We start from the raw sequence: 70,039 nt of genomic DNA on the forward strand, positions 1-70,039 counted from the left end.
AAAGCAATACATTTCTGGGCCTCCAGTTAACTACAGAGGATCCTATTGATTGTTGGTGGTGGTGAGGGTTTAATAGTTTTAATTCCTGCTGCTTCTCATTTAGATCTCTTATGACAAATTCTGTAAGAGCCATAGCACAGCTCAGAACATTATATCTGATAAACATTGAGCTTAGGTTCTCCCCTCTCCTGATGCAGCCAACAGTGTTAACCTAATGAAAGCAAAGCTATTTTCTCCAACAGAATCAGGCTAAACTTTTAGGGTCAGGCATTTCCTTTTAATTTTGCATGACGTAGTTATAAAACATTATTTCCACGTGAACACCTTAATGGTCATCTGATCATGTGTTTAAAACAACCCATGCTAGGAGTGCCTGGGTGGCTCAGTTGGCTAGGCAACCGACTTCGGCTCAGGTCATGATCTCAGTTTATGGGTTCGAGCCCCATGTCGGGCTCTGTGCTGACAGCTCAGGGCCTGGAGCCTGCTTCAGATTCTGTGTCTCCCCCTCTCTCGACCCCTCCCCTGCTCATGCTCTGTGTCTCTCTCTCAATAATAAATAAACGTTAAAAAATTTTTTAATAAAAAATAAAACAACCCATGCTAAATTGAAGATGTTCATTAAGACGCACTTGATATTCTGGTGTAGACTTTTATCTATATTTAGGCCTCAGTACTGTTGGCTTATTCCAATTATCAAGTGGGTAGTCTATACCTTCAAAAACCCTTTCAATCTTGAAATCTTTAATTCCAAGTTGAATGTAGCAGAAACAGAAGCATTTACATTTCCATGAAAATATTCCTACTTTCAATAGTGATGGGGATGGTAGCATTTTTAAACTAGCAAGACTATAAGAACCTTCTCTTTTTGTACATATTCAAAAAACCTCCGGGTTTTACATGTATTAGAGTTCTGTTTAGTGTTCCTTTGAATCTCAGATTGGTGTGGTATAATAAAAAATATGTATCCAGTCTTTGGCCCTGGTTCTTGGCACAGAGCTCTTAAAACCCTTGGAATTTCCTGATGTCTTTTATCATAAGCTCCCTTTTGCTCATCCCTGAGTTTATGCTAACGAGGTGATCTTGGCAGTGGTCGCCAGAGGAACTAACCACATGATTAGAGGGCTAGAACTACCAGCCACACCCTAAGATATCCAGGATGGAAGGGCTGGACAGGGACTTCAGTAATCAAGGGCTAATGATTTAATCAATCACATCTAGGTAATGAAACCTTAGTAAAGAAAAAGAAAAAGATTAAGGGGTTACGAGAGCTCCCAGGTTGGTGAACACATCCATGTGCAGGGAGGGTGGAGCACCAGGAGGGCCTGGAAGCTCTACCCACTCCACTCCCCCAACCCCCTTTGCCCTTTGCAACCATTTGGCTGTTCCTGGATTCCCCCCCGCCCTTTTTTCTTTTTTAAGAGATTTTAAGTAATCTCTACACCCAACGTGGGGCTCAAACTTACAACTCAGAGATCAAGAGTCGCACACATACTCTTAATCAGCTGAGCCAGCCAGGAACCCCTGGGTTGTATCCTTTATGATAAAACTATACTCAGAAGTGTGGTGCCTTCCTCAGTACTGAGTTGTTCTAGTGTATTAAATCTGACAAGGGGGCGGGGACCCCTGATTTGTAGTCGGCAGGGCAGAAGTGCAGGTATCCTTGGTACCCCATTTTTGGCTACCGTCTGAAGCAAGGGCAGTCTTGTGCTACTACTACTGATCACTTAACTTGTGGAGTCTACGCTAACTCTGGCTGTTGTCAAAAGTGACTTGTTGGACACCCAGTTGGTGTTAGAGAATCCAAGCACTGCTGTGTGTTAGATCGGTGGAATAGGGGAGACAGAAGAGGCTCTCCTATCTATCATTCTGCCGTGCACGTGGGATTCCTTTGCTGATCAGTGTCTGGCACTCTAAGGACCAGCTGCCACTGTAGACCTAAAAACCCCACTAGGAGTAAAATGAGAGGAACAAAATATTCAGTTCAGTTCTTAAATACACATCATGGGTTTTCATAGTTGTTTTATTATATGTAAAATGCTTTGCAAACTGCAAAGCCTAATCAACATATGGTTTACCACCAGTGGGTAGTTTTCCTCTCCTTCTGCAATCAAATTTACCGGCATTCAGGATACACTGATAAAGCCTATATACCACTTGGGAAAAGTAAAAGGAACTGTATCTGACCCTCAAACCTGTTTTGAAAGGCCTTGCCAAATCTGAACGCTCAAATGTTAAATTTTTAGTATTTTGTTGTGCTTTTCAATACTTTGTTGTGCCTTTGTCCATGATCTCGACGTTGTGGTCAGAGCCTTTTTAAGATTATGTTTAAAAATAAACCTCGCTTCATATCTTGGCTTAAAGGGGACATCATGAGCTATTTTCAGTATTCAAAATTCACTAGATACTAACTAGTAACTTACATACCTGAAACCACTATCTGTCAGGAATTTTTTTTTTTTTTCAAGTTATAACTAACTCAGGAACCTGGATATCTTAAGGCAAACTGAAAATTCCATGTAATATAATTTAATTCTATCATTTTCTGACTTTGAAGAAAGAAAACACCTATGTAAGCTTTGTGTAAGTGTCCAATTGCCAAACAGAACAGACTTGGAAATATTCATATACTTTTTTAACCTTAAAATAAAAACTCAATCTCCTCTTCTTGTATTCTCTAAATCTGTGACCTCTCCACTTGTGGGAAGCCATTCCCTTTGAGACAGGTCATAAATGTGATACCACTGAACCACTAGGATTACCAAAGGAGAAGCCGAACTGATCTTTTAAACTAAACACACTAGGTAAGAGGAGAAAGTGTATTAAAAATAGGCTCTTCCTAAAAAATTCCATTGGCTGTTGTGCCCCACCGTGGAAGAACCACAAATGCCAACCTCTTCCTCCTCCCGTTCTTCTGAACTGATTTTTGGGGATTAGAGGTGCATACTGAGAACGGCATATCTTAATTCACGTATCAGTCATATTAATACAAATGAGTGAAGATCTTGGACCACGAAACCACTTCTATACTAGTAAAGAGAAAAACGAGTCATGAACACATAATTTTAAACTTTACTTTAAAAATGTAAATATCTCCCAATATTTAACAGGTAAAGAAAATAGCATATTGGTTTATTTTATGTGGTTGTTATATTTTATTTTCCAAGTAATACTGATTAAAAATATTTACACACCTACTTTTAAGTCCACAGTTTAGCACTCTTATTTGTATGGCTTTAAAAGTTATAGCACAAGATCTTTACATTAAGGATCGGGGAAAAAGATTCATTCAAAACAAAGCCTGATATATTATATACATGTTTTTCTCTGTACTTTACTTTAAATACATTAATTTTTAAATGATGCTCCTTTTTTTCATCTGGTGGTAAAATATTAGTGCAACTTTTCATTAAAAAAAAAAAAAAGTTTACCACAGATATAAATGAATTTTCCCAATCGGAAATGGCCCTTCAGTTGCCATTAAATGCTATTTCTCACCCTACCTTAAGTTACCAAGAAAAAGAATTGCTAGTTGCCATTATAAGCAAAAACAAAGTACTACAGCATCACCTACATCGCTCCTTACAACACAAACTTTGAAAGAACCAGAGATGTTTTATAGAAGTTTAGTTGGCTTTGAAAAGGCACATGGGTGTGTGTGGGTTTTTTTGTTTTTTGTTTTTTGTTTTACATTCTACAAATTTTGCCACCACCACTGTTTCCGTTGCAGAGATGACATTTGTGACTATCAGTATAGACAAGAAGTTTGTTCAAACTAAAGAAAGCCAGAAGCCAAAATTTAACTGCACAGTAACAATGTACTTTTCTTCATGCAGCCTTGTGTTTCCTATATATTCAATTTTCTAACATGCATTAGAATACACGAATTTGTATTCTAATGATTTTACTTTTGATTTTACAACATGGAAAAAAATCTGAGAAAGGACGTGACCTGGGAAAGAGAGAAGGGAGAACCCTTATCACAATGAAAATAGATACATTCGTACCCAACTATATAATAAGAATATAATCCATTTAAGTTTCCAGAAATAATACTTCTCAAAGCTTCCCATTACTTATGGGAAAGATCCCTCCTGTGTGGCATTAAGGGGGGGGGGGGGGCATTGGAATCAGTTTGTTTCAATAGAAACAGTTCACAACAGGAAAGACTTTAACTTTGGTCCACTTGTCTGTTAGCTTAAGGACAGTCACACTGCCCATGATCAGTTCAAAAACCCAACACATTAATTTAAAAATATATTCATTTGTTATTTCACTCTAAAACAGGCATAGGTGTTCTGTTTTCACTCCCTGCCCTTTCAGCTTGGGAATCCACTGTTGTTTTGGTCTCTAAACCCTCAGCATCTTCATGATCTTCTCTGGCAGCTTCAGCAGCATCTGCTTGGGTGGTCTCGCTCTCCTCCTGGTTCATGATTTCAGGGGTCACTTGTTCCAAGTCAGCTTCCAGAAGTTCAGTTTGTACTTCCACTGGCATCTGATTTACCCGTTCAACGTGCAGCTCCTCCACATGTACTTCAGTACCTTCTTCAGTCTGAATCCGACCCACTTCTAGATAACTCACCTGAACCTGCTCTGGAAGCTCGCTCATATGTGAATCATGCACTTGGCTGTCCTGGAGCAGATCTGGATGGACCTGTTCCACAGTCACTTGTGCTGAATCCACTTGAACCTGAAGCAATGGTAACACATGCACTTTCCCAACTTGTTCTATAATAGTCATTGATGTCACAGGTTCAGTTTGCACACGTGTTTCTACTGAAAGAACTTCTTCGGTTACTAGACGCTCTGAAATATTATGAGTATCACTGAGATGCCTCCTTAATTCATTTCCTTGCATAAACCACAAGTCACATAAAGTACAATGGTTGGGTTTATCACCAGTGTGTATTACCAAATGATCTTTGAACTGGTCCCAGCTGTTAAACACACTGTTACAGACCTGAAATAACCAAACATATGGTTTTAACACTACTAATATTCAAGCCGAAGAAAGCATGAATGCATTTATTCTCTGTTAAGGAAAAATTTGAAGATTTTTCTGAAAAATGTTATGAATATGACATTTAAATGTGATCTAAGAGAGTTCATAATTATGTTGTTTATTTGGTCTTTTAGCTGATGTAGCTAACAGATGCAATGTAGGAAACATAATACTGCCTTCATTGCTTAAATGTCATATAAATTCAAGGGATATAAAGTACCAATATTATAATTTCCTACATAATATCATTAGCATTTAGAACCATTACATTATTTGGGATACATATACACTAATCATGGAAAAAGAGCTGATCACAGCCAGTGAGCCTTCCACTGCTCCACTCCCTAATTCTATTGTTTGCTCAACGGTGAAGAATAGTTTCAGGTTACCTGTTATTTAGGACATAATTTTATTGACATTGATGGAAAAAAAAAAAAGGCAACAACCCAAAAAACCCTATTCTAATCTCCCTTCTAAAATCAAAATGATGAAAAAAATAAATAAAATCAAAACGATGGATGATGTTCTTTACTCGTTCTTTCCAAACTGCCAGCTCTATACTTTTACTCTAGACTCTGCTACCCTTCACTTTTAATGATTTCAAACACCCAACTCCTTTGCTAAGGACAGAATACACCCACACGTACCTGACATTCATAAAGCTTCTTTCTTCCCTTTTTTGCCCCCACTCCAGTTTGGCACGCAGTCAGGTGACATTTGAGGGTGCTATTTCTAGCAAATCTTTCATGACAATTTGGACATTCAAAAGGTTTTTCACCTATTCGAATAGAAAAAAAATTCTATTGGCAAATCAAGAAAAACAGAAAAAGCAAATAAATTTTTTTCTTTTTGGTTAATTCTAATAGCACTTTCTTGAGAGGAAGGTCTGAATTTGTAATTCAGATGTTTTCTATCACATCCAAAAGACTCTCCTAGAGGTGAAAATAATAAGTTTCCAGTGATTATTATAATTGAATCTGTACTCTGAGGAAGAAATAAAAATTGGATCTGAGTTCTATGTTTTAGCATGTCTTAAAAGTGCACCTTTTCCCTTCGGTAAAAATCAAGCTCAGTCTCTATTTTGGGGGAAATGCATCACTATCCATTCCACAAGTATTTTTTGAGCACTTACTATGTGCCAGACCATGTGCTAGGTGATGAAGATAAATTGCCCTTCTTTAAAAACTTCGTATCACAGGCCACAGTATCTTATGAACGTGAAATATATACAAATAAACACCTGCAATGTACTGTAGAAAACCTGTTTCAGAATAAAGGGCAATGGAAAATGTAAGGCAGCAGCACAAAAGGAGAGGGATTAATTCTGCCTGGAATGGAATAAGTGAAGGAAAGAAGGAAATGTATTCTAGGCAGAGACACAGAGGTACAGAACAACATGGGTGAGGAGTAAGAGGGAGAAGGTATCAATAATGATTCTCAGACCTCTAGCTTAGAATGCCAATCAGAATCAAGAACACAGAAATCCAAGTAGGTTTGGAATGCAGTGTATTGAGAAAGATTATAAATTTAGTTTTGTATCTGTTGATTTGAAGGTACTCAAGGTGGAAAAGTCTGGTAAATAGTTGAACAGACTCCTCTGAAGTCAAATAGAGGGTGGACTGATATACAGATCAGGAGTTACTTTAGGTAGTAATAAAAACCTTTGATGTGGTGAAAACTCTAAGTATGTTATGTGATAACAGAATCAAGGACAGAACTCAATGAAACACCAAGTTGAAACACCAGGTAAATGAAGCAGCAAAGAGAACAGAAACAGAACAGCCAGAAGCAGAAGGAAAGAACACTACGGAAATTAAGAAATTTCAGGAAGATGAGGGCAGTAAACAGTGCTAAACTGAACAGAGATGTCAGGTAGAATAACAACAGGGGATTGTACTGACGCTAGTAGGAATAGTGTAAGTAATATGGTGGGGTTAGAAGCCAGACTACAGTGGGATGAGAGGCAAGCCCATGAAAACAGTACAGTAAAGGGGATGGAGGGTTTTGAAAGATGACAGGTTATGTCATCTGCTGGGGTGACGTGTGGGCAGAGTCTTGAGTATCGGACTGAAGGCCCAAAATAGCAATCTGGCAAAGAAAGCTTTAAATCAGACACCAAAAAGGCCTAATTTAAGGTCTGATATGAATTTTTTCCAACAGTGCTCAGCAGGGAGTAGGGGTAATTGCAATAATTCCAGGGTTTTTTAGAGGCCTTTTTAGAGCAAGTGGGTTAAAAGCCAAGGGAATGTGCTTAGAGTACAAGAAAAAGTGATTCAAGTTGTATACAAGGAGGACAAGGTAAGATAGAGAAGTCAGAAATAGGGCAATAAGCTAGATGGAAAGAAATATGAAAGGACTGGCAGGCTAACAGGTAGACTCCAGCAGTCTGGAGTAAGGCAAGAAGAGACAGAATTCAAGGGACAGCATGACGCTTGCAGAGAAACAGGCTCCAGTGATGAGATCCTAGTTGTGACCTTCATACTAGTCAAGTTACTTCGAGCTATAGTTTTTCCCTGACAAAAAAACCCTCTGTTTTTTGTATAATGTTCATGAGATGGGAAAATTAGAAAGACCTAATCACCTAGAATTAGTGCTGGTACAGAAATTCCTTATCATATCCCCCAATGTTGCAAGATACTGCTAAATACAATGGTTACGTTTTGTGGTTTCAATAGTACATAATTTTTCACTATAAATAAAACCTACAAATATAAATTGGTATAGCTCCTTTAAATAGCAATTTCATAACAATGCCAAGATTTAAAATGTACATATTCTTTGACTTGGCAATTCTGCTCTTGAACATGTACACAAAGATATATGCAAAAGTATGCTTACTGAAGCATAGCCTGTAACAGTAAAAGACTAGTAACAACCTAAATGTGTACCAAGTATAAATAAATTATGGTATACCCATACACTGAAACACCATGCAGCCACAGTGGGGAAAAAAAAAAAAAAAAAAGTAGATTCCTGAATTTTCATGTATTAAAAGACTTCAGGGGCACCTGGGTGGTTCAGTTGGTTAGATCAGGTCATAATCTCACGGTTTGTGGGTTCAAGGCCCATGTCAGACTCTGTACTGGGTGTGGAGCCTGTTTGGGATTCTCTCTCCTCTCTCTGCCCCTCTCCCACTCTGTCCCTCTCTCTCTCAAAAATGTTAAAAAAAAAAAAATTTAAATAGTGTAAAATGGCATCACACTGTACTACATGCCTCTATTTTTTTCCCAAAAAAACCTCTGCGTGCATGCCTGTGTATGGTTACTCAAAAACGCAAAGAATAGATATGGAAGGATAAGTAAGAAAATGATGGCAGTAACTGCTTTTGGAGAGATCTACTGAAGTAGAAAAGAGATTCATTTTTCATTGTCATTTCAGCTTTTATGTCATTTGAGCTTTTGCATTTTAAAAACAGTAAGTCCGATGAAGTCTAGAAATAGCAACAGATTAATTATACTTTAGATGTGTGGACAGTAGCCTGCAAAGTGCTTTTCCCTGTAAAGTAAGTTATTGCCCTTATTTACACAAACAAGGAAAGAGGCCCAGAGATAAAGCGACCATTTAAGTTCATCATACTGTCAAATGCTGGAATTGGAGCTGCAATCCAATCTGATTTTCAGACCCACCCAGGGCCCCTGAGTGGCTCAGTCAGTTAAGCATCTGACTTCGGGTCAGGTCAGGATTTCCAGACCCACATTGTTTCTATAATTCCACATTACCTCTCTGGCAAACGAGGTACTATCATTTAAAGACATGATTAAAGGTCACCTTTAGGTTCTCTTTCATATGAGGTGTCCCACTGGTAAATCTGTCAAAAGTTCTGGTATCTCCTCCCACCGCTAAAGTGCTTACCCTTCTATATTTTTCTAAATTAATAATAAACCTCCAACTACGTAGCCACCCAAACCAAAGAGCTAGGATTTACCCCCATATCTCAATGATCACCAAATCCTGTTGACTCTGCCTCCTTAATGTTCTTCACATTTCCAACCCTCTTCCACCATCACTGCCTTTACTCAGCCCCTCCTTCTTGCTTAGATTGCTCCAACAGCTTCTTAATTAGACCTTGTAGGTTTCATCTCGCTCCACTCTATCCTGCCAGTCATCACTCTAAAACAGAAATGTGATCCTGGCTTAAACTTCTTTAAAATGACACAGTTTTCCAAAATAAAATCTGAATTCATTTACAGCACTTATGAAAAATAACTATATGATCTTGGCTTTATCTCCCATCACTTTCTCATCTCTTGCCCTTGAACCACTGGTAGATTGTCCATGATGCCTAAGTGCATGCCATGTGGGCAGCCCTTCCTAACAGCTACACATGCTGGCATTCCTCAACTTGGACCCAATCCCCCAGCCTCAACCTACCAGCAGCATTCCAAACAAGTTGCTTACGCTCTTTCCTCTATGCCTGTGCATGCTTCATTCCTGTGCATGCTTCATTTCTTTTGCCTGGAATGCCCATCTCCTGGCAAACTCCTTTTCCTTTGGGTGTCATTATAGGGTGAATACTCCAGGAAACCATCCTGGTCTCTTCCATCATAAACAAACAGTACAGGCAGGCATTCCCATAAGACTGTGTGCTTACCTCTATTAGCACTTAGCCCGTCACATGTGACTGTGCCTGCTTGTCTCTCCCAACATAACTGTGAGCTCCTTGAAGGCAGAGACTCTAAAAATTCCTTATCTCCACGACCTAGCAGGTTGGCATTACCATTACTATTTTCCAAATGGAAACAAAATAATTCAGAGGACAAGTAACAGCCAAAATTTTGCAATTCAAGTCATAGATTATAGCGCATGCTTTAAGAACACTGAAGAAATCAAATCACTAAACTAATAAAAGTATGCAAAATGTGAAACTGAGGGGGATTTATATATATTTTGAGGGTAGGAAAACAGGAATGGGATTGTTCCTTATCTTTACACTTAGTTTGTTATAAGCAAAAAACGATCCATCCTTCATTAACATAAGCACAATTTAAAGCTGTTTACTTATGCTCCTCTTGAATTCACCAAGTCACTGATCACATCTGCAACTATCTTGTTACTAATTACTAATACAGTTAATTGAGGTTAAATGCCAACAAAAGTTCAGTTTGCTTTATGTGTTAAACTGTTCTTCAAATTGACATCTAGTTCTATAATTTGTAACAACGTAATTATCTCACATAATTTTAAAGATAAAGACATATAATATACTTTAGCTCTATATTCTGTGTTTAATCCAAAATACAACGTATAGGACTTGAAAGGCACATTTTAACTTCCAAAATAGTCTGTGTTGCCTGTTTTCTACAGGCAAGTTATCAGGTTATGTTTTAGGTAAAAGAGACAATTGCTTCTACTTTTACAATGCTAGAAAATAATATGAAAGTGACTGATTATCTGTTGGGACACAGGAAACCCTTATTAAAACACACTAGTTACCAATTAACATTTATTTACTAGTTTAATGGTACAGCGATCGTTTTTGCAAAACTACAATAAAATAGATGAATATTTGTTTTAAGGACTAAAAACTATTACTATAGGCAGTTTCTAAATATACAATATACCTCTATGTTTGAAAATCAGAAAGCATTTTCCCAAAAGGTTTCATAAACACCTATTAGTTACCCAAACCAGTACCCTAAAGCTTTTTACATCTATACTAGATGAAATTAAAGTATGAGATTCTCTTGTTATTCATGTAACCACTAAGTATTGATCCTAGGCATTTATTCAGTCCCCGAGTATGGATACTAAACATTTAAGTGAGGGATGCCACATTTATCTGAATCTATCCGCTTCCTGAATTTCAAGTAGTATACAGCAAGCAACTCAGGACAGCAAGGAAATCTATGAAAAAATTGCTTCAAAATTCTCCAAACTCCAGCAAAGAGAAAGATTTTGAATAGTATGGAACCCCTGTGTTGTCTTCACTGTATTAAACAATCTAGACAGCATTAGCCACCACAGAGAACTTGGGAACACGTGTCCAGAGTCTGACACTTGGCACATCTTATCCATTGCTCTCCCCACACCCGAGATTCAAAGCATTGGCAGAAGCTCCTGTGTGTGGCACAGGAGACTTAGCAAAGAGGCTTGAGAGGCAGAAGGACGGGGTGTCTGACAGGACAAAAACAGGCACAGGAGATGGATGCAGAGCTATAAGGACCAGAGGCCGAGTGGGACACTCCCTGGAATCACTCCTGCATGCCTGAGATGGCTCCCACGAGGAAGGCAAAAAGACTTTACCTTTCTCATCCCCTTTGCTGTCCATCAGTGCCAACACTGTGTGCCCTCGGAGAGGGGTGGGAAGATGAACATATGCTGACTACTTCACCACCAGGTCATAACAGGTGACCAAGTGTACACAAATGGATAAACATGCCAGGGATTTTTGTAAACATATTGATCTATGTAACATATAAATGAGATAGGAAATGTAAAAAAAGGAACAGTGAAGTTTCCCTATAATTAGGATTTCATAATTTATCATCCTTGGTAAGTAATCACAAGCTGTGTTATATGTATTTGTTTTAAAAATATAAAAACTGGTCCTGTAAAACAAATAATCCAGTGAAGAAATGGGCAGAAGACATGAAGAGACACTTTCCAAAGAAGACATCCAGATGGCCAACAGGCACATGAAAAGATGCTCAATGTCACTCCTCATCAGGGAAATACAAATCCAAACCACACTGAGATACCACCTCATGGCGGTTAGAGTGGCTAAAATGAACAAATCAGGAGACTATAGATGCTGGAGAGGATGTGGAGAAATGGGAACCCTCTTGCACTGCTGGTGGGAATGCAAACTGGTGCAGCTGCTCTGGAAAACAGTGTGGAGGTTCCTCAAAAAATTAAAAACAGAACTACCCTATGACCCAGCAATAGCACTGCTAGGAATTTACCCAAGGGATACAGGAGTGCTGAAGCATAGGGGCACCTGTACCCCAGTGTTTATAGCAGCACTTTCAACAATAGCCAAATTATGGAAAGAGCCTAAATGTCCATCAACTGACGAATGGATAAGGAAGATGTGGTTTATATATACAATGGACTACTACTTGGCAGTGCGAAAGAATGAAATCTGGCCATTTGCAGCAACGTGGATGGAACCGGAGGGTATTATGCTAAGTGCAGTCAGTCTGCTGAGTGCAGATATTGTATGTTTTCACTCATATGTGGATCCTGAGAAACTGAACAGAAGACCATGGGGGAAAGGAAGAGGGGAAAAATAGTTACAAACAGAGAGGGAGGGAGGCAAACCATAAGAGACTCTTAAATACAGAGAACAGGGTTGATGGGGGGTGGGGAAGAGGGGAAAGTGGGTGATGGGCATTGAGGTGGGCACCTTTTGGGATGAGCACTGGGTATTGTATGTAAGCCAATTTGACAATAAATTGTATTTAAAAAATAAAAATGGACCAGGAAAAAAAAAAAATATATATATATATATAAAAATTGGCAAGGTGCAAGAGTGACAACTACTTTCAAAGTTGATACTGATTTTGCTTTTAAAGTATCAATATTTCAACAAACTAATACCAAAAGAACAATGTGAACTCAACCTGCATATTAGAAAAAACAGGAGATGGTTTCTGTGGTTAAAAAAAAAAAAAAAAAAGGATTTAGACATTGAGACCTGAAGTGAATGTGGAAAAATATACTTTTAACATAAAGTATTTGCTAATTACCTGTATGTTTTCGAAGATGCTCTTTAAAATGTCCAAAGTGGTCAAACTGTTTTTCACAGTATTGACATATGTGAATTTTTTTCCCAGTTCTTTGCTTCTTACTGACTCCACCTTCTTCGAGGTGGTAACAGTTGAGGTGCTGTTTCCATGCGCTCTCCCGAAGATACCTTTTATTGCATATTTCACACTTGAAACTCTCAGTGGAGTGTGATTTCATGTGTTCCTTAAAATGGTAAAACAATTTAAATGAACGGTTACATTTCTCACAATGGAACAAGTCCTTCACATGTGACAGCTGAAGTTCCACAATTTCAATACCTTCTACCTGTTTGCTTGTGGGGTCAGATGCACAACCATCTTCTTCCTTAATCTGCCCTTTCCTATCACCTTGACGGTACTTGCTGGTAATATCTGCCAACAGTGCCAGGGCGGAATCATCAGAAGAACCTGTGCTCTGAATGTACTTTATGGACTGTTTGGCAGAAGCCACTTCCTCCAACGTTTCGATGCCTTCATCTTCCACTTCGATGGTGCCTTCGGCAATCTCCACCTCAATCTCAACAGGTTCTGACTCTGCAGATGGCAATGACTCAGTGATAACATTTGAAGTTTCTGCAATCTTTCTTTTTTTTGCCTCGCTTTTTCCTGTGGTATTTTCCTCTAGTGGAGCTGAGTTTTCTTTGTTCCTGAAATACATAATGTATGGATTTAAAAATCTGTAAGGTCAATCAAATTCCTAGCAGGCTTTTGGAAAGAACTGGTAAGCTCAAAGTAAAATTTATATGGAAAGGCAAAACACCAGCCTGGACGACTTATATTACCTGATTTCAAGACTTAATGTAGAATGCAGGGAGTTAAGATGCGACACTGGTGAAAGGACAGACAAGGCGTGAAGATTCGTGGGACAGAATGAAGTTCATCAATAGACCCACACTTATTCAGTTAACTGATTTTTGAAAAAAAGGCTCCAAGGTAATTTAATGGAGGAAAGAATGTTTTAACAGTGGTACTGGAACAACTGGTCTTTAAATGGAGAAAATAAATCTCAACCGTCACTTTCAAATCATACCCCCCAAAATTAATTAAAATGGATCACAGACTTTAATGGAAGAACTAAAACAATTAAACTTCTAGAAAAAATAGGAGAAAATCTTTGTAACATTGGGTTACTAAAAGATTTCTTAGAGGCGCCTGGGTGGCTCAGTCGGTTGGGCGTCCGACTTCAGCTCAGGTCATGATCTCGCGGTCCGTGAGTTCGAGCCCCGCATCGGGCTCTGGGCTGACAGCTCAGAGCCTAGAGCCTGGAGCCTGTTTCGGATTCTGTGTCTCCCTCTCTCTCTGACCCTCCCCTGCTCGTGCTCTGTCTCTCTCTGTCTCAAAAATAAATAAATGTTTAAAAAAAAAAATTAAAAAAAAAACATTTCTTAAATAGCACACAAAAACAGAAACCTTAATAGCAAAAATTAACAAAAGAGATTTCATCAAAATTAAAAACTTCTGCCCTTTGAAATAGTTAACAAAAAGGCAAGCCACAAACCAAACAAATGGCAAACCACAGACCAGAACATGGGCACACGTATATCTGCCAAAGGTCTTATATAGACAGTATAAAAAGAACTGCCACAATCCAATAAACACAAAGAAGATAACTATTAGGTGACAATTATCCATGAGTCTCATGTTTCTGCACATCTTCTGAACTGACAGCTTTTGTTCTGGACTCTCTTCAAAGATGTCTGCAGTAGAGCCAGCAATCTGGAAAGACAGAGAGTATGGCTCCCTCTAGAGCAGAGGGCAGCTGTGTTTACTGTCCATATAATAATATCCCCCTTTGGGCAACGTCAGTCAGGTTTGCTTGCAGCCTGTTATCTAAGATTGGGCTTCCTAAGCTGGAGTTTCTTCGGCTGTGATGTAAACCAACCATATGCACAGCTTTCACCTGGGCCACTCTATGTCACCCCTGTGAGGGAGAAGGAAAAACTGGCACAAATACAAAACTCATGCTGCTTGCTGTGCAAAAAAGAAAATCTTTCTAACCTAAAAGTCTCATACCCTCTATCAGTATCTATGAAAACTGTGCAGGATAAACTGTTGGCTTGCAAATAGGGTAACATCTCAGATCTGTCACAGTTCTTGCCAGGTTTTGGCAACAAGGACAAGATGATGAAAAAGAGCAGGTTTACCAGAAGACAAAGAATCAGGCCTCACAGAGCAATTAATGGGATCTGAGGAAGTCCATTGGTGCTGGCAATAAACATGTTGACCAAACTGCACAATCAAGTGGGCAATGCGTCATCTTCCATTTAGTTGCTGACTGCTTTGAGTTAAACTGTGTCCCTCAAAAAGATATACTGAAGTCCTGACCCCTCATACCTGTGAATGTAATCTTATTTGGGAATCAGTCTTTGTAGATGTAATCAAGGATGAGGTCATTAGAGTGGGCCTCCTCTAATACAACTCCGTCCTTGTAAGTAGAGGTTCATTTGGGCACACACACGAGAAAGCCATACAAAGAGACAGAAGACAGCAACGTGAATGAAGATGTGGGCAAAGACTGCAGTCATACTGCCACAAGCCAAGAACACCTGGGGCTCACAGAAGCTAGAACAGGCAAGGAAGGATCTTCCCCTACAGGCTTTTGAAGGAACATGGCCCTTTCAATACCATGGTTTAAAATTTCTAGCCTCCAGAACTGTGAGACAATAAATTTCTGTTATACCCAGTTTGTGGTACTTTGTTAGGGCAGCCTCAGAAAACTAAAACATCTATTAATGAGGAAAAACTAGGAGGGTGGTTGCAGGATGAATACTAGAGAGTAAGTTCAAGGACAGCTGCTAGAATGGTTCCTGGTTGTTGCAAACTCTCCCAGTGTTGGAAGAGGACCTCTCTGCCAACCTAGTGGTCTGTTGTAAGTGCAATCCATCAAAACAACTAAGATCCACAGGTGGGAACAGGGGTGGAGACAGAAGGTTCCACCCCTTTACAGACAAGTTATCTAAACCAAGGGTGACAAGAGGGAAATTTGCAACTGCTACTAACAAAAACAAGTTGAGTCATTAGAACTTTGGCTGGTCCACATGAGAGATGAAGGGCAACACGATGCTTGCCAAGGAAGAATGGCAACACCTGGGCAGGGCTCTCTCTCCTGCAGTGTCACATCTACCTTAGATTCATTTGTTGGAGAGGACAGTAAAAGGTCTCGGGTTTTTTCCTGCAGTGTGTCTTGGCTGCCATAAAGGTGCCATGGTGCTCTTGGGGAGATTTCTCGGAGACAAACTCCCGTGATAAAGCACTGTCTAGTAACTCTTCTTGCCAACTGGATTTTACAATGCTCATGAAGATGAGTCACTGGGGAATAAGAATCCAAAATGATATAAATTCCTGTGGTCAAGCCTCCTGAAAATCCCAACTTTTATGTTAAACCAGGTAAAAACATAAGAGATGATTTATAACAACAGGGCAGCAAATGTCTAGGATTAAGGTATACTTTTTAAGAAACAGAGTGCGAGTTGGGGAGGGAAAGAATCCTAAGCAGGCTCCATGCTCAGCACAGAGCCTGATGTGAGGCTTGGCCCCATGACCTGAGGTAAAATCAAGAGTCCAACACTCAACCGACTGAGCCAGCCAGGCACCCTGAACGTACACACTTTAAAGCTCACTGGCATGGAGTTACTTTCTCCCTCCATATCTCTTTCTCTTCTACCTCCCCTCGCCTGATGCCTTGACTTCACCAGCTTGGAGGAAGATAATGAGGGGTGGAGCCAAGGTCTCCCTGTTTCCAAGGGTATAGTGAAGACCCCCATATACGTATCCAAGTATGCTGAGGGAAACTCAGGAATGGAAGAGACTCAAACTTTAATGGCTCCATTAGATTCAGGTGTCCAACTAACCATCCTATCACAGGGAGAGGAGGCACTTACATTCAAGGTTTAGGGGTTTAGGCAAAGTTCACAGCAGGAAAGGGAGGCTGTCATAACCCTGTGGGTAGAGCCGATTCTACATACTGGTGTTGCCTTGACATCTGAATGTATAGCAGGAATTGGTATGGTATTTACATTGCTCTATTCTGTAAGCACCAGAGATAGACTGTCCCAAACGGAAAATAGCCACAGGTAGAGAGGAGCTATTGGAAGAAACTCCCCTGACAGATGCCACCAACAGCTGGTCAAGGTTTAGCACAAGTGTCTCTATCTTGTGATGCCTAAAGTTTACACTATATGGATGTCCTGTTGACTTATAAGCTATAAGTCTGTCTCAAAGGCCCTGATTTCAGTGTTATCACACCTCCATCAGTAGGTGTTGCTGATAAACCCCCAACAAAATTCAGAGGCCTATTCACCGAGTGACGTTTCTTGGGACTAAGTGAGTAGATTCACAACACCCAATCCCTCCAGCAGTAAAAGAAAAACTGTTCCTTCACCTCCTTCCTCTCCCTACTAAAAATGATGATCAGCATCTTATTGTACTTTCTGGGGATATTGGAGACAGCATGTACCTCACTCGGGCATCCTACTCCTTTGTATCGGCTCATCTGCAAATCAGCATCTTCTAAGTGAGGCTCTAATCAAAAGGCTGCACTGGAAGTTGTCCATCAAGCTGTGGTACATTCTCTACTTCGGAGGTCCTATAACTTTTTTTTTTTAAACGTTTTATTTATTTTTGAGACAGAGAGAGACAGAGCATGAACGGGGAAGGGGCAGAGAGAGAGGGAGACACAGAATCAGAAACAGGCTCCAGGCTCTGAGCCATCAGCCCAGAGCCTGATGCGGGGCTCGAACTCACGGACCGCAAGATCGTGACCTGAGCCGAAGTCGGACGCTTAACCGACTGAGCCACCCAGGCGCCCCGTCCTATAACTCTTAATGACCCCTCTGAACTACAAGTCTGACACTGATGCTTTTGCAGAGTAGAGCTTCTGACCAAGGGAGGCAGGCTCCACCCACAAGGTAGACCTTGTAGTTTTGTACTGGTCAATTCCCTGACACATCTGCACGGCATACTCCCTTTGAAAAGAAAGGATCAGTGTGCTGTTGGGCTCTTGTTGAAACTGATGCCTGATTCAGTGAGGCTTTGAGGCTCTCTAGCCTGATATTGCCATTTGGGAGCACGTCAACTAGGACTTTAACGAATAGCAAGGTAAAACAAGCCCGCTAAGTCTCATTTCTCAAAATAAGGCTCATTTCTCAAAATAAGATACTCAAGAAAGCAATTGACCTCTTGGCTCTACATGGGGGGAGGGGGGGGGAAGGTTGCTCCCTCACTCTGATGCCCAAAGAAAGCCACTAGATCAATGGGGTTTTTGATTCACTAATGGCTTGGCTAAACTCACGACTGATGGTATTCCCTGGGCTGCTGCAAATGCTCAGCTTTAGCACCAACTACACAAAACCAAAAGTGGATGCAGTTGCTGTGCTCAGAAGGCAGAACTCAAAAGCTTTCTTCATAGCTCTAGACAACATTCTCCACAATGAACCATGTTATACTGTATTGACTCCTGGGCTGCTGCCAGTGGCCTAGCTGTTTGGAAGACACAGAAATCTTGGCAGAATAAAGACCTCTATCTTCAGGACCACAACTGTGGAAACAAATAGCAGCTGCTGATCAAAACTATCTGGATCACTGATTCATGCCCATGGTAAGGGCCCATTCTCTACCAACCAGATACCAACCAGAAGGAAGAGGCTGATCAAGGCTGCACTGCCTAGACTTCCATCACGGACTCCTAGGATCCAATATTATTCTGAACATGGTGACATATCCACCATCATAGATTAAGCATAAAGTAGCCTATGTTTCTAATGTGGAAGTTGCCACTGGATGCCAGACTTGTGACACCCACCGAAAGCTGGCCTGTTTGTCTCACCGTGAAGGAGGCCACTGGACCTCTGACCCCACTTTAGAGCCATCAGTACTGCCTCACCAGTGTTGACACTTTTTAAGGTCACAATGCTGCGGTTCCAGACTGATCTGTTGGTTCTGGCCACCCCACTGTGGCCCCTGAGACTAATCTGTGTCTTGTTTAGCTTTCTAGATCATTTGCAGTCTGATAATTTTGTGCCAAAACCTACTCAATAACTGGCTAACAGTCAAGGTATTGAGGAACCCTTTAAGCTCCCCACCATCCACAGACACTTGTAATACAGACAGCATGGCAAAGCCTCCTCAAACACTGACTCAGGAAGATTTCCAACTCTACTTCCCTCCCATCCTTTGTCCAAAAATCTGAGTAAGGCACTTTGTGATGACCAGACTCAGCTGTCCCCAGAAAGGGATTATCTCTTCTCATCTGCTTCCTGGGTAATGATCAAGACAAAAATGGGTGGAAAGTTATAGAAGCCTAATTGGAAATTTGAATTCTGCCCTGACCATTCTTAGACACAATCCTTTTCTTTCCCACCACAATGGCAACCCCGGCACAGCCTGGTTGGTATCTCTTCCCGGTGACAGCCTAGTCAAAAGTGGGCTTAGGAGATTCAAACTTAATTCTAGTTCAGCCATCTGGAGTCTCTTTTTGAACTAACATCATCTTACATCCTAAAATAATGACCACTTGGCTGAATATACTGGTTGCCAAGTACACTTAAGACTGCCCTTGTGGGCGCCTGGGTGGCGCAGTTGGTTAAGCGTCCGACTTCAGCCAGGTCACGATCTCGCGGTCCGTGAGTTCGAGCCCCGCGTCAGGCTCTGGGCTGATGGCTCAGAGCCTGGAGCCTGTTTCAGATTCTGTGTCTCCCTCTCTCTCTGTCCCTCCCCTGTTCATGCTCTGTCTCTCTCTGTCCCAAAAATAAATAAACGTTGAAAAAAAATTTTTTTTTAAAAAAAGACTGCCCTTGTGAGCCAAAGTGGAAGACACAATGGGTCTAGAAGCTTTATGAAAATGCCCTTGTGTCCCTGACCTTTCTGGATGAATGGTCTGGGTAAGAGGAATGGATGACTGGAAAAGAATGAGGTTATAGCTACCAGAATGTAACACAATGATTCTGTGGAGGTGAAGAGAGAGCAACAATCCTGGCACCTGAGGAGACTTGTCCTTCTCTTATCCTTTCAAACTGCCCCCACAGCCTTCCTTGGGTAGGAAAATGCTCTGATGCAGTTCTCTCCATCTGTTGCAAGCCAACGTTTAAACTGACTGCTAGATCTGCCCTCCCCTGCCAGATGACTCGGACCATGATTTGACGATCATCTCCCTTAACTTTACCAAGAAGTCTTCTGCAAACAGCAGGGGATGGGCAAGTTCCTGCATGTTCCATGCAAAAACAAGTATTTGCCCCACTACCATTCCCAAAGCTGAGGCTCAGTTCATGAGATGGATAATTAATTACCACTCAGGTAATTAACTCAGGTGTTGACCACCTTTAGACAATCCCTTCTAAAAACAAGGACCAGATTCAATCACGGAAAGGGGAAAGCCACATTTGAGGCCTGTGTCCCTGACTGATGAAGGTCCTACTGGGCGCAAACAACTGTAAACACCACTTTCTTTCCAACCTATCTATAATCCCTTAGGACCATACTTCTCATGTGCAAGCCAGGTACTAACTTCTTTCCCTCTCTAAAGTATGATGACCTGCACTTCAGGAGTGGGTAGAAGAGACCATCCTGTTTAAACAAAACACCACCAGTAGATCAGTTTAGTTCTCAGATGACTGCAGAGATCTCCCCAAAACGAGGCAACTTTTGGTTATTTGGGGGAGCTTCCTGGAGGAATAACTGACTTGTTATTTATGTGTGCTCCACGCATAGTTTTCTCAACAATGCGAACCATCTAAATAAAAAAGTGGCACAAAATTTGTGCCTGACGTGAGCCTATGTAATCAAGGACACCACTTGGGCCCTGGAAGGCATTCATGTCAGCTTCAAATCACTGGCCAGGGTTATTATGGATAGACTTGCCCTAGACCTCCTCCCTGTGGGCCAATGAGGGACTGTGCAAGTGCTAAAAGATCTTGCTATACTTGGATTAATGCTTAGGGCTAAGTGAAAAAGGTCACTTTTCACTTAGGGCTAAAGAATAAAGCTACCTGGCTTTCTAGGAATTTGTTCAGCTGGCTGAGTCTAGGACCTTAGGAAAATGGGTGGATGGGTAAGCTCAGTGGTGCAGGGTGGCCACATCCTGCTGCTTCAAGTTCTGTTTATAGTTGCCTTCATTAAATCCAGTGTGAAAAAAATTCAATGGATTAGGACCCAGTCCCTATTGGTCAGATTAATCAGAGTGGTCAGAGTAGTGTGCTCATGGAACAATTTACCAGAAGCTAAAATAATATAGAAACAAGGATATTGTTGGAAGATAGTTATGGATCCCTCATGTTTCTGCATGTCTTGTAAACAGACACTGATAGCCTTTTGTTCTGGATCTTTTCAATGCTGCCTGTATAGCAAATAGCCTTAGAAGAGAGAACTGGTCTTCCCCCAAGTGGGGGACAGGTGCATCTATAGCTCATTATAAAAGATTTGGGTTTCCTACAGCTCAGTGTTCCTCAAATGTGATGCAAACCACTGTGAGTACAGCACACACCTAGGCCACCCTGTCACCCCCATGGGACTTGCATGTGGGCTAAGGAGGATAAGAAAAATTGATGTGAACGTGAGAGTTCATGCTGCTCCTTATGCTGTGAGAGAAATGAAGTCCTTTTTTCTCTGACTCAGGAGTCTCCTGTCTTCTGTCAGCATTCAAAAAACAGTGGCAGGACAATTTATTAGTTTGCAAATAGGGTAAAATCCCAGACCCTTCACAGTTCTTGACAATAAACCCAATTTAAAAATGGGCAAAAGATCTGAACAGACACCTTGCCAAAGAAGATAAGCACACGAAGTAACGTTCATCATTAGTTGTAAGGGAAATGCAACTAAAACCACTACACACCTACATCAGCCAGCTAAAATGAAAAGGCCTGATCATGTCAAGTATCAGCAGGGCTGTGGAGCAACAGGAACTCTCATACACTTCAATTTGGAATACAAAATGGCACAACAATTTGGAAAGCAGTTTAGCGGTTTCTTCAAAAAAAATTAAAAACATCTATCATACAACCCAGCTATTCCACTCCTAGGTATTTACTGAGAAATGAAAGCACAGCCACTTTATTTGTAAAAGGTGGAACCCTAAATGTCCACCAACAGGTGGTATAGCCATACAAGGGAACACTACTCAGCAATAAAAGGTAATGAAATAGTAATACCCACGACAACACTGACAAATCTCTAAAACATAATGCTAAGTGAAAAAAGTCAACCAGAAACTACACTGTAGGAATCCATTTATATGACATCCCAGATAAAACTACAGTGATAAAAATCAAAGCAGTGGATAACTGAAGCTGGGGATTAGGGCTGACTAGACAGTCATGAGAAACTCAGAATGATGGAAACGTTCCTATGTCTTGATTATGGTGGTGATTACACCACTGTATACAAACGCCAAAATTCAAACTCTATCCTAACTGGGTGAATTGTTTGACATGTAAATTACACTTCAATAGGCTGGTGAGGAAAAATCTATAAGGCAACTGCTGCTCCCTAACAAGTATCAGGAAGCTTCTCATACACAGCTTTAAATACACAATACAATTCTAGCAAAGCAAAATAAGTCCCTAATATTTTCCTCAGTGTCATTCAAAAAGTTGACACCGTATGCCAAAAATACTTGCATAATGCGAATGTGAGAAGAGCACTTATTTCACCTTCTGTATCCACAAAACAATTATACAATAATCTTCTCAGTATAGAATTGCCTTAACCAGTCAATTTAACCACAACTAAATTAATTTTTATTCCTTAATTGCATTATCGTAACAGCCAACATGTAATGCTGCTTGCTGTCTTCTTGTCTTTAAAGAACTCTTCAGAGGACGCTGCATGCCTAACTGCTTCAAGAAACAATTCAGTATGTTACTGTATTTACATTGAAAAGCATTCACTGATGGTTGTAATTACTTATAAGGATCCCACTCTTATAATAATAAATCTTCCCAAAGTTTCTAAATAGGCCTGGGAAAAGAGCCATGCCCAGTTGTTCTTACCTTCATCTCACAGTGACTATACACAATGAACTCAAGTCCTAACTCTCCCGAATCCAACCTAGGCTGTCAGAATGTGTTCCACTGTTCTGCTGCCAAGGACTTTCCCCACAGCTGGATACTAACTTACTAGTATGAGCAGCAAGGAGAACTACACAGATAGAACACTTTTTCAGTAGATTCTCAGCCAGGATTTAACCACATCTGATGTTGCCCTATCTGTATTATATTCCCTTTCTACTTTCATTCTGAAAAGGTATGACATCAGGTACTATCTTCAACATACCTCTATTTTGCTACCCAGGTCTCAGCTCTCTCTGCAGGAGTGTTGACCTGGTTTTAACTGGTATGCACCCACCCATCCATTCACAAATGTGCACACACATACTATGTGCCAGGCACTAGGCATTAGAGAATACATACATACCAAGCTCGTGGTTTAATCTTGAACTGTCATCAAACTAATTACAAGTTCATTAGGAGAAATGGTACTTATGGATAATTATAATTCAATTTCTTAGAATTATTCTAATTTGCATCTTTTGACTAAACCATACCAATAAGTTGGACTAAATTATTTTGCCCCACATGCAAATGGATTTTACCAAACTGCACTTTAGTGTTACGCCAATGACATCACAAGAAACACAGCCGGGAGCTATTAATAACAATGCCAGTTCACATTCGGAGTACCTTATACCAGACACCATGCTGAGCATTTTACATGCATTAATTCATTTAATGCCCATAAATAATCCTGTGTAGAAAGTACCACTATTACCCCCTTTGACAGATAAGGAAACTGAGGTGCTGACAAGTTGAGTAACTTCATTACGTAGTAGAGAGCTAGGCTATTACCCAGGCAGCCTGACTCCAGAACTCTTGCTCTCAGTCACTGTATTTATTTTTATTTTGTTAACATATGCATTATCTTTATTTTAAAAAGAGACTGTGTGTACACATGTGCATGAGCAGGGGTGGGGCAGAGAACATCCTAAGCAGATTCCACGCTCAGCACGGAGCCCCAAGAGGGGTTTGATCTCACAAATGCGAGATCACAACCTGACCAGTATCAAGAGTCGGATGCATAACCGTCTAAGCCACTCAGGCACCCTGGTCACTGTTATATTGCCACTGTTTGTTATGCAAGATGTTGAGTCTTTGTTATGTCATTTAATGTTTTCTTAATACTTTCTGAGAAATTTTGTGTCTTAATGCCAGGAATGGCTCCAAAGCAACTGATTTGTTCTCATAGCCATGAGTAATGTAACTTAAGGTTTTTCTTTCCTTTTTCTTTCCATTAGGTGCTTCAGAATTCAGAGCTAGATTCAGCCCACCTAGCAAGTATATAGACTTGAATGCCATGCATATTGGCTACTGTATTTCTAACTTCACTGATTATCACCTCATGTGGCCTATTCATCTTCATCCATTTCCTCACTATTTTTAAACAGGACTATGTTAATCTTTGTAAGCCAAATTCTTTTTAGAATAAAGCTTGGTACAATTAACAACTCAAACCCAACAAAACAACTCCTTAAAAAGCTGCCTAGTCTTCCCGATTTTATTAGATACAAAAGATGCCACTTTAATTACCCTTAGCAGTTTTTACAGAAGGACAAGAAATCAAGTGTGAGAGAAAGAGCAATCAGTATCCAGAATTTTATAGATCCTTAAATATTCTTAATTTCAAAATGTCAATCCTTTATGGCATAACACATACAATAAATTCTTGACTAATAGGATGTACATGACTGAACAGAACTATCTGTGCATCACTAAGAAAATAAGTAATTACCTGACTTCAAGGGCTTTGATAGCTTCTAGCATTTGTAGAAACTCTGCTGCTTTCCATACATCATTGGCTTCTTCTTCTCCTTGTATCATTAATTTTGCTGTGTATGTGAATTCAATTAAATGACGGAAGGCCATTTTACTAACACCTGTCAAAAAAAGATGTGCATTAGCACGTTTGCCCATTGATTCAAAACTTCTAACATTTAGTAAAGAAAAAAAAAAAAAAAAGCTCAGTGTTCAAAACCTGATTAGTATCTGAATTTCAGAAAATTATTTCCTGGTGGAATTCTCATTAACAGTGCAGTAATACTATAGCCAAAGTTCCTACCAAACTACTTTAAGATCTTTCCCAAAGGTTTCCTAATACTCTTATGAATAGTAAAATCTATCACTTAAATACATGAATTGGCTAACTATTACATGTCAGACATGCTATGTTTCTTGCCAGGGATCACTACATCAACTCAGCTCCAAATCTTCAAGGGCTTTCCACAGCTCAACAAAAAAGTTCCAAACCAGTCTGCCTTTATTTCAAGGTACTTCACGTTATTTTTCTATTTACCACTATTTTCCCTTCCAAATTTTAAACTGTATCAATCCCATACTATATACTGATCTTTAAACAAACCCTTCACTTCTAAGTTTCCTTGCCTTAACACTCACCTTCCTTAATGAATGCTCAATTTGTATCTGAATAAGTCCTATCACCCTTGAAGGCCCAATTCTAATGCCACACCCTTAATGAAACTTTCTAATACTTCCCCCAGGCTGAACTCTGTACCTGTTCTGGTAATTAAAACCCATGGGCATCTCTGGACTCTAAGTTACACGAGGGAAATGATTTTTGTCTCTGTACACTCACCTCCCAGTATCTAAAACAATGCTCCCTAAAATGCAGACACACAAAGCAGGAGTGAATAAGGGCTAAAGTCACTTCCAAAATTAAATTTCCATGATTCCAACTTTTCTTTACAAGTTTTATGGTTAGATTTTGGCCCAAAAGGATACTCTATTTCTTTGTTCTCTTCAATGCTATATATTATTGTTTCAGTCTGCTAATGCAAGACTACAAAAATCTATTGAAAGAAACAAATAGAAAACCACTTTTATTTAAGGATTTTAAGTAATCTCTACACTCAAAGTGGGGGGTTGAACCTATAACCCCAAGATCAAAAGTCACATGCTCAACCGACTGAGCCAGCCAGGCACTCCAAGAGAAAGCTACTTTCAACACTGAATTTTTACACTAAGAAATGCCCAAGTCTAAACTGCACACAATTTGCATAACTGCAAATACAAAAATACTTTTATTTTCTTCCTATACACTTTATATACCTGAATAAGCAATCTAAAAATGACTGGATTCTTTTCAGGTTGCTTTTATTTGGGTCTCCCCTAAATCTTTGTTTTCCTATTGTCTTTTCACCATGGTATTCATTATTATATGAGAGTAGCCTGAGGTACAGATAACTAAATTTAAGGAGTTTTAATCAAATGTTTAAAAGTATAACAAAACACCTTTGTTGGGGTGCCTGGGTAGCTCAGTCGTTTAAGTGTCTGACTCTTGATCTCAGCTCAGGATATGATCTCACCGTTCATGAGTTTGAGCCTCACGCTGGGCTATGTGCTGACAGGTCAGAGCCTGGAACCTGCTTTGGATTCTGTGTCTCCCTCTCTCTCTGTCCCTCCCCTTCTCAAAAATAAACATTAAAAAAACTTTTTTAAATGTGTATTTTTCTCGAAATGGAATGACACATATAATACTACAAATACCAGGCATGACTCTAAACACGTCACAAGTATTAACTCCATCCTCATATCAGTCCTATGGAGAACTTACTATAATAATCCCCATTTCACAGACAGGAAAACTGAGGCACACAGAAGTTAATAACTGTGACTTTGGCAAGTTACTGAAGAGATGAAACTAGAATCAAACACAGATGGCTCGACTCTTAAGCCCAACATAAGATTTTTTTTTAAATAATGTTTATTTATTTTTGGGAGAGAGAGCAGAGGCAGAGAGAGAGGGAGACAAAGAATCTGAAGCAGGCTCCAGGCTCTGAGCTGTCAGCACAGAGCCCCACGCAGGGCTCAAACTCACAAACCGTGACATCATGACCTGAGCCGAAGTCAGATGCTTAACCAACTGAGCCACCCACGTGCCCCCAACATAAGAGTTTTAAATAAGATGATGGCAGGAAACACTCCTGCTTGGAAGAGTTTGAATATCCACAGCTTAATTCACTACAGGCCCACAATCTCTTATTCACAATTCCAAAGTCCCCCAAATCTCTTAAGACCAGAAGTTTTCCCATTAATTTGGCAGCAATATTTGATCTGAATGGACAGGTTATTCAGGCTATTTTTAGTCTTTATCCCACTTAGAGTAAATATTAATATGCTACTCTGCTGAAGTATTATTTGGTTATAGAATGTCACCCCCCTAGACCCCACTGGGAGTATAATGTACTACACAGACTGCATTATCTTTAGAAAATTTGTAATTTCAAGAAACATCTGGCCTCCAAGGATTTGAATAAGGAATTACAGACTTAGTTCCCAATTTTGGTTAATTAGAATCATCGCAGACTTAAAGCATGGGTCTCCGATCCTTAGAATCAAAACCGGGATAGGAAACTTTTTTTTTTTTTTATAAGCACCTTAGGTGCTTAAGTCGCCAGTCCAGCACTAGTCCTAGGAATAAACTACTGACCTAATTAGCTAACATGGACCAAACGGCTAACATGTGCCCAGGGAAGTGATGTGGTGACAGATGATGCACAGCTGCGAAAACACTTGGTTCTCTATCAGGACTACTTTGGTAACTTCCAAATCTCAGTCTACTTCACTAATCCCTTGCTCCTTTCATAACAGAAGTGGGCAAGAGAATATAGCCTTTCTGAGTTATCTAAGGAAACTGTTAATATGAACACCTTAGCCTGAATCTTCTTTTTTTCCCTTAGGAAGAAGCAAAACAGGGCAGCATTCTAGACATATAGAGGTCATTATTCATATTTTACGGAGGGAGGTTAAAATTATAACTAAGATGGAGAAAGCACACTCCACCCTATCTTGTCCACTGATTACAATTTAAAATCCTGGGCAGAATACATAAGGACTCTGAAACATAAATAGAAACAAGCAGGCTGGGGACAGAAATCAAAACTCAAAAGAGCAGCAGTGAGTTTCCTGGTTTTTATTTTTCCTCTCACATATCCCAGCTTACACTTGAAGACAGCCCAAATCCTGTAACTGTGTAGCAGGTACAGAAGAAAACTCTGGCTAGAGAATCAGGAAAGGGAACAGAGAGTACATGTGGGGGGGGGGGGGGGGGGGGGCGGGGATACTTGGATTTATTCCTCTCAGCCCTGCCTCAAGGCAAGTCCCAGTTCTGATGCTGCACACCTGTGGCTGGTGGCCGCCAAGCAGACACTATTTCTTAGAAAAGGTTCTTCTTTCTGACAGAAAACTAGCAATGATCTCCAAGAACATGGAGAGAATTTTTTTTCCCCCCTTTTATCACTTTGTCTAGAAAATGGATCCCACTACAGGAAGTCTATGTCAGCACAGGGAAGCTAAAAATCCCAGTTTTCCAGCCACAGGATCAGGAAAAGTTGCCCCGAGGAGCTAAAGTACAGAAGTCAGAAGAGGGAGCTAGAGAAAGGTCCTTGTGAATGCAGCCTAGCACTAGCCACTGAGCTACACATGTGGAACTGACCTGAGGCAGCACAGTAAAGGGTCTGAGACCTGCACTATGATGTGGACCCAGGCTGGCACACCTGGCACCCGAGCAGCACAACAAAGGTTTTGAAAAATAAACTGGCATTGCATCCACAGCCCACATAAGCCCAGACTGAACCTAAACCAGGCTGACTGCCTGCTAAAAACAAAACCAAATCAAAACAACGACAGCAGCATTCTCCAGAGGATTTTAACAGCACAGCATGTCATAACATTAAAATGTCCGTGACATAGTGAAAACTTACTTGACATATCTCACAGATACGAAAAAGAAAAGCCAACACGTCCAAGGTTATATAACTGACAAAACAGTGAAGCCAGGACTACAAGACAAGTTGTCTAATGACATGTCCAGGGCTTTCTTTATAGCCAAGTGACCTAGACAGATTGTACAGTGATCCTGAAGTTAAGGACTTAAGAAAACATTGAGCCAAGGGGTGCATGGGTGGGTCAGTCAGTTGAGTGTCCAACTTCGACTCAGGTCATGATCTTGCAGTTTGTGAGTTCAAGCCCCACTTTGGGTTCTGTGCTGACAGCTCAGAGCCTGGAGCCTGCTTCGTACTCTGTGTCTCCTCTCTCTGCCCCTCCCATGCTCATGCCCTGTCTCTCAATAATAAATAAATGTTAAAAAAAATAAAAAAATAAAAAAAGAAAGAAAGAAAACACTAAGCCAAGGGGTTCCTGGGTGGCTCAGTTAAGCGTCCAACTCTTGATTTCAGCTTGGGTCATGATCTTGTGGCCCATGAGTTTGAGCCCCACTTCAGGCTCCTCACTGACAGTGTGGAGCCTGCTTGAGATTCTTTCTCTCCTTTTCTCTCTGCCCTTCCCCTGCTCACATGCGCGTGTGCATGTGCTCTCTCTCAAAGATGAATAAAAACATTAAAAACAATTTTTTAATAAAAAAAAAAACACCAAAAGAAAAACAAAAACACACTGAGCCAAATTGATTCTTTAAACCTGAACCTGGCAAATAACAAAAACAGAAAATGTTCTTACACTTTCTCATTTGTCATGTTAAGTACTGAAGGCTCGTATGTGCTATCCTATAATGAAGGTGGCAGGTCAGAGGTACTAAGAAGTACAAGAGAATCTCAAGGTGATTAGTCCCCAGAAGAAAAGACCCTACTTCTCCAGGTATATTCCTTGTTCCAAAAGCAATGCATATTCTAGACTGGGCCACTTATTTGCTTAAAAAGCAGAAGTCAGCTCCTCTTTGAAATCTTTATCTCACCAAGGTAGACTAAACCACTCGTCCTCCCTCCTTGGCGACACCATTCCACAATAAAAGTCTCTGCAACACTCTTTGCTCTCTTTTCTGCATCTGTTGCTCATCTGTGATTAAATTTGCAAATTCTTTAAAGTCTGTCTCATTCATCAATTTTCACTTCCTGGGTCCAGTACAGTACATAACACATAATAAGTATTAATTCTGACAAACAGTCCCAATTTATTAAACTTTGACAATGTACCAAACACTATGCTCAGCGCTCTGCACATGTTACTTCAAGTAATTGTGACAAGCCTATAAAGAAATGAGGAATTTTCAGATGAAAATTTTATTCCTCTCAGCCCTGCCTCAAGGCAAGCTGTCTATGCAACTAAGGTAAAGTAACCTGCCTGGCGTCACAAAGTACCTCAGGTAAATAAATGGATGAAATCTTGCCCTGTAACAGAAACTAATACCGTATAGGCAGCTAGATTCTCACTTTAGTAAGCTTCGTGGATTTCCATTATGCCTGTGGCTGTCCATCACAGATAATGAAAAGATTATCTATGGATGTATCAGCCAGAATGCTAAACTGGAATGTAAAGCCACCTCCCCAAAACGAATATGTTTAAGTTTTCACATTTTCTTTACTCCCCAGGGCACCAAATTTTCCCAAGGGAACAGTGTTTCTAGGCAACTCATTCATAATACACACACACACACACACACACACACACACACACACACACACACACACAGTGAAGATGATACAAAACCAAAGCTCAAGAACACTGGAAAAGCTAAAGTTCTGTATTTATGTAGACAAGTATTTCCTATAGTTTTGGATGGTGGGGAGGGGTAAGTAATGTCATATCAAAAGACAAAAGCATGGTAATTAATACACAAAGTGAATCCCTTACTAGCTGGGCAACACTGAGCAAGTAACCATTTGGAGCCTGTTCCCTGATGTATAAATTGGAAATAATACCACTTACTTCAAAGGATTGCTTTAAACCTCAGAAAATGCACCTAAATAGCAGTATAGCTAGCACTTGGGAAGCTATTATCACAAAAGTCAAACAAGTGCAAAAATCACTTTCTACTTTAAGGGTGGATCTACTGAATGATTCCTTCCATCCCAGACTCTATATCCACTACAACTTCTGAATGCTGCTTCGGTTCATCTTTCCTAGCCTTTTCCATATCGTGGCAGCACACTTCATCTTGCGCATGTCGTAAGTACCTCTGCTAGTAAAGCAGCTCTACTGTAACCTGCGGCATCCCCACCAGTCTGAAACATAAGCCCACTGAACAAAATTGGGAATTCACTTCTAATACACGTTTTCAAAAGAGTGAGCACTGGTCTCAGAAGTTGAAAAAGACTCTTTTATGAGATCAACATCTACCATCTAAAGTAAGGGTTTTCCCTGGCGGATCATTTTACCATGCACTTTACGGAAAGCAAGAATTCTCAAGTGTCAAAAGAACAATTTATTCAGTCAAGTAACAGGAACCACTGATACCTATTTCCTACAGTATCCTGCTAAATTAACACTTCTTCATTAATTATAATGTTTGCTAAATATTGTATTTATAACAAGTATTTACCAGGGCACCTGGGTAGCTCGGTTGGTTAAGCATCTTCAGGTCATGACCTCATGGGTTCGTGAGATCCAGTCCCAAGCCCTGTGTCCCCTGTCCCCTGTGTCGGGCTTGCATTGCCAGCAAGGAGGCTGCCAGGGATTCTCTCCCTCCCCTTTCTCTGCCTCTCCCTCCCCCACTTGCATGTGTGCACCCGCATGGGCCCTCTCTCCAAATAAGTAAATTAATTAAAAAACAAACAAACAAACAAAAACAAGCATTTACCTTCAATCTCCACCAAAGGTTCCTGAGTAAACTCCTGAAAGAATTTGTAGAAGAACTTACTGCAAGCAGCCAAAACAGCTTTGTGGGCCTTAAAATGGTGTCCTAGATTAAAAAAAAAAAAAAAAAAGAGTATCATATGTATTCAAAAATCAAAAGTAAAACCATAAAACAAAGTAGTAAATTATATAAAGATCTTTCTTCATAATACAATCATAAGACTATATAAATTACGAAACTAAAGTCAGAACATTCTAAGCAGCTATCTTGATAAATTTCAATTTCAATTAGACATGAACCCAAATCTTTACCTCAAAGACCTCATAAAGTCAATTTATAAAAGCCAGTTTATAAAACTAAAAGAGATAAGAGAAGCTTCTTACTACTTAAAGAGTGAAAGGCATATCGGATTCAGTTTAAACTGCTAAATATAAACACAACCCAAAAAGTTATACATCACTTGGAAAGAGAAAAAAAAAAAAAAAACAACAGAATAAACATAATGCTGGATGTATCTGCTATGGAAAACATGTTAATATGCCTAATATTTGGAAGCAGCAGATCTACAATAAGCAGATCTATAATAAATAGCTTGCCTTGAGGAGTCTATTTTCACTAAACAGAAAAGATACCCAAGCTACGTTTGTCTCCATTGTAATGACAACTCCTAACACTGGTAAAGACCCCATTCGATTTGTACCCAAAGAGGGTAGAAATGCTGCAAAGGTATGTCTCACGTTCTCCCTCCAAGACCATTTGGGAAGATAGAAACAATCAACACTTCTCAAATGATTGTTGTGAAAGGCTCCTCAAAGAAGTTTATGAGCAGAAAGCTATTAACCAAACATTTAGAGACATCCTATCTCCACGCCATCATCTTACACTAATGTGTGCAATAGGGAAACTTCAAGAGGCCGCAACAAGTTAAGATGTGATGATTATGTTGAAAGCATGACTAGCCAACTAGCCTTCTGCAACACGGTCTATGTGAGTGGCCACTGACAAGTCCCCCCTCGTCCCAGCGCACACTCAATAGGCACAGTCCACAGAGGGTTGGGTATAAAAGGCTGGCGGGGGAAGGGGAGAGAACGGTAGCCACAAATTCACTGCTCTGCCCACCACCCTACCCACCATCGACAATCAGGGTGATGTCAGTAAACCGATCTTGCTCTCGCTGTTCATTCAATCGGTCCAGGATCATTTTATGATGTTCCGGGAACTCCTGAAGGCATTCCATCGTCTCTTCGGCCTCCATGGCCGTCGGGCTGCTCTACAAAAGAGGAGCATGATAATGTACACCCATGAGCTCGGGCCGAGGCACAAAACCCCTAAAGCATAAAACAACAAAACCCAAAACCCCAGCTACGTGAAAAGAAGGGGGGGGGGGGGGAAGGGTGAGGCAAGAGGAGAGGAAGGCGAGGGAAGAAAGAAAGGCGAGCCGGGTGGCCGCCGCGCGTTGGGGGCCGGAGCCACGGCCGCGGGACTCCGAGCCTGACCTAATTGGAGTCGGGAGACGCGAGCTGAAGCGGGGTGGGCAGAGCGCCGGAGGCTCCGGGCGCCGGGGCGCGCAAGTCCGGCAGGGGAAGGGACCCGACAGCCGTGGCGGCGCCCTAACGGCCCGCCAAGCCCCTCTGCCCGGCCCTGGCTCCTGCGGCCCCGGACCCGGTCCGGCCCGCGGCCCACAACGACTCCCGGGTCGCCTCTCCCTCCCCCGCCCTCCCTCTTCTCCCCCGCCCCGACCGGGCCGGCACTCACTCAGCGAAGGAGGAGCGGCCCGGGCCTGCGCGTCACTTACGTCGACGTACTGCGTCACCGCGCTGGGCTCCGGCTGACGCGGACGCCGACCAAGCGCCGACCACGGAGCGAAGAGGCCACACCTCCACCGCCCCGCTAGTGGCGGATTTGGCGCTCCGGGAGGGTGAGGCGGCCAACGCTGGGAGGAGGAAGTCGGGCTGTGCTAGGGTAAAGCCAGTTGTGGGCCAGGCTGTACCCGGGGCAGGGATCCTAAATCCTAAATCCTAAACCCCGCCCTTCCACCCACCTTCGCAGGACTCCAGGTGTGAGCGCTTCCGACCCGGACCTCGGAATAAACTCACAACTCGTCCCCGGTGCGCTTTTATTCCGCGGCTCCTCCCGCCCCGCCCCCTTCCCTCCCAAGCCTTGGGTGGGCCCGCCTTACCTAGCTCTTGATCCTCCCTCTCTCCTCTCTGGCCCTCGGATCTTCCCCGGTCTCACCTCTCTGGGCGAAACTCAACCCACACTGTTCCCTACCCCTAAATAGCGCCTCGCCCTCCATTTCCTCACGATTGCCCGGGCACTGCCTCTGCTGGGTCCGACCGGCACACGTGCGCTCGCTCCGAGACCCGGGCGGCCGCGGCGCGGGCGGCGGCCACGGGCGCGAGCACGTTCCGGCCGCCTGGGACCTTCCTCCCCGGTGCCCGCCCTCTCCGCGCTCTGCAGGCGGCACGTGCTTGCTAGGCTTGGGACCTGGATCTGCTCGGATTATTTACACTTGATGCTATTACTACAGCTCTCCACTCCCAACCCCTGCGCTTAAAGAGACCAGTGACCTACAGTCAGCCTCTCTTCCCTGGGTCATTCATTCATTCATCCGAAAAAAATGCTTTTGGAGGGTAACAGTCGAGATTTACTTTTTTCTCTCAGAAGAAAATAGAGTGAGGATTAGGGAAAGACTCAAAATACCTGGCTGTATGCAAGGGTGAGTGTAATCATTGTTTCAACAGACATTTATTGAGAGCCAGCGCTGTGCTAGGCACTGTTTAAGGGACTGAGAAATTAAGTGGTGAATAAGGCGTATGTAGTTTGTTCCTTTCTGATCTTAGTCTGATGGAGTAGATAGATCTTTTGTACAGTTAATTGCCTGGATGCAGATTTCTGAGTGTTATATGAGATGTGAAGAACAAGGTAATCTGGGGCGGGGAGTAGGGCTCCTTGAGGAAAACTAGTGACCTGTAAGAAGCAATATGAAGTCTGAGTGTTTTTACGCAAGGGCACACAGCGCATTCAGAGACAGCGAGATTATAGCATTCGAAGAACTAAAAAAGAATGTTGGTGGGGCAGACCCAGCGGGGCCTGGTAAACAGTGTTAAAGATGATAGATTTTCTTATAATCACAAAGGGAAACCTTGAAGGTTGAGCAGGATAGTGACATACGAAGATTTACTTTTTAAAGAGGTAGTTCCAGCCCCAATATGGAGAACAGTCTAATAGGTGAAGATGGAAGTAGAGACCAGAGGGAAGCTGTTAGTAATCTGGATTATATCATGGTGGCAAATGGGATTAGAGAATTGGATGGAATCTAGAAATAGAATCAACATTGACTGGAAACATGTCATGGGTACTAAATAAATAATGTTGGATATATTCATGGTAAGAGAAAAAACACTCAAGGATGGCTCCTAGATTTCTGGCTTGAGTGGATGGATTGTTGGTACAATTTACCAAAATAGAGAATATAACTGGAAAAAAATGGGGAGAAAGGATGGGAAGGGGAGAGATGATTTTAAGGAGACAACTAAATACAGATGATGTCAACAAGGCATTTTAAAATGGACCTGTATAGAATTTAGGGGAGAGAGCTGGCCATAGGGATTTGGAAATTTTTAGCATAAAGTGGATATTAAAGCCATGGAAACAGATGAGATTTTTTTCATCTATCCTAATGCAAATTTTGTTTATTTATTTATTCATTCATTCTTTAGTTCCAATATAGTTAACACACAGTGTATTAGTTTCAGGTGTGCAACATAGTAATTCAATAATTCCATACATCCCCCAGTGCTCATCAGACAAGTGCATTTCTTAATACGCGTCCCCTATTTCACCTGATTCTCCACCCACCTACCCCTGGTAACCATCAGTTTGTTCTGTATAGTTATAGTTAAGAGTCTGTTCTTTGGTTTGTCTCTTTTCCTTTGCTCATTTGTTTTGTTTCTTAAATTCTACATGAGGGAAATCATCTGGTGTTTGTCTTTCTCTCACTTATTTCACTTAGCATTATACTCTGTAGCTCTATCCATGTCATTGGAAATGGCAAGATTTCATTCTTTTTAGGGTTGAATAATATTCCAGTGTGTGTCACTTCTTTATCCTTTCATCTATCAATGGATACTTGAGCCACTTTCATAATTTGGCAATTGTAAATAATGCTGCTATAAACTTAGAGGTGTATGTATCTCTTTTTTAAAAAATGTTTCTTTATTTTGGGGAGAATGAGTACACAAGTGGGGGAGGGACGGGGGGGGGGGCGGAACGGAGGATCAGAAGCAGGCTCTGCACTGACAGCAAAGAGCCCAATGTGGGGCTTCAACTCAAGAACCCATGAAATTATAACTTGAGCTGAAGTCACTCAGCTGACTGAGCCATGCAGTTGTCCTGCATGTATCCCTTTGAATTAGTGTTTTTGTATTCTGTGGGTACTCACTAGTGCAATTACTGGATTGCAGGGTAGTTCTATTTTTAATTTTTTGAGGAATCTCCATATCATTTTCTATAGTGGCTGTACCAGTTTGCACTCCTACCAACAGTGCAGGAGGGTTCCTTTTTCTCCACATCCTCACCAATATTTGTTGTTTCTTGTGTTTTTGATTTTAGCCATCCTGACAGGTGTGAGGTGATAACTCATTGTAGTTTTACTTTGCACTTCCCTGATGATGGGTGATGTTGAGCATATTTTCATGTGTCCGTTGGCCATCTATGTGTCTTCTTTGAAGAAATGTCTCTTCATGTCTTCTGCCCATTTTTAAATTGGATTATTTGGGGTTTTTTGGTGTTGAGTTATGTAAGTTCTTTATATATTTTGGATACTTACCCTTTATTGGATATGTCATTTGCAAATATCTTCTTCCATTCAGTAAGTTGCCTTTTAGTTTTGTTGATGTTTCCTTCACTGTGCAGAAGTTTTTATTTTGATGTAGTTCCAATAGTTTATTTTTACGTTTATTTCCCTTGTTTCAAGAGACATATCTAGAAAAATGTTGCTATGGCCAATGTCAGAGACAGTACTGCCTGTGCTCTCTGTAGGATTTTTATGGTTTCAGGACTCCCATTTAGGTCTTTAATCCATTTTGAGTTTATTTTTGTTTATGATGTGTGAAAGTGGTCCTGTGTTATTCTTTTGCATTTATCTGACCAGTTTTCCCAAAACCATTTGTTGAAGAGACTGTCCTCTTCCCATTGGGTACTCTGCCCTGCTTTGTCAAAGGTTAATTGACCATATAATTGGGTTTCCTTTTCTGTTCCATTGGTCTATATGTCTATTTTTGTGCCAGTACAATACTGTTTTGATTACTACAGCTTTGTAATATAACTTGAAGTCCAGAATCATGAAATCTCCAACTTTCTTTTTCAAAATTATTTTGAATATTGGGGTCTTTTGTGGGTCCATATAAATTTTAGGATTGTTTGTTATCTTTCTGTGAAAAATGCTGTTGGTATTTTGATAGAGATTACATTAAATCTGTAGACTGCTTTGGGTAGTATAGACTTTTTTTTTAAGTTGTCATTTATTTATTTGAGAGAGAGGTGTGTGTGTGAGGTGGGGAGGGGCAGAAAGAGAATTCCAAGCTGGCTGCGCACTGCCAGCACAGAGCCTGATGCAGGGCTTGAACTCACAAAGCATGAGATCATGCCCTGAGCCGAAACCAAGAGCTGGACACAACCGACTGAGCCACCCAGGTGCCCTGGGTAGTATAAACATTTTAACAATACTTGTTCTTCCAATCCATGAGCGTGGAATGTCTTTCCATTTCTTTGTGTTATCTTCAATATCTTTTATCAATATTTTGTAGTTTTTGAAGTATAAGTCTTTCACCTCTTTCGTAAGTTTATTTCTAGGTATGTTATTATTTTTGGTGCAGTTGTAAATGGGATTGTTTTCTTAATCCCTCTTTCTGCTGCTTCATTATTGGTGTATAGAAATTCAACAGATTTCTGTCCAGTGATTTTGTATCCTGAAACTTTACTGAATGCATTTATCAGTTCTAGTAGTTTTTTGGTGGAGTCTTTTGGGTTTTCTATATATAGAGTATCATGTCATCTGCAAATAGTAGCAGTTTTACTTCTTCCTTACCAATTTGAATGTGTACTGTTTTTCTTGTCTGATTGCTGTGGCTAGGATTTCCAGTACTATGCTGAATAAAAGTGGTGACAGTGGGCATCCTTGTCTTCTTCCTAACTGTAAGGGAAGAGCTCTCAGTTTTTCCCCACTGAGTATGATGTTTGTTGTGGGTTTTTCACAGATGGCCTTTATTATGTTGAGGTATGTTCTCTCTAAACTTACTTATTAAAGGCATTTATCATGAATGGATGTTGTACTTTGTCAAATGCTTTTTCTGTGTCTATTGAAATGATCATGTGGTTTTTACCCTTTTTTCTTATTGAGATGATGTATTATGTTGATTGATTTGAGAATATTAAACTACCCTGGCAATCTGGGAATAAATCCCACTTGATCATGGTGAATGATTTTTTTTTTAATGTATTGTTGGATTCAGTTTGCTAGTATTTTGTTGAGGATTTTTGCATCTATGTTCATCAGAGATATTGGCCTGTAGTTATTTTTTCCTGTGGTATCTTTATCTGGTTTGGGTGTCAGGATGATACTGACCTCATAGAATGAATTTAGAAGTTTTCCTTCTATTTTTTGAAATAGTTTGAGAATAGGTATTAACTCTTCTTTAAATGTGTTTGGTAGAATTTGCCTGTGAAGCCATCTGGTCCTGGACTTTTGTTTGTTGGGAGTTTTTTGATTACTGGTTCAATATTCTTACTGGTAATCAGTCTGTTCAGACTTTCTATTTGTTCCTACTTCACTTTCAGTAGGTTATATATTTCTAGGAATTTATCCATTTCTTCTAGGTTGTCTAGTTTGTTGCCATATAGGTTTTCATACTATTTTCTTACAATTGTTTGTATTCCTGTGGTGTTGGTTGTTACTTCTCCTCCCTCATTTGTGATTTTGTTTGAATCCTTTCTCTCTCTCTCTCTCTCTCTCTCTGTCTGTCTGAATCTGGCTAGAGGTTTATCAGTTTTGCTGATGTTTTGAAAGAAACAGCTGCTGGTTTCATCAATCTGTTCTATGGTTTTTTTAGTTTCTATATCATTTATTTCTGTTCTAATCTTTATTATTTCCTTTCTTCTGCTGGTTTTGGGTTTTTTTGTTCTTTTTCTAGCTCCTTTAGGTGTAAAGTTAAGGTGTTTATTTGAGATTTTTCTTGCTTCTTCAGGTAGGCCTATATTGCTATGAACTTCCCTCTCAGAACCACCTTTGCTGCATCCCAGAGATTTTGGACCATTTCATGTGTTTTCATTTTCATTTATTTGTATGTACTTTTTGATTTCTTCTTTGATATATTGGTTGACCCATTCATTATTTAGTAGCATGTTACTTAATCTCCATGTATTTGTGGTCTTTCCAGACTTTTTCTTGTGGTTAATTTCTAGTTTCATACCATTGTGGTCAGAAAAAATGCAGGTATGACTTTGATCTTTTTGAATCTGTTGTGGCTTGTTTTGTGGCCTAATATGTGATCTGTTCTGGAGAATGTTCCATGTGCACTTGAAAAGAATGTGTATTCTGCTGTTTTAGGATCAAACATTCTGAATATATCTGTTAAATCCATTTGAGTGTGCCATTCAAAGCCCCAGTTTCTTTGATGGTCTTCTGTTTGGATGATCTATGCATCAATGTAAGTGGGGTGTTAAAGTCCCCTACTATTATTGTATTACTATCAATTAGTCTCATTATGTTTGTTATTAACTGTTTTATGTTGGGTGCTCCCATGTTGGGTGAATAAATTTTTACAATTGTTATATCTTCTTGTTGGATTGTCACCTTTATTATTATATAGTCCTTCTTTGTCTCTTCTTGCAATTTTTGTCTTAAAATCTATTTTGTCTGACATAAGTATTGCTACTCAGGCTTTCTTTGACATCCATTTGCATTATAAATATTTTTCCATAGCCTCACTTTCAATCTGCAGGTGTCTTTAGGTGTGAAATGTGTCTCTCGTAGGCAGCATATAGATAGGTCTTGTTTTTTTTTTTTTTTTATCCTATGTCTTTTGATTGGAACATTTAGTCTATTTACATTCAAAGTAATTATTGATAGATATGTATTTATTGCTATTTTGTTACTTGTTATGTGGTTGTTTTGTAGTTTTTCTCTGATCCTTTTGGTTTGCTCTTTTTCTTTAGTGATGTACTTTGATTCCTTTCTCTTTATTCTTTGCATATCTGTTAGTGGTTTTTGATTTGTGGTTACCATTAGGTTTGTATATAACCTCTTCTGCATATAGCAGTCTATATTAAGTTGATGGTCGCTTAAGTTTGAACACATTCTTTACTACTCTTTCCCCAATATTTTATGTATTTGTATTTCATATTTTACATCCTTTTATTTTGTGAACCCTTTGAGTTTTTACAGAAATACTTATTTTTACTGCTTTTGTGTTTCCTTTTTTTAATACTCTCTTTTCTTACTGTAAAGTATGGCCTTTAGTTTCCACCACAGAGTCTTTAATATTTCTTGTAGGGATAGTTTAGTGGTCATGAACTCCTTTAGTTTTTGTTTGTCTGAAAAACTCTTTATCTCTCCTATTCTGAATAATAGCCTTGCTGGAAAGTGTATTCTTGGCTGTTGTTTAAAATTATCATCATTATTCACATGGTGTTTTTTCAAGGCGAAGAAACTGCACACAGAAATAGGCTTTTGAAAATTCTAGTCTATAGGACTACTTTCCTATACAACAATTGGGTTAGGATAAATAGAAACTCTCTCTATTTGGGATTCAAACTATCTAGTTCACAGTCTTCATCACTTTCTAAGGTCTTAAATCTAGTTCATATCATTCATTTTTACTTGCCTTGTTTTTAGAGCATATGAGTTTGGACTCTTGGTACACACGATCACAATGGAAGAGGGTGTAGAATTTTATCCCTGCTAAGTATCGATGTTTATGGGTTGAGTACAAAAGAAGAACCTCAAAGGACAATATGGCAGCTGAAGAAAGGAGGAAGAACAGGTCAATGTTTCAAAAGAGAGGTTGTGGTCAGCAGTGCCAGATGCTGCCAAGTGGTCAAGCTAACTAAATAAAGATTAGCAAGGGTTGGTCCATTAGATTTAGTATCATGATGCGTTTGGTAGACCTTAGCAAGAACAGTTTTTAGTTAACTTCTCTGGAAGGTGGTAGTGGTGGTGAGAAGCCTGTATCCAAGTAGGTTAAGGAATAACTAGAAAAATAAAATGAAAGGATAATGATAGAATTCTCATTAAAAAATGAGGGAGGAAAGAGAGGGGTACATGTGGGTCAAGCTAGTTTTGTGTTTGGGGATGGGAGAAACTTAAGCAATTTAAAAGCTGATGGAAAAGGATCCAGTAGAGGAAGATGATGAAAATACATAAGGAAAAGGGGCTAATTGTGTAAGAGAAGAAGAAACTAGAGAAAGTGATGTTGAGAGGATATGTGAATGAATCAGCCTTAGACAGAAGGAAGGACATGTCTTATCATTGAAAAGATTAATAGAGTGAATGCTCTTAGGAGTGTAGATTTGCTTTCAAGAGGTTGAGATTCCTCTATAACTGAAAACATTTACTTTTTCCATGAAATAGGTGTTTCTACTAGGCTGAAATAGGCTGTTATCTACTAAAAGCCAAGATTAGGAGGTGTGTGTGTGTGTGTGTGTGTGTGTATGTGTGTGTGTGCGTGTGTGCGCATACGCACACTAGTGCGCACGTGCTGGGGAGAAGAAGTTTGAGATTGGAAGATGTTTTAGTTATTTAAGACTGTGTAACAAATTGCCCCCAAATGTAGTGGCTTAAAACATTATTATTTCACAATTTCTGTGAGTCAGGAGTGTGGATGTTACTAAGACCCTGGGTTTTCAGGGTCTCTTAACAAGGTTCCAGTCAAGATGTCAGCTGCTGTGACCTCAAGGGCTGGCTAGGGGAGGATCTGCTTCCAAGGTCACTTGGAACAACAAGTGGTTTTTGACAGAATTCAGTTTCTCCTGGGCTATTAGACTGAAGACTTCAGTTTTCTTTGCAAGGCCTCCCTCCATGTGGGGCTCACCATAGGGAATGACAGCTAGATTCCATCAAAGAGCAAGAGAAAGTGAGCAAGACAGAAGCCAAAGTCTTTTTGTAACCTAATCTGAGAAGTGGCATTCCACGACTGTTGCTGTGTCTTTTTTGTTAAAAGCAAGTCACTGTGTGCAGCCCATAGCCAAAGGAAGGCACATTCTGGGAGATACAATCATTGTAAGCAATCTTTGAACCTGCCTATCACAGAACAAAATGGAAAAGATTTGAAATGGATCTTGGGCATAGTAATATCACAGTAGCATTGATAGGATCAGTAGAAGTTGGTGAGCAGCCCTCAACACTGCAATTTAAGATCTGTTTCTGACCCACTCGTCATTGTTGTTGCTATTGGTTTTTCTTGAAAGATTTGTGCATAGGGCTTAAGAAAGAACCCTATTTGTGCATAGGGTTCACACAATACTGAAATGACCCATTGATATGTCTGTCCCCGAGATTGGAATTTTCTTGAGGATTGATAATATGTCTGATCTGTGGTCTCAGAAGTCAACAGGGCATGACCACTTTCACCTTTGGAGGTTCCAGGTATATTAAAAAAATTAAGAAATCTCAAAACAACTTTCTAAAAACTGTGACCTGTTTAAAATATTTAACAGATTTCTACTTTTTCACAAATCAAAATATAATACAATGTAGTTATGCTTTTCGAAAGATAAATGACAGGATTTTCAGAAAGAAGGTATTAATTCATAGTGCCAAGCAGGCACGAAAATGTAAAGTTGTAGAATTACCATATATCATTCTTGTCACTGCAGCTCTGTGGTTGAGGCCTTTCAGGTAGATGAAGCCTCGCTTCAGAGGGGCCTCCCGCCTCCTCTGGCACCAACTCTCAAGCCTAGGATAGTGGTTGGTTCATAGCAGACATTTAACAAATGTTTGTTGACATTTTTTCTGAAACCAAATCTTTCAAGAATGATTCAATTCATTTGACTTCTGAAAGTCAAGGTACCAGAATATGAGTTTTCTATTAGGACTCTTAAAATTCCATTTTACACATGATTTTGAGACTTTGAAGTGCTTTTACTATAGTTCCAGTGCGTGACTTTCCCTCAGGCTTTCCTAGCATGATTCATAATTCTCCTTTGGAAAAACCTAAGCTAAATTCAAGGATTGTATGTGTAATGAGAAAGGGGCAGGGGAACAAATAAACACAGAAAATCTCTACCTCAACTTTTGACCCCATGAGCCCATGTTATTATGGATAAATCCAAGGGATGACTGAATCAGGGAACTCTAGAGCCATCTTATGTGTATGTTAGGGTAGATAAAGACTCTGGAATGTACTAGATACATCCTAGCCATCCCAGGCTCCCCCAGACTAGGAAGACCAACACCAAGTCTTTGGGACAGTGGGAATTCCCTGAAACTCAGCTTCTATCCTCTTATTCCATACACTTTTGCCTGGTAAGCTCATTCTTGGTCTTGCTGAATATATAATCCACACCTATATCTCCAGCTTCGACATTAATATTCAGCCCCAGGCTGGTGGCTCTGTTGGGATGCCCCTAGGGTACCTCAAAACCACATCTGATGTACATTAAGATTCATTACCCTCATTAAACTTATATTCTTGGTTATTGATACCTACATCTACCCATTAGTAGAATAATTCAGAAACCTGAAACTTTCTTTTTTTCCCTACTTCTCTCCCACACAAACATCTAATTGATATATTACCCAGTCCTGTTTATTTTAAACCTTAATAACTCTCAGGCAACTGATTAACGGTATTTCTGGAAAGATGTGTGGCCATTTTTATGGAGGAAGTTTGACAGTTTCATATCCTTCCACAAGTTGTATAATATTTTTTAAAATTTTATGTATTTTGAAAGAGAGAGCACCTGTGAGCACATGGGGGAGGGGGGGAGAGAGAGAGAGAATCCTAAGTAGGCTCTATTGTCAGCACAGAGCCCAATGCAGTGCTCCAATCCACGAACCTGTGAGATCGTGACTTGTGTCAAAATCCAGAGTCAGATGCTTAACTGACTGAGCCATCCAGGTGCCCCACAATTTGTACAGTGTTATGTAAGTCAAGGGTACAGTAAAATCCCCAATTTTAAAGTATATAGATGTGAGTATGGGCATGGCAAGAGTGGGCATTAAGAAAATGCAACAATATATCAATACTGGCTGTCTTTTGGGGCGCCTGGGTGGCTCAGTCGGTTAAGCGTCCCACTTCGGCTCAGGTCATGATCTCACGGTCCATGGGTTTGAGCCCTGCGTTGGGCTCTGTGCTGACAGCTCAGAGCCTGGAGCCTGTTTCAGATTCTGTGTCTCCCTCTTTTTCTGACCCTCCCCTGTTCATGCTCTCTCTCTCTCTCTGTCTCAAAAATAAATAAATGTTAAAAAAAAATTGAAAAAAAAATACTGGCTGTCTTTTGATGGTAGAATAAGAGAATATTTTTCTTTCTACAAGGTTCAGTATTTTCTAAATGTTTTACACCAAGTATGTGTTATTCAATGTGAGTCCCATGAAGTCAGATACAATTTTTTTTGTTCACTTACATATTTGAAGTTCTGGAACAGTATCTTATATATGGCAGGTGCTTAATAAATATTTGTTTGTTGAATGAATGAATCTTTTTTTTTATGTTTCTCAGTCTATGTGTTCATGATTGCTATTGAGAGAGACAGACAGACAGAATGTGAGCAGGGAGGAGCAGAGAGAAAGGGAGACAGAATCTGAAGCAGACTTCAGGCTCTGAAGTGTCAGCACAGAGCCTGACATGGGGATCGAACTCACAGACCGCGAGATCATTACCTGAGCTGAAGTCAGATGCTTTAACTGACTGAACCACCCAGATGCCCCGAATGAATGTATCTTTATCATGTAAAAAGTCATATGAAAATTATTAAATGTACTAAAATTCCATTTCATCCTCTTCTTGGATTGTATCTTATTTTAATAAATGATTCATCCTTTCCTTTAGATCACCTGTGGCTGAAATGGTCAGCAGTGGCCATGCCTGCAGAAGTGGTTCCTGGCTCTTGTTTTTTGTTTTTTTGTTTTTTTTTTTTTTTTCTGCCCAACCTTACAAGTATTTGCCCTCTATTCTTTCCTTTCAAGTTCTTCTGCAGGCATTGCTAAGCAGATTGGTCCAAAATGAGTTTTCAGGGAAGTGACATTAGCATCATGGTGGAATAAAAGATTTTCCTTTGTTTTTTGGCTGCCCTCTCAACAACGTTGATTCAACATCCATCCACAGACAAAAGTGGTTTGTGGGAGCTGTGGAAGGCAGCACCATACACCAAGGGACCCAGGCGAAGTCTTGCCCACCTATATGTGAGGTAATAGGCATACATACCTTGGTCCTGACTGTGGACCCTGCAATGGTCCATGAACCAGCTCCAGCCCCTCTCAGCTGTGGTCCTGAAGACCCTGGAGAACACTGTCTTACACAATCACCAACAGACAAAAAGAGCTTTTGTGGAAATCTAGGTTTCTGAAGAAGTTCTACCATGACGTTGGAGAAGAAAAAAAAAAAGTTTGGATGCATTGGAGAGAGTAAGAAAACAGCTTGATTTTATCTTCATCATCCCTCCCCTAAGCAAGCACAGCTTGGGGCCAAGATCTTGGCCTGTGATTTCTCTGGAGTGGGGGCAGGGAATGTGCATGTGAGTGAGCCCTGCCTGCCACACCACCCCAGCTATGCAGGATGCCCAGAAGGAGGCACTCTCCCTACTGTGGCAGCAAGAACAAGTTTTGGCTGGTGACTAGTGAGCATGCACACAAAGCCAGTTCAAATCAGCAAGCCAGAGACCATAAACTTGAGCTTTAGTGCCACCTTTGGGAAAACAAAAGAGAAACTCTCAGCACTAGGTCAGCACTAGGCGAGGTTCACTGTAGGATCCAGAGAAGGCATACTAACTTAAGAATTCTGCCACAATAGGGAGCAAAAAGCATGAAGCAGGTGTACCTTTAGCAGGTCTAAGAGAGATTAAGAATCTCTAGCACAGTTGACAAGGCACTTCTCCCAAAAACAGTTAGTAAAGACTGGAGAAAGTGATTGCCATTTCAATTGGGAAGACAGCAATGCAAAACTTCAAGGAACATGAAAAATCAAGAAAACATGACACCACCAAAGGATCACACTAATCTTCCAGTAACAAATCCCATAGGCATGGAAATCTGTGATTTACCTGATTAAGAACTCAAAATTTTAAGGAAGGTCACTGAGCTATAAGAAAATAGACAATTCAAGGAAATCAGGAAAACAGTGTGTTATCAAATGAGAAGTTTAATAAAGAGATAAAAAACATAAAATGGAACAAAACAAATTCTGGAGGTAAAGAGTACAGGGAGTAAAATTTTAAAAAATGCAACAGAGAGCAGCACCAACAGCAGAATGAATCAAGCAGAATAAAGAATCTGTGAGGTAGAAAACAGGAGGAGAAATTCAGAGGAGAACAAAAAAGAACAAAGGAAGAATGAAGGTGTGAAGAAACTTTCTCTTGATAGAAGAGAAGCAATCTGCAAATTATTGGAGAATCAGAAGAAGGGGAAGAAAGTTAATTGAAAGAAATAATGACTGGACTCCCAAATCTGAAGGAGGGATTTGTCCATCCAAGTTCAGGAAGTTCATAGGACCCCAAACAAATTCAACCTACAAAGTTTTTCTCCAAGATGCATTTGAATAAAGATGTCAAAAATCAAAGACAAAGAGAGAATCATAAAAGTAGTAAGGGAAATAAAACATCACTTACAAGAGAAGTCTGGTAGGCTATCAGCAGATTTCCCAGCAGAAATGTTAGAGGTTAGGAGAGAGTGGAATGATACTATTCAAGGTTCTGAAAGAAAAATCTGCCAATCAAGAATACTCCATCTGGTAAAGTTAACCTTCAGAAATGAGAGAGAAAGATATTCCCAGATAAACAAAAGCTGAGACCAGACTCATGGCCGTTCGTTGCCATGAGACCTGCTTTACAAGAAATGCTGAAAGGAGTTCTGTAAACTGAAATGCAAGGGCACTAATGAATAACATGAAAAATATGAAAATATACACAAATACATGGTCAAATTCAGAATACTCAAACTGTAATATGGTGGTATGTTAACCCCTTACTCTAGTATAAAGGCTAAGCATATTAAAAATAGCTATAGCTACGATACAGGTATGCCTCAGAGATATTGCAGTTTTAGGTCCAGACCACCATGATAAGGCAAATATCACAAAGTGACTCAAATGAATTTTTTGGTTTCCCAGTGCATATATAAACTTATGTTTACACTATACTGTAGTCTATTAACTATGCAATAGCATTCTAATATATATATCTTAATTTAAAAATACTTTATTGGAGGGGGAACCAGGATGGCTCAGTTGGTTAAGTGTCCAACTTAAGCTCAGGTCATGATCTCATGGTTCCTGAGTTCAAGCTCCACATTGGGCTCCACCCTGGTGTTGGGGAGCCTGTTTAGGATTCTCTCTCTCCCTCTCTCTCAGCCCCTCCCCTTCCCTCAAAATAAATAAATAGACTTAAAAAATACTTTATTAGTGCGCCTGGGTGGCTCAGTCAGTTAAGCATCTGACTCTTGATTTCAGCTCAGGTTATGACCTCTTGGTTCATGGGATGGAGCCCTGCGTTGGGCTCTGCACTGACAGTGTGGAACCTGCTTTGGATTCTCTCTCTCTCTCTCTCTCTCTCTCTCTCTCTCTCTGTCCTTCCCCCACTTGTGCTCTATCTCAAACTAAAAAAAAAACCAAAAAAAAAAAATTCATTGTTAAAAATGCTAACCATCATCTGAACTTTCAGCAAGTCATAATAACTGATCATAGGTCACCATAACAAATAATAATGAAAAAGTTTGGAATATTGTGAAGATTGCCATAATATGACAGGGGCAAATGTTGTTTGAAAAATGGCACCAATTAGACTCGCTCAAGGCAGGGTTGCCACAAATCTTCAATTTGTAAAAAACACAGTATCCGTGAAGTACAATAAAGCGAAGTGCAACAAAACGAGGCATGGCTGTAATTTGTTAATGAATACACAGCATACAAAGTGGTAAGTTGTGACCTCAAAAACATAAAACAGGGAAGTAAGTGGGTAGGGTTTTTGTATGTGAATAAAGTTCACTTGTTCTTAGCATAAAATATGGATATAGCTATAAGATGTCTTGCATAAGTCTCATGGTAACCAGAAAGCAAAAATCCATAGATTTCACAAAAGAGGAAGAAAAAGGAATCAAAGCATACCACTACAGAAGGTCATCAATTCATGAAGGAAGGCAGCAAGCAAGAAAGATGGGAACAAGGGAAATACAAGAAAGCCAGAAAGCAATGAATAAGATTGCTTTAGTAAGTCCTTCCCTATCAATAATTACTTATGTAAATGGATTAAATTCTCCAATCAAAAGGTATAGAGGGGTACCTGGGTGGCTCAATCTGTTAAGCATCTGATGTCGGCTCAGCAAATCATCTCGAGGCTCCTGAGTTTGAGCCCCACATAGGACTCTTTGCTGTCAGCACAGAGCTTGCTTCAGATTTTCTGTCTCCTCCTCTCTCTGACCCTCCACCACAAGTGTGCACGCGCTTTCACTCTCTCTCAAAAATAAATATACATTAAAAAAAAAAAAAGGTATAGAGAGGTTGGATGAATAAAAATATAAGACCCAACTCTATACTGCCTGCCAAAGAGTCTCTTCAACTTTAAAGACACACATAAGCTCAAAGTGCAGGCTAGAAAAAGATACTCCATGCAAGTGGAACCAGAAGAGAGCAGGACTAGCTATGCTTACATCAGACGAAATAGACTTTGAGCTAAGTGGTAACAAGAGACAAAGAGGGTCAATATATAATCATAAAGGGTCAATTCATCAGGAAGATACAACAATTGTATGTTATATATATATATATATATATATATACGTATATATATCTCCAACATATATATCTCCAACATCAAGCACCTAAATATATTAATCAAATACTAACAGATCTGAAGAGAGATAGACAGCAATTCAGTGAGAGTAGGGGACTTAAATACTCCATTTTTAACAATGGATAGATCATCCATACTGAAAATCACTACAGAAACATTAGACTTGAACTACATTGTAGACCAAATAGACCTTATTGACATATGCAGAATATTCAATCCAACACATTCTTCTCAAGCACATGTGATGTATTTTGGATACACCAAAATACAAGATCTATACCAAGCATAGACCATATGATAGGTTACAAAACAAGTCTTAGCAAATTTAAGAAGATTGAAATCATACTAAATATCTTTCCCAACCACATGCTATGAAACTAGAAATCAATAACAGGATGAAAACGGGAAACTTACCAAATATGTGGAAATTAAACATTCCACAGCTAAACAACCAACACATCAAAGAAGATATTAAAAGGGAAATTAAAAAAAAAAATCTTGAAACAAAAATTAAACACAGCACACCAAAATTTGTAGGATGCAGCAAAAGCAGTTCTGAGGGAAGTTTTTTCTTTTTCTTTTTTTTTTTAATTTATAAAGAGATGGAAACCAAGAAACAGACTCTCTCTTTTTGTTAAGTTTATTTATTTATTCTGAGAGAGAGAGAGATTGCGCATGCCTGAGTGCAAGCTGGGAAGGAGCAGAGGGAGGGAGAGAGAGAATCCTAAGCAGACTCCATACTCAGTGCAGAGCCTGATGCGGGGCTCAATCCCAGGAACCACCCGAGCCGAAATCAAGAGTCAGACACTTAACCAACTGAGCCACCCAGACATCCCATATTAGGGGAAGTTTACAGTGACAAATAAACTTATACATTAATAAAAGATAAATCTATCAAATAAGCAATCTAACTCATATCTTAAGGAACTCAAAGAACAAACTAAGCCCATGCTAGCAAAGGAAGGAAGTAACAAACAGAGCAGAAAGAATGAAATAGAGACCAGAAAAACAACAAAAGGAATCAACGAAATTGAGAGCAGATTTTGTTTTTAACTTTTTATTTATTTTTGAGAGACAGCATGAATAGGAGAGGGGCAGAGAGAGAGGGAGACACAGAACCTGAAGCAGACTCCAGGCTCTGCACTGTCAGCACAGAGCCCGACACTGGGCTCAAACCCACGAGCTCTGAATCATGACCTGAGCCTAAGTCGGATGCCCAACCGAATGAGCCACCCAGGTGCCCGATGAGAGCAGATTTTGTTTTTAAAGTTAAACAAAATTGACAAACTTTTAGCTAGATTAACCAAGAAAAAAAGAACACTCAAATAAATAAAACCAGAAATGAAAAGGAAACATTATAATGAATACCACAGAATACAAAGGATCATAAAAAATTACTGTGAAGAGTTGTATGCCAATATATTGGATAAACTAGAAGAAATGGATAAATTCCTAGACACATAAAGTTTACCAAGACTGAATTAGGAAGTTAAAAATTTGAACAAATAATGAGTAGGGACATGGAATCAGTAATCAAAAACCTCTCAACAAAGAAAAGCCCAAGACCAGATGGTTCACTGGTGAATTCTACCAAATGTTTAAGAAGATTTAACATAAATCCTTCTCACTCTTTCAAAAAAAAAAAAAAAATTGAAAAGGAGGGAACATTCCCAAACTCACTTTAAGAGGTCAGTATTACCCTGACACCAAAGCCAGATAAGAACAATATGAGAAAACTACAGGCCAATATTCCTGATAAATCAGATGCAAAAATTCTCAACAAAATTCTAGCAAACGGAATTCAACAGCACATTAAGAGGATCATACACCATGATCAAGTGGGATTTATCCCTGGGATACAAGGATGGCTCAATATACACAAATTAATAAATGTAATATACCACATTAATTGAATGGAAGGTAAAAATTATTATAATCTTAGGAGATTCAGAAAAAGCATGTGAGAAAAATACTTTCATGATAAAAACTGCTAACAAATTGGGTGTAGAAGGAACATACCTCAACATAATAAAGGCCACATATGACAAGCCCATGCCAATATGATAATGGTGAAAGTTTGAAACCTTTTACTGTAAGATCAGGAAGAAGACAGGGTGCTCACTCCTACCACTCATATTAACATAGTAGTGGAAGTCCTAGCCAGAATAATCAGGCAAGAGAAAGAAATAAAGGGCATCTAAATATGAAAGGAAGAATAAAACTGTCTTTGTTTACAGATGATTATATATATATGTGTGTGTATATATACATATATATGTAATGTTATAAACATATATAATATAAAATAAATATATAAATATTATATATGTGTCATGTCTAAAGAAAAGCACGTTCAGAAGAATGAAATGGGATCCCTATCTTACACCCCTCACAAAAATTAACTCGAAATGGATGAAAGACTTAAACATAAGACCTGAAACCTTAAAACTTCCAGAAGAAAATAGGAAAAGCTATAGGGGAAAATCTTAACTTTGGTCTTGTCAATGATTTTTTGGATATGGCACCAGAAGCACAAGTAACAAAAGCAAAAATTAGTAAGTAGGAGTATATCTGATAAAAGGCTTCTGCATAGCCAAGGAAACAACCAACAAAATGAAAGGTAACCTACAGAATCTAAGAAAATATTAGCAAATTATAGGTCTTATAAGGGGATAATATCCAAATATATAAAGAACTCTTACAACACAATGGAAAAAAAAAAACTCATTAAAAAATGTTCATAGGAACTGAACAAGAAGACATACAAATGGCCAATAGGTGCACGAAAAGAGACTCCATTATTAATCGTCAGGGAAATGCAAACCAAACCACAATGAGATACTGCCTTACAGCTCTTAGAGTGGCTGTCATCAGAAAACAAGAGATAAGTGTTACTAAGGATGTGGATGTGCACTCGTGGTGGGAATGTAAATTAGTACAGCCATTATAAAAAATGGTATGGAGATTTCTAAAAAAATTAGAACTAGAACTATCATATGATTTATCAATCTCACTTCCGGGTATACATCCAAAGCAAATGAAATCAGGACCTCAAAAAGATATCCGCACTCCCATGTTCATTGCAGCATTGTTCACAATAGCCAAGATATGGAAATAACTTAAGTGTCCTTCAAAAGGTGAGTGGATAAGATATGGTGTGTGCGTGTCATATATGAATCAGCCATGAAAAAGAAGGAAATCCTGCCATTTGCAACAACATAGATGGAACTTAAGGGCATTATATTATTTCTAAAGTATTTTTTAATGTTTATTTTTGAGACAGAGAGGGCGCAAGTGGGGGAAGGGAAGGGAGAGAGGGAGGGAGAGAGAGAGAGAATATGAGAAGTAGGTTCCCAGTCAACAGGAAGCAGCCCAATGCTGGGCCCAAACTCCTGAACCGTGAGATCATGACTTGAGCCAAAGTTGGACACTTAACCAACTGAGCCACTCAGGAGCCCCATGAGGACATTATATAAGAGAAATAAGTCAGGTGGAGAAGATAAATATTGTTTGGTAGATTCTACATGTAGAATCTAAAAAAGATAGACACAGAGTAGAATGGTGGTTGCTAGGGCCTGGGGGGGGGGGGGGGGGCAGGGAGAAATACAGAGATGTCAGTGAAAAGGTACAAGTGTCCAGTTAGAAATGAAAAAGTTCTGGGAATCTAATCTACAGCATGGTGACTATAGTCAACAACACTACATTGTGTACTGAAAGTTGCTAAGAGAGTAAATCTTAAATGTTCTCACCACGAAAAAGAAATGGTAATCATACAAGGTAATGGAACTGTTAATTGAGGCTATGGTAATAATCATTTTGCAATATATGTCAAATCAATACCTTGTACACCTTAAACTGACACAATGTTATATGTCAATTACAGCTCAGTAAAGCTGGAAAAACCCAAACAAAATGAGTTTTCAATTCCACTTTTTTGGGGGGAAGGCAGCATCGCCTCCTAGTGGCTGTATCAAGAATGGCAACGTTGATCAATCTTCAGGACTGCGTAGCATTAGGCCCCTGCAAGTCCCAGGTTCTCCAGGGAACCAGGAGGTCCTGCTTGAAGCCCTGCGTGCTGCTGCCCCCTAGTGGTGAGTGAGCAGGCACAGGCCTCACAGCTTTTCTCTAAGGCTGGAGGGGATGCGAAACTTCCAGGCAGAAAGTTAGCAAACGTTGAAATTGGCTGGGCTGTTGAAACCAGCTACAGTCCACCATCCTCCCTTCAAACCTCGGGAGATGTTGGAGTCAGGCAGGAGGAATCGTCAGGGCCTGCACTGGGAAGAGGGCTAAGATGTGGTTCTTCGGTGGAGCTGCAGGATCTGTCGGTGCCATTCCCCTACTTGTGTGTATGCAAAATGAACACGACTCGGAAAGAGGACGGAGCGCATCTGCTCGCAGTGACCCAGGGCCAAATGGTCTTTTTCTTTTTTTTCCAAATGAATTCAGGTGACTGTTGGTTTGCGGGGGCGGGTGTCTCTAACGGATCAAAAGTGACACGTGCGTCACACTCTAGTTCGCCTTTCAATTCTACAGGTGTTTTGGTTGTTTTAGTTTGGGGTTGTTTGTTTGTTTTTGCTTCCCAGCCCTAGGTTTTGAAAGAGGACTTCCACTACCCCCATTTTGACCCCAGTCTGTACTTTCTAATTGATTAAGTTCTTCTTTCCAGCGTATCTCTTAACTTAGACAAAAGACCCTGTGGACAGAGCATCGTGTGATGGGAACCGAAATTACCCCTTCAAGCAATAAGCACCGCCCTGTGCCAGCAAGACCCTGTGATCGATCCCAAGATGATGACCGATCTGACCTTTACTGCCCACCTGCACATACCCAGCAACTTTGTCTCACATTTTCCTTATATAAACCTAGAAGTATTTCCAGCACCTTGGACAGGCTGTGTGACATTAGTCCACTGTTGTCCCAGTGCTGGCCTCACTGAAATACATTCCTTTCTTGTTTCACCACCGCTGGTCTCTCTGCCTTTGGATTTTGTCAGTGTGGCCAAACCTGGTCTGTTTGGGGCCCCTGAGCCAGGTGCTCTTGCACCCCTGTACCCCGCTTACGGTTTCCTTCTCTCCCATTTTTTTTTTCACCTTATTTTTCTCCCTCGATTCACCTGCTCTGATAGCTCTAAGCCTCGGTGCCATCTTCTTTTCCAAGTCTAGAACCAAGACTCGTGTAGCCTTGAAGGGTTGTAGCATAAATGCAGGTGTATTCAAGATGAGCCCATGGAGGCGCCTGGGTGGCTGAGTCAGTTAAGTGTCTGACTCTTGATTTTGGCTCAGGTCATGATCTATCTTATGGAGCCCCCCTCACCCCCCCCCCATCATGCTCCATGCTAACAGCACAAAACCTGCTTAGGATTCTCTCTCTCTCTCTCTCTCTCTCTCTCGCTCCTGCCCCACTTGTGCATGCACACTTCTTCTCTCTCAAAATAAACTTTAAATATTTAAAAAAATAATAAAATGAGCCCATATTCTTCCCTGTTCTCTTTATCATTTCTCTCTGCCCCTCACAGATACACCTGAGTCCACTGTTATGGAAAAAGAATGGATTCCATGATATAAATGCCATTTACAGTGATGTAAATGGAGAGACATGACCAACAGACCAATGGAACATAATATTGAGCCTAAAAACAGCTCTGCACAATCTGGACACCACATGTCTCATAGACTAGAAACAGCACTATTTGTGAGACATACCCTGATTCCCAATATGTTAAAATAAGAAAAATTTTAGAGTTCCTCTGCATATAATCAATGCCTAATCTATGGCACTCCCAGTCCCTCCCAGTTCCTACCCCCCCCCCACCTTCACACCCTAATTGCTTTCATGAATGGATGTTCTTTTCACACCACTTGAGCTCAGAACCTCTCCCAGTGGGCAGGTAGCCTTTAAGCCAGGCCTTAATGATCACTATCTCCTAGTATTCATGTCTGTCTTTTCATCTTCTGTTGAGGTGGGCTGGACCTGGTGATTTTCTTCCAAATATAGCTGGGTAGATTCAAAAGCTGAGTCAGTCTCTGCTGAAGCTGAGAGCTGGAGGTTTGTCAGATAGCTATGCTCCTCACAGCTGGGCATCGAGTCTTTTTATTCAGGGGAGAACTGAACAGTAAGTATCAAACTCATCAAATATACCAGAAAACCAGTGTTCATACTGATACTTAAAACTAACCAAACTGGGCGCCCTGGTGGCTCAGTCAGTTAAGCATCCGACTTTAACTCAGGTCATGATCTCACACTCCGTGAGTTCGAGCCCCGTGTCGGGCTCTGTGCTGACAGCTCACAGCCTGGAACCTGCTTCAGATTCTGTGTCTCCCTCTCTCTCTGCCTCTCCCCTGCTCATGCTCTTTCTCTGTCTCAAAAATAAATAAAAACATTAAAAACTAACAGAACTATAAACTATATAAACTATATATAAACTAACAGAACATTTATTAATCACCATTGGATGTTGCTATGACATACCTTTTCTCTGCAAATTGATAAAGGAAAAGAATTAAGCATTTATTCAGTCATTGCCATATGAATTGCATCTTAGTCTAAGAAAACAATTAGTAAGAGAAAGTACATATTTATAGTAGACATCTATTAATACATGAAGGTGAAAGATAGGATGAAGTAATCATCATTTTGTAACACGTCCCCAACCCCCATGATATAATAGATCTAGGTAATAATCATTAACAGATGCTAATGCCACTAATTAACACATTAATGGGAGAATATGTAACTGAGGGATCAAACATATATCGCCTAAATCCAGCTATAATTCTTAATCTCACTGTAAGATATTATGTACCTTTTGATTAACAGGTAAACGGCATCACTTATGAAGTATTTTTGCCTATAAAATTCAAACTAAATCTAACAAATATCAAGATCTTATGTTCTCAGAGTTATGAATAATAAAAGAACAATTAACACCGGAAGATATCAGTCAAATCCAGGAAGTGGAAAATTCTACAGGATAAATTACCTACATTTTCAACAATAAAAGGCCAGAAAAAAGGCCTTGGTAAATTGCCACAAATAAAAAATATTTATGAGGCAAATCAACTACATGTGTTGTAATGTGTGGATCTTCTTTGAATCCCGATTTAAAGAAATCAAGTGAAAAAAGGACATTTTTAAGACTGGGGGCAATTTGAACACATGCTGATTATATAATACTAAAATTATTGTTAGAACTATAAAATGTAATAGTAGCAACACGATTATGAAGAAAGTCCTGGTGTATTTTAGATAGATGCCGTAGTAGTGACAGAGTGAATGATACGATGTCTATTATTTGCTTTAGAATACTCCGGGGGAAAAATGTGAGGGACAGGTGAAATAAGATTGCCAAACGTTGAAAAACAGTTAAAACCTGGTTGACGGATACATTAAGGTTCATTAAACTATTTTTCTCCATGGGTATATTTGGATTTCTCCATAATAAACATTTAAAATGAAATTTTTAAACTTAGAACCATATCAAAAGGTGTCCCAGATATATAAATATAAGTAATTGAAAACTTGATGACACAGTTTATCTGTGTGTATGTAAAAGATACATTCCAAATATGTTTAAAAATTGGTTGACCTCCCAATGTCAGATTCAGCAAATCTCTAACATGAGATGCACATACTATTCATCTGAATTCGAAAGGGAGGTCAATGTTTACAAGCCAGTATGAGAGCCCAGATACCTCTTTGTTCCGGCCCTGAGATATTATCATGCATTTTGCCATTGTACCTTGTTGGTAATGGATGCGGAGCAGAAGGACGCCATTGTTGGTTCTCTCTGTAGCGACTTCTTTCTGGTGCACCCGTAACATGGGCCAGCTATGCCTTCCTTCTCCCTTGGATTTCAGCAGTCACTGGGTTCAGACAATTCTGACTTGGCCTCCCCCTTCTAAGAACCCAGGCTGTGTATCTTTGTTCTGATCTTCACCTCAGCTATGAGAATCCGAAATTGCTCCCATAAACCTTTCAACTAGCTACAGCTTTCAATCTGCCATCTTCACTGTCTATTGTTCGATTTTTCTGTTTTGTTATTTCTCATTTATTATTCTACTGTAGCCTATTTTTTTCCCCCTGCGATTAAACAAACAAGACAAGTCTCACTTTAAAGGGAGGTATCATGTTTGGAATATACGTCTGGTGATGCTCACAGCATTGGCTGTGTTCTCTTGACTGTGTCTTTGCTCTCTCCCTAGAATGTAGGGTCTGAAAGCTACAGCCGGTTGTCTTTGTGTTGGGTGGCTCCCCTTACAGCACCCGGAACACAGAAGGATATCAAAATTTGCTTCCTAAGTGTTGGGGATAACTAGACTTTATTACAGTAAGATGAATATCTAGTTGAGGAAACCTATAATGTATCTACAGATGCTTTTGTCAACAGGTTGTTAGACACAGATGAAGAGGAATGTATTACAATGCAATACACCATAGACATGATATACTAAGGAAAAACATAATCCATTTAGAGAAAGACAATTCCCCCAGAGGCAGTATTTAGCATTTGTTCTCATTAAGATTATAATTCTACCCATGGTAATATTGAGAATGATGATAATCACAGTAATAATTGAGCAAATTAAATTCATGGACGTGCACACTTGCACTGCTCCAGCCACCTTGTAAGGAGAGGTGATTTGTCCCCATTTCACAGATGACAAAAGGAGGCCTAGAGAGGTGAGATAATCTGCTGAGGAGAACTTCCCCTTCACCCAAGCCGTCCAGTTTCTGCAGCTTCTGGGAGAAACACTGGTCCAAACACAGTCTGAGGTCCTTGGAATTGAGCAATCACCAGGAGAAGGCAACACTGGGAAGTGAAAGTCCAATGTAAGAACTGGCTCACCACCCTTGCAACCTCCTTCGCGTCACAAATTCCCTTGTCACTCCTCCCATTCGGAGTGTTCAGCCTGGAAACCTAGGTTTCTGTGTCCATTCCAACACTACAAACCAGTGTCCCCCCCCCCCCCCCCAGTTTTCTTTTCTCAGGTGCACTAGTCCTTTGTATTGTCAAACCCACTTCAATCTACCACGAAGAGAATTTGACCCTGGATAATTTCATCCAAGGTGACTGGGTTTTGTATGAATATCATTAGGTCTTTTGATGCAATTATCTGGTGTGAGCTGAGTGCACCACCACCCTGAGCTCAGCCGCTCCCTTCTCTCGGGACCTGGGAGGGCTCTCATGGGACCGCCAAGACTTCCCCTGGGAGAAACGCTTTCCAGTCCCCGTGGGCTTCTGCGCTGGCGCTGCTCCGGTAACCGACACTGGCAGAGCCTGGAAGACATGACCCAGGACGTCCGCCCCCCCACCAGGAAACCCCCTAGGAGCCAGAGGCGCCCCGCGTCAGCCGGACGCCAGCCAGGAGCCAGGCCGCCGCCCGCCCCCGCAGCCTCCCGCGGCGCGATCGCCTCTCTCCGGGACCCACGAGAGGAGCCCGAGGCCTCTGACGGTGGGGACCCTTCAGAGGGTCGCCCTGTTCCTGACCCCAGGAGCTACCACCGCACGTCCCAAGGCACTGGATCCGAAGCGCTGTGGCCCAGACGCCCCTGACCACCAAAGAGCCCTGAGATTTCCGCCGAGACCCTTCTCCGCTCACCATCCTTCGCGCACGGAAGGTGTCACGGAAGGTGACACCTGTGCGTTTGCAGGATAACCACGGAAGCAGTCTTGTCTTCGGAGTCCGCAATTTTCTTTCCGCTACTCACTGACCAAGAACAACGCCAAAGTCTTTATTTCTCCCGCGTGTCCCCGGTTCGTCTGCCAGGGAGCGACGAGGCGCAGGGGTGCGGGTGGCCGGTGACGGTTCCCGCGCCGGACCCTCGGCCGGCGGGCTCTGCTGCGCGCGGGGAAGGCGGTGGGGTCTGCGGTGCATTGGGGGTGCAGCGGGGGCGGCCAGGAGTACAGGGTGGCGCTTGGTGGGTCCAGCAAACGATGGTTCCTGGAACAGCAGGCAGGCGGCCGGCGGCCTCCAGGACTCCGCTCAGCCGGGGAACGCCCCCGCCGCAGGGCCCTGGCCGCTCGGAGCTGGGATCTGTCTCAGAAGCCCTCGGGGCATCCGCACGTGTCTCTGCCCCGCCACAACCGCACTCCCCCACCCCCCTCTCCAAACTCCCCCAGAAGTTCAGGGGCCCTCAGGCGCCGGCCAGAGCCCAACGAGTGCCCCTTATCCCTCGACTCTCTGCAGCCTTTTTGCCCAGCGCCTGCCAGCGTCCCCCTAGCTGACCTGCCTCAAGGTCGCTGAGGTGCAAGGTGATGGACGTCGTGACCTGGACACGTGACCTGAGAAACCGGCCTCCCTGCTGAGAGCGGAGGGTTTGAGGTCGCGGAGGGTTTGAGGGCGCGGAGCGGCAGTGCTCATTTGCAATCTGCCATCTCTGCGAGGTGACTTTCTCAAGGTGCCTTAACCCCAGCACCGAAGGGACTCCATCCTGGAGGTGGGAGGGAACTCTCCCTTGAGAACAATACCGAACAATAAGGCAAGAGTGTCGGGCTCAGCAGGTGCGGCCACTTTAGAATTCCCCAACTAGATGAATGCTAACACGCATCTGCCCCACCCCCAAGGTTTCTGAGAAGCTATTGTGAACCTGTCAATTTTCTAGTTACAGTATATCTGTATGTAAGTATGTAGCACAGAAATTGAACAATAATATACATACCTTTATGTAGCCAGCTTTGCCTACAAAATGAACTTTCTCAATTTCATTACCCTAGATACATTTCTTTGGGGGTTTACAACGACTTAATTCGTACTTCCTATTACTTTTCCCAGTTCTTAGTTTTGACTATAAACATGCCGATCTTGTGGGCGGATTGTGTGTGTGCTAGGGGGAGATGTGTGCTTGTTCGTGCACCTTGTGTAACAGACTGCCACTTAAGTTTTGTTTTTCGAGAATATGTGTGAGAATATGTGCTTTGTAAATTTCATCACTGTGTTACTCTACCAAATACAGTCCTAACTGCAGTGTAAGAAATATGTATTACCCTACAATGTGACAGTCATTGGTAATATCAATGGGTAATAAATATCTTTTCAATTTGGTAGGTGAAAAATACGTGCTCTTGTTTCAATGTCTGTGTTTTTTGTTTTTAGGAGTTTGAACCTGGTTTAATAAACTTTTTTTACAATAAGAAAATTATGTAATATGAATGGTATTTTGCTTTCAACAAAACCGAGGAACTAAATTTTACTTGTTTGAGATGAAGTTTAAGTTCCCTGAGCAATATTGGCTGGAAACTGCCCTGAGTTCCTTGCCAAGTGGGCTCCTGCAGAGGTCAGCTGGTCACAAGAGATCCTGCCCCAGCAGAGCAAGCCCCAGAGAGAAGTCCGGGAGAGGCTGTGTGAGCAGGCTGAGGCAGGAGTCAGGTTAAGCATGGAGTCTTTCTCCTGGATAATTTTCTTGCTTGCTCTAGCTCGGGAGCTACACTTTGGTCTTTAGTTTCAGGGTCCTCTCAACCCTCCACCCTTACCAGCAGCACCAGTCTCAGCTCCTAACCACATCAGACTCTGCATGATTCCATCTTTGGACTACTTTGTGCCAACGGGGATTGGAGAAGCTCCTTGTTCCTGTCCCAGGACCCCTATGCTAAGAAAATTAACACATAAAGAAGGGATTCAAATTCTTGATTAAAATGACTTATTTCTTTTTTTTAGTGTTTATTTATTTTTGAGAGAAAGAGAGAGAGAGTGCGTGCGTGCACAAGCTGGGGAGGGAGGGAGAGAGAGAGGGAGACACATTCTGAAGCAGGCTCCAAGCTGTCAGTGCAGATCCCAGTGAGGGGCTCGAACTCAGGAGCCAGGAGATCATCACCTCAGCTGAGGTCGGATGCTTAACCAACTGAGCCACCCAGGCACCCCTGAAATGGCTTATTTCATTCTTGATGGAAGGATGTGTAAGAAAGGAAAGATGTCAGGTTTCAAGATGAAATATTGAGAGAAATTTTTCTTCTTTAAAGTTTATGGTTTCATCTAAAAAATCACGATCAATATAAAACAAATATTCTTAAAATATCCTGAAAACAGAAAGAAAAACTTCCAATATTTACACATTATTAAGGAAGTCTAAATCATTCTTCTAAGATGGTTAAAAGGAAAAGATTATAATAAGTAAATATAATGGTGAATGTGATATCACTGTTGTATTCTTTTTATGCTTTTTAGGAACAGAAATGAAATATGCTCAAATAGTTGAAGCATCAAATAACTTATTAGGGGATAATTTTTTTTAATTTAATGGAATAATGAGGACATAGTTTAGACTGAACAACAGTAATGGCTTTCAGAACCACAGAGCAAAGTGGGTCCCAAAGAGTAATCAGAAAACACGAATCCACAACTACTACCACTGTTGATCTGTTCAGAATCACCAAATCCCTGGCAAGTGTTAGCATACTGGGTCATTCCAAGTGTTTGTGCAGAATGTGTGCGTGGAGTAATCCTCAGGCATTATTGTTGGAGGGTACGTGTTGCCTGTCTCCTGAAGAATATGGCATTACTCAACGAATTTAGGTTTTTGCACTTTTTCATGGCATAACTCTGTTCATGGGTATATATTTTAGAGAAATTCTCTCACAAGGACTATCATATGTGGTGAAGTTGGGTAATTGACATTCTGAGTGTCTACTGTGGGGCAGCAGATAGGTAAAATGTGACAGGGGCTCATGGGAGGTTAGTATGTCAGCAGTGGAAACCACAGATGAAATGCACATGTAACAGAGGTGTCTAGCTGGGTCAGTCCAAAGAGCATGTGACTCTTGATCCTGGGGTAATAAGTTCAAGCCCCATGCTGGGTGTAGAGATTACTAAAAATAAATAAATAAATAAACTTAAAAACATTTTTATTTAAAAATTTTTTTAACGTTTATTTATTTTTGAGACAGAGAGAGACAGAGCATGAATGGGGGGAGGGTCAGAGAGAGAGGGAGACACAGAATCGGAAGCAGGCTCTGAGCTGTCAGCACAGAGCCCAACGCGGGGATCGAACTTGTGAACCATGAGATCATGACCTGAGCCCAAGTCGGACACTTAACCGACTAAGCCACCCAGGCGCCCCTAAAAACATTTTTAAAAAGAGAAATGTAGGGCACCTGGGTGGCTCAGTCGGTTACGTGTGTCCAACTCTTGATCTAGGCTCAGGTCTAGATCTTGACGGTGTGGTTTCAAGCCCTGCACTGGGCTCTGCTCTGTGCGTGAAGCCTACTTACAAAGAAAATATAAGACAAAAATGTACATGTCACAATTTTATAAACTTGCAAATGAATGGAAAATACTAAAAAATTACAATTTTAAGGAAGGCATGGGACTTTCCTTTTCCCACCTCTACGAATTACTTCTTTACTCGTTGACCTACATATACTCTCACTTCAGCTCCAGCATAAACTACGTTTATGATCTTGTTTTCATCTAACGCTCAGGGTCTCATCTCTAACACCAGGCAATCGTCTCTGATACTCTAAAAGAAGGGACATGAGAAGTGTGATTTGTCTACGCGTGCCTGACAAGGAGAGAGGTTTTCTACAGCGGCTGTAAACAGCCAGGAACTTGACTTCTCTCCCCGAAGACCTTCCTTCTCCCTGCTCCTCCCTTAAGTCCATCACTGAAACCCTTCAAACTCTCAAAAGCGCCGCCCACAATGATGCAGTTTTCTCCTTAATCTTATCCGGCTCCGAGGTAATTTGCAAGGCTAATGAGGGTCAGCCCCAAGTATCAGGACAGTCCTTTCTGAGATCCTACACACGACCGAGCGCTATAAAAGGGCACACCCAGCGCTGGATGCATCTTCTTTCTCCCAGACTGGCTGCACGTCTCGGCCTGGTCAGAGGCTGAAGCCATGGACCCCCATCTGCCCACGCTGGAAGGGCCGTCTTGCAGGTGGGCACGTTCGGAGCCACTTATGCCCCCGGGTCTGAACCGAGAACAGGCCTGGGCCTGGGCGCTGGATAACTTCCCGGCGCTGAGCCGCCCCTCCTGCCAACGCCCCCAGTTGTGCGGGGACTGGAACCCCGGTGCGTGCGGGAGGCTGCGCCACGCTGACCCCTGGCACGGAGATGGTCCCCGGCTTGAGAGGGGCCAGAAACGCTGCCGAGACCCTCACGTCCCGGCTGAGACCGCGATGGAGCTACAGTCACCTCCACGAGAGGCACATGCGACAGACCGTGTTGCCCGATGGACCCTGAACCGGCCAGGAGATACCAGCGCCAGCGGAGGTGGACAGACCCACGGCCAGACCGCCTCCAGGAGCCCGGGCCGTCTCCGGAAGCTGCTGAAAACCGCGGCTCAAAGCAAGGTGGAAGCTGGAGAGGGAAAGAATTCCAGCATCGTCGTCGGGGCCCACAGCGCCCCTTCAACCGACGCGCTGGAAGGAGCCCGAGACACCCTATGGGGCCCTCATCCTGTCTGTGTGGACTTCTCCTCGCTGGACTGGCCGGACCGAGATGAACCTTGAGGTCTCTGGTGGAGAACCTTCCTTATTTACTTTACCTGTCCTCAATTACCTACAGGTTTTTACATCAGAAAACATTCTTCATGGAATCAGTATCTTGAAAAACTTCTAGAACCACTGAGAATCGACACAAATTCTAATCTTACTCGAGTTCCACACGACAATTAAAGCCTTTTCTCCTTATTCTCAGCCTGTGGATTTAATTTTGGGCGGGTGTGGTCCGGACCCGAAGGGAGTGATGGGTTCGGGGCTGAAAGGCTGGTGGGAGCTCATTAAAATCAAAGAAATGCAAATTAAAACAATGAATACCAGAGGGGAGGAGGGATAATGGGTGAAATAGGTGAAGGAGATTGAGTTCATTTATAGCGAGGAGCACTGAGTAATGTGTAGAATTTATCCAATGTTGGTAAACATACAGAAAGAAGTAATTCTCAGTTACTCACTTTGGGAATGAATTTGAAAAGCTCTTTGGGAAGGCAATCTGGCAAATTTATATTAAACATCTCAATGAGCATTAATTGGGCCCAGAAATTCTACTTCTTACAAGCAAGAAATTATAAAGACAAGCCTGCTGGAGGAGTTAAGATGGTGGGGGGGGGGGGGGCGCCTGGGTGGCTTGTCGGTTGAGCGTCCGACTTCGGCTCAGGTCATGATCTCACGGTCCGTGAGTTCAGCCCTGCGTCGGGCTCTGTGCTGACCGCTCAGAGCCTGGAGCCTGTTTCCGATTCTGTGTCTCCCTCTCTCTCTGCCCCTCGCCCGTTCATGCTCTGTCTCTCTCTGTCCCCAAAATAAATAAACGTTGAAAAAAAAAAAAGATGGTGGAGGGGGACCCTAAGCTTGTCTCCTTCCTTGAAGACAGCTGGATGGTTATCAAATCATTCAGAAGACCCAAGAAACCAACCAGAGGTCTGAGAGAACAAAAACTGCAAGTCTACCAGTAGAAAAGGGTCCTTGGTTTGGAAGGGATGAGGTGGAGAGGGTTGCTTGGTGGAGACAGAGCAGTGGGTGTGGCCGCAGGAAAGGAGGGAAGCCACCGCCAACCATCACAAGCAGTGGAACACAAAATCTCAACTTTGGGAAGTCGGTTCCTGTGAGGACATGCCTGGCTCAAACGTGCTCAGGTGGCAAAGCGGCATGGAGTCCCAGGAGTGCCAGCATGGCCTGAGGATCCCCTGGGTCGCAAGAAGAAAGGGTGGCTCCAATGTGCGGCACTGTTCCAAGGCATCGGAGCAGACTCAGGCGGAGAGCAGTGAGCTGGGGTGTCTGCTCTCTGCTCTGTTTTGCCGTTAAGTTCCGAACTGCTGCTTGGTCGTGGGACCGTCTTCCTTGCACACCCGGCAAGCTGCAAAAACAGGGTGATACCCTCCTCCAGGGGAACAACGCAGGTCACACAGGTCGAGGCGGGGGCCGTCCCTAAGATGGGGTGTTTTGAAACCCAGTCCCGCGCCTGAGATAAAAAAGCTCAGAACATAGGCAGGGTGAATGCAGGGTTCTGACCGAAATCAGGGACACAAGAGGGGTGATTGGTTGCTCTTCTGTGAGGGTTCCCCGAAACGTTGGGGGTGCGGAAACTTTGAGCTCTGGGGCTAGAGAGCGGTCCCGCCACGTTCATCCCACCCCTTGGCGCTGAAACCTTCAGGAAGCAAAACAGCGGCACCTAGTGGAGGCCAGAGCCGCTTACACCAAACTCCCCACCCCACAGGTGAATCTCCACTAGGGCAAGCCCACCTGAGAATCAGTGCAACAGGCCCCTCCTCTAGAGACCAGCACAAACAACGTGCTGGCATCGAGTCTACTGATCACAGAGTGCTGCAAAGCCTTCGCTCTAGGGTAAATAGGATCTAGCTTCCTTTTCATTTTTATTCTGTGATTTTTTATTATGGGTTTTTTATTTCCTTTCTTTTTTTCAATCCCTTTTTTATTTTCTTTATTATTTTTAATTCTTATATATATTTTTATTTTATTTCAGATCTAGATTCATTTAACACACAGACCACACACACCCAAGATCTAGGTTTTTTAAAATTTTTCTTTTTTCCTTTTTGTTTTTTTCCCTTCTTCTTTTCTGGACAAAATGAGGAGACGTACAAATTCACCTCAAAAGAAAGAACAGGAAGTTAATCTCACAGCCAGGGATTTACTCAGTACAGATATAAGTATGATGTCTGAACTAGAATAGAAAACAATGATTGTGAAGATACTAGCTGGGCTTGAAAAAAGCATAGAAGACACTAGAGAATCCCTTTATGCAGAGATAAAAAAACTAAAATCTAGTCAGGTTGAAATTAAAAATACTAAAACAGATGTAAACCCAAATGGAGGCTATACAAAAGAGGATAGATAAGAAGATTTGCATAGGAGAGAATCAGTAAAAAAGAAGTTACAATTATGGGGGGGGGGGAGGAGATGAAGCTGAAAAAAAAAGAAAGAAAGAAAGAAAGAAAGAAAGAAAGAAAGAAAGAAAGGTAATAAATCGCCAAGGCAGCCTTATGGAACTAAGTGACTTATTAAAATGGAATAACATTCCTATCATAGGAGTCTCAGAAGAGAAGAGAGAGAAAAAGGGGCAGAAGGTTTATTCAAACAAAGTATAGTTGAAAACTTCCCTAATTTGGGGAAGGACACAGATATCAAATTAAAAAAAGCACAGAGAACTCCCATTAGATTCAATAAAAGTTGACCATCACCAAGGCATATCATAGTCAAATTCACAAAATACACAGACAAGGAAAGAATCTTGAAAGCAGCAAGGGAAAAAAGTCCTTAAGCTACAAGGGAAGACAGATCAGGTTTATAGGAGATCTGTCCACAGAAACTTGGCAGTCCAGACAGGAGTGGCAGGATATATTCAACGTACTGAATGGGAAAAATATGCAGCCAAGAATTCTTTATCCAGCAAGGCTGTCATTCAGAATAGAAGAAGAGATAAACAGTTTTCCAGACAAACAAAAACTGAAGGAGTGAGTGACCACTAAACCAGCCCTGCAAGAAATCTTTTTTTTTTTAAATTTTTTTTCAACGTTTATTTATTTTTGGGACAGAGAGAGACAGAGCATGAACGGGGGAGGGGCAGAGAGAGAGGGAGACACAGAATCAGAAACAGGCTCCAGGCTCTGAGCCATCAGCCCAGAGCCCGACACGGGGCTCGAACTCACGGACTGCGAGATCGTGACCTGGCTGAAGTCGGACGCTTAACCGACTGCACCACCCAGGCGCCCCCAGCCCTGCAAGAAATCTTAAGAGGACTTCTTGAGGGGAGAAAAAAAGACCAAAAGCAATAAGGACAAGAAAGGAGCAGAGAACATCACCAGAAGCACCAAATCTACAGGTAACACAATGGCACTAAATTCATATCTTTTAATAATCACTCTGAATGTAAATGAACTAAATGTTCCAATCAAAAGACATAGGGTATCAGAATGGATAAAAAAACAAGATCTGTCTGTATGCTGCCTGCAAGAGACTCATTTTAGAACTACAGACACCTGCAGATTGGAAGTGAGGAGATGGAGAACCATCTATCATGTTAATGGATATCAAAAGAAAGCCAAAATAGCCATATTTATATAAGACAAAGTAGATTTTCAACAGACTGTAACAAGAGATGAAGAAGAACCTTGTATCATAATTAAGGGGTCTATCCATCAAGATTCTAACAATTGTAAATATGTATTTCCCCAACTTGGAGCACCCAAATATATAAATCAATTAATAACAAATGAAAAGAAACTCAATGATAATAATACAACAGTAGTAGGGATGTTAACACCCCACTTACAACAATGGACAGAGTATTTAAGCAGAAAATGGCTTTGAATGACACACTGGACCAGATGGACTTAACAGATATATTCAGAATACTTCATCCTAAAGCACAGAATACACACTTTTCTCCAGTGCACATGGAACATTCTCCAGAAGAGATCACACATCTGGTCACTAATCAGTCCTCAACAAGGACAAAAGGACTGAGATCATACCATGCATATTTTCAGACCACAACACTATGAAACCTGAAGTCAACCACAAGAAAAAACTTGGAAAGCCCTCAAATACATGGAGGTTACAGAACATCCTACTAAAGAATGAATGGGTTAACCAGAAAAGTAAAGAAGAAATACAAATATACATGGAAGCAAATGAAAATTAAAACACAACAGTCCAAAACTTTTGGGATGCAGCAAAGGCAATCCTAAGAGGGAAATGTATTGCAATTCGGGCCTATCTCAAGAAGCAAGAAAGGTTCCCAATACACAATCTAACCTTACACCTTAAGCTGGGAGAAAAGGAACAGCAAATAAAGCCTAAAGAAGGCCAGCAGAAGAAGGGAAATAATAAAGATTAGAACAGAAATAAATGATATAGAAACAAACAAACAAAAAGGAGTAGAACAGATCAATGAAACTAAAAGCTGGTTCTTTGAAAGTATTGATAAAATAGATAACCCCTAGCCAGACCTATCAGAAAGAAGAGAGAAAGGGCCCACATAGATAAAATCATGAATGAAAGAGGGGAGATCACAACCAGCATTACAGAAATAAAAGCAATTAGAATACTATGAAAAATTACATGCGAACATACTGGGCGATCTGGAAGAAATGGACAAATTTCTAGAAGCTTACAAACTGCCAAAACTGAAACAGGAAGAAAAATAAAAATTGAACAGACACATAACCAGCAAAGAAATTGAAATAGCAATAAAAAATCTACTAACAAACAAAAGTCCTCAGCCAGATGGCTTCTCAGGGGAATTCTATTAGAAGTTTAAAGAAGAATGAATACCGATTCTTCTCTATCTGTCCAAAAAATAGAAATGGAAGGAAAACTTCCAAACTCATTCTATGAAGCCAGCATTACCTTGATTCCAAAACCAAAGACCGCACTAAAAAGGAGAATAACAAGCCTAAGTCCCTGATGAACATGGATGCAAGAATTCTCAATAAAACACTAGCAAATAAAATTCAATACTATATTAAAAGAATTATTCACCTTGGTCAAGTGGGATTTATTTCTCGGATGCAGGGTTGATTCAATATTTGCAAATCAATTAACATGATACAGCACATTAACAAAAGAAAGAATGAGGACCAGATGATCCTGTCAATAGATGCAGAAAAAGCATTTGACAAAACACAGCATCCATTCTTGATAAAAACCCTTAACTAAGTATAGGGATAGATGGAACATATCTTAACATTATAAAGGCCATATACAAAAGACCCACAACTAATGTCATCTCCAATAGGGACAAACTTTCCCCATAGTCAGGAACAAAACAAGGATGACCACTCTCACAATTCCTATTCAACATATACTGGAAGTCTTAGCCTCAACAATCAGACAACAAAAAGAAATAAAAGGTATCCAAATTGGCAAGGAAGAAGCCAAGCTTTCACTATTTTCACACAACCTGATACTCTATGCAGAAAACGTGAAAGACTCCACCAAAAAATTGCCAGAACTAATACATGAATTCAGCAAAGTCACAGGATATAATATCAGTGTGGAGAAATCTTTTGCATTTCTATACACCAATAATGAAGCAAGCAGAAAAAGAAATTAAAAAATCGATCCCATTTACAATTGCATGAAAAACAATTAGATACATAAGAATAAACCTAACCAAAGAGGTAAAAGATCTGTACTCTGAAAACTACAGAGCATGTATGAAAGAAATTGAAGTGGATACAAAGAAATGGAAAAGCATTCCATGCCCATGGATTGGAAGAACAAACATTGTTAAAATGTCGGGGGCGCCTGGGTGGTGCAGTCGGTTGGGTGTCCGACTTCAGCCAGGTCGTGATCTCGCGGTCCGTGAGTTCGAGCCCCGCATCGGGCTCTGGGCTGATGGCTCAGAGCCTAGAGCCTGTTTCCAATTCTGTGTCTCCCTCTCTCTCTGCCCCTCCCCTGTTCATGCTCTGTCTCTCTCTGTCCCAAAAATAAATAAACGTTGAAAAATAAAATGTCGATACTACCCAAAGCAATCTACACATTTAATGTAATCCCTATCAAAATAACACCATCATTTTTTGCAGAGCTAGAAGAAACAATTCTAAAATTTGTATGAAACCACAAAAGACCCTGAATAGCCAAAGCAATTCTGAAAAAGAAAAAACCAACTGAAGGCATCCTGAGTCCAGAATTTAAGCTATATTACAAAGCTGTAGTCATCAAGACAATATGGTTCTGGCACAAAAACATACACAGAGATCAATGGAGTAGAATAGAAAACCCAGAACTGGACCAACAACTATATGGTCAACTATTCTTTGACAAAGCAGGAAAGAGGACCCAATAGAAAAAGACAGTTTCTTCAATAAATGGTGTTGGGAAAATTGGACAGCAACAAGCAGAAGAATGAAACCGGACCACTTTCTCACACCATACACAAAAATAAATTCCAAATGGATGAACGACCTAAATACGAGACAGGAAATCATCAGAGTCATAGAGGAGAACACAGGCAGCAATGTCTTTGACCTCGGCTGCAGCAGCTTCTTACTAGACATGTCTCTGGAGGCAAGGGAAATAAAAGCAAAGATGAACCATTGGGACCTCATCAAGATATAAAGTTTCTACACAGTGAAGGAAACAACCGACACAAATAAAAGGCAACCGATGGAATGGGAAAAGATATTTGCAAATGACATATCAGACGAAGGGTTAGTATCCAAAATCTATAAAGAACTTACCAAACTCAACACCTGAAAAACAAAGAATCCAATGAAGAAATGGGCAGAAGACATGAATAGACACTTTTCCAAAGAAGACATCTGGATGGCTAACAGACACATGAAAAGGTGCTCAACGTCAGTCATCATCAGGCAAATACAAATCAAAACCATAATGAGATACCAACTGACACCTGTCAGAATGGCTAAAATTAACAGTACAGGAAACAACAGGTGTTGGCGAGGATTCAGAAGAAGGGGAACCCTTTTGCACTGTTGGAGGGAATGCAAACTGGTGTAGCCACTCTGGAGAACAGTATGGAAGTTCCTTGAAAAAGTAAAATTAGACTACCCTATGATCCGATAATTGCACTACTAGAGTTACCCAAAGGACATAAAAATAGAGATTTGAAGGGGTAAATGCACCCCGATGTTTACAGAAGCACTATCAACAATAGCCAAACTATGGAAAGAGCCCAAATGAAGATATGGCATATATACACACAATGGAATATTACTCAGCCATCAAAAAGAATGAAATCTTGCCATTTGCAATGACATGGATGGAGCTAGAATGTTATGCTAAGCAAAATAAGTCAACCAGAGAAAG

At 41.0% G+C, this 70,039-nt stretch overlaps 1 protein-coding gene and 1 long non-coding RNA gene across 12 annotated transcripts; one reads left to right on the forward strand and one right to left on the reverse strand.

Moving 5' to 3' along the window:
* Window positions 1-3,051: 3,051 nt before the first annotated feature.
* ZNF131 (zinc finger protein 131) lies at window positions 3,052-33,703 on the reverse strand. 11 transcript variants are annotated; one of them, XM_045037500.1, is made up of 9 exons: window positions 33,494-33,700; window positions 33,110-33,247; window positions 32,446-32,584; window positions 31,318-31,419; window positions 24,502-24,646; window positions 13,013-13,373; window positions 12,688-12,910; window positions 5,647-5,777; window positions 3,052-4,957 (listed from the first exon to the last, which is right to left on the reverse strand). In XM_045037500.1, the coding sequence occupies exons 3-9, from the start codon at window positions 32,567-32,569 to the stop codon at window positions 4,271-4,273; spliced, it is 1,773 nt and encodes a 590-aa protein (XP_044893435.1). In that variant the 5' UTR covers window positions 32,570-32,584; window positions 33,110-33,247; window positions 33,494-33,700; the 3' UTR covers window positions 3,052-4,270. The 11 variants fall into 11 exon arrangements, with proteins under 11 accessions (XP_044893435.1, XP_044893439.1, XP_023094429.1 ...); XM_045037504.1 differs by having other exon boundaries at window positions 3,052-4,687; window positions 12,688-13,373; window positions 33,494-33,703; XM_023238661.2 differs by having other exon boundaries at window positions 12,688-13,373; window positions 32,446-32,579; window positions 33,494-33,702.
* Window positions 33,704-51,928: 18,225 nt separating this feature from the next.
* Window positions 51,929-53,279, forward strand: LOC109491789. The gene is made up of 2 exons (XR_002145269.3): window positions 51,929-52,407; window positions 52,983-53,279. It is a non-coding gene; the product is annotated as an uncharacterized LOC109491789 (long non-coding RNA).
* Window positions 53,280-70,039: the final 16,760 nt, after the last annotated feature.

This window comes from Felis catus, chromosome A1, assembly GCF_018350175.1.
Source record: "Felis catus isolate Fca126 chromosome A1, F.catus_Fca126_mat1.0, whole genome shotgun sequence".
Taxonomy (NCBI): Eukaryota; Metazoa; Chordata; class Mammalia; order Carnivora; family Felidae; genus Felis; species Felis catus.

Coding starts and splice junctions, on each gene's coding strand:
- ZNF131 (XM_023238650.2), bottom strand. CDS start 32,569: ATGGAGGCCGAAGAGACGATGGAATGCCTTCAGGAGTTCCCGGAACAT. Junction 31,420..32,445: donor CATCACCCTGATTGTCGATG/GTGGGTAGGGTG, acceptor TTTTTAATCTAG/GACACCATTTTAAGGCCCAC. Junction 4,958..5,646: donor AGAAGCTTTATGAATGTCAG/GTACGTGTGGGT, acceptor TGGTTATTTCAG/GTCTGTAACAGTGTGTTTAA.